The following is a 61,362-nucleotide window of genomic DNA, read 5'->3' as shown; positions in this document are numbered from 1 at the left end:
TTCGCCAGAATCTTGTGTATCAAACGCATCCTCATCCCACCGTTTAAGTGCTTCCGCCTTAATTCCTCAAGTTTTGACCAGTCCTACTCTTCCCGAAGTGAGTGCTGTGGCCCCAGGCAGCTCCCAGCTCCTCTCTCCTGGTCCTGCCCCTGTCCCACCAGAGAGCAGCTGGAAGCAGGCACTCTCAGGCCCCTCCCAGCCCTGACACTGTTCAGTAATTACAGTCCCCAAGCCCGCTCCTTTTAGATCAGTACTCGTTTATTCTTTGCCGGGAGGGAGTGGCTGGAAGTCTATTTATGGGCTCGGAGCCGTCTTCGTGGCTTTACAGTCAGAGGCTTCTTCTCCCCTTAGGAAAGACACACACCCCTTAGAAAGATAGGCAGTTTCAGTATTAAGTCTCAATTTGTAAGGATCTAAACATCATTTTAATTGTTTAAAACTTGAACTTTTTTTTCCTCAAGCTTTATTTTTTTTAACCTCCTTATAATCCATTATTGAGTATCTGAGGCACATTTCAAATCGGGTTTTTCTTTTTTTAAATACTTGCAGATGAGTACTGTTGCAGCTCGCCTGATCTTAAATGGAAAGTTCTTTTGAGTCTGTAGTCTCACATTAGGACTTTCCCTTAAGCACAGATGTGCTGCCTTCTGGGTCTTACCAGATGAGGGGCTGCTGCCTTCACAGCCCTAACCCACAGCACACGAAGCCTGCCCTGCAGAGCATCCGAGGAGCTGCTGCATTTGTTTCACAGCGAGATTCCGGAGTTTTCCTTTATCAGAGTGCCTTCATTCTCACCATCAACTTAATACAGAAAGCAGTGTCCCTTTGGGGCTCATCTTCAGAAGCCAGGCCTTCAGTTCCTCCAGTTCTCCATCAAAAATTCTATCTATACACAGGAAGTATATCTATACCTATCTGGTATTCTATAATTCACCATCTGTGAGCATTTTCCAACCCTCCTTTTTGGAGGAGACAGGGAGACAGATTACTGGGGTTTGCACCCACAGCCGCAACACATGCTGGGCATATTCTACTGAGCTCCGTCCTCAGCCCTGAAACATTAGGTTTTAAATATTAATTGTTGTGCTGGAATCTAACGAAACCTTAACTCCCAGTAGCGATAGGATCCCAGATGGTTGTGGTTGTAGGAAATGAAGAGAGCAGGGCTAGTCTTTTAAAATTAAACACCAACCTGGGAAGTCCCCTTGAGAGTTCAGTCGATGTGGACTTAACGCAGCCTCAGCATCCCAGACTTCTGCCGGGAGTAGAAAGGCTGCTATAAATGAGCCAGCGGCTGGCTTCTCCAGGTTCTTCTAAAAAATGCACTTTGGAACATGTTCTTTAAGGAATGTTTATTGTCTAAATATGGCTTCATTCATTCTTATAAAAAACATTACTTGGACATTATATTTACTGGATTTCAGTTGAGAAGTCCTAAGGCAGTTCTTACAGTGATGGAAGTGCACTTGGATGGTGTCTGCGTGAGAAAGTGACACTCTACAGAGAGCTGTCTGCTGCTAATGTGTTCTCCAAACATTTCCTCGATACTAGAAATACATAAATTCACATACATAAAACTAAATGCAAAGGAAGGCACAGCTGGCTATGTCGTGTGTACAAGCAGAGTTCAGCATTTGTAGAATTAAAGCGATAAACAGTTTCACATACGTATTAGTTACACTGGAAACATTAAGAAAGGCTCTTCACTGTCAGTGTTCAACACTCCAGAGCTAACAGTAAAAAACACAAAACAGACTTTCATAGAGAGCTGAATATATATATATATATATATATATATATATATATATATAAACTTTTTTTTTAAATGCTAACATGTGTCTAGATTATCCGTGTTACGAAAAGTGCAAACCAAATTAACCGGCTTCCACAATGTCCTTCTCATGACACAGGTAAACTAGCCCATGGAGACAAACTGGCATCGTCAGTTCTGAGTCCTTGGTTGCCAACGGTGGTGGCGGCCGCCATCATGTTTTCTGAGAGCCGGAGGACAGCAGCACTGGGGATGAGGCTCTATCCAAACTGGGGAGCGGCACAGGCATGTGGCCGTTGAGCAGGGTGGGGAACTGCAAGGGACACGAAGCATTAGTAACTGTGACAAAGCCATTGAGGAGCTTGCGTCCCTTTAATGCATAGACAAACCAATGGAAGTCGTTCTCTGAGCCCAGTGATGGGAGCTGGCTGCCGAGCTGTTTGCAAAGGTTGCCTAGGGCAACAGAGGGGCTCAGAAAATACCCTTAAAGTTCTAAGCTAGTTTGCCGATGTGCATTAAATATCGAGGGCTGAAGCTGGGAACCAAGATCCTTTATATATGGGTCAGTAATCTTAAATTTTGAACTCTGCTGTCTGTTTCCCATAGCACGACAGAGACGTCTGTCAGTTCTTGTTCTGAACGAGGACCAGGGAGCTGGACACACGGCTCGGCAGTTAAACAGGGCTGAGCACTCTACTGACAGAGGACCTGAGTGTGATTCCGGTACCCATGTGGCATGGCTCACAACTGTCCTAGCGCCAGGAGGTCTGTTGTCCTGGCTCTTTCCTGGAGGTGACAGAGGACTTTCCCTGATCTAATGTCAAGGCAGCGGGTCGCCTTGCACAGGCAGACAGTGAGATTTCTGTGTTGTTAGTAACTAAAATGGTGGCTAGCGGGACAAAGGCGCTGGATGTCATAACTGGAGCAAATACTTCAGCTGTGATCCCAAACGAAGGGAGAGCAAAAGCGTCCTGTACTATGTGACTCCCCGATCACTCACACCTCGAGCTCAGCACTGCCAAAGAGGCAGTGTGGCCGGTTGACCCCCCAGGTACTCTTGTGCCTTAATCCCTGTTTAGTCCAGGAAAGTTAAATATTAAACTGGAGCGCTAAATATCAAACTGCAGAGCCTGGCACATGTTAGAAGTACAGTAAATATTTGTAGAATGAGTAAATACCTTTCCCCCTAAACTGTTTCGGTAACATTCAATGCCTTTGCTTCTCAGGGGCCGCCGTCTCATTGGGTCACTGGGGGTATAAAGCAAGCTTTGTTATCTCCATAAGTGAGAGAAACAACTCAGGGGTTCGGACTAGCTCAAGGTCATAGCTCCTAAGCAAACACCAGTTTTATCTCTAGCTATACAAACCGCTCAGCATCTATTTTGATTCATTTCATGGTAACTGGCCTTCTGTAAGGGTTTCTTGTCGTTCCTGGAGCTTTGGGATTGGGATGTTGTTCCTGTGGGGCTCCCAGTTCTATCTGCATGCACAGAAACCTTTCTAAGCAGAGGCCCTCGTCCTTGTCCCCACTCCCAATTGGACCTGAGATGAACTGCAGGAGAACTGGGCTTAAGCTTTTGTATTTTAAGAATGGTTGCATATTCTCTTTCTCTCCCACTATGTTATTGGCTCCCATGAAAGAATCATCCTTAGTGTCAGCATTTTCCATGTGTTAGGATGGACCACTGCCCACCTTGCATACATTCATTTGCCATATTTCTCCTCATTAGCTTGGGTTCCCCAACCCCCGCCCCGGGATGGTTATTGGCTTTTCTCCCACAACTGGTTAGTGTGCCAAGCTAAAAAGTTCTATAGAGCACATTCTCAGTCAGAAACCAAGTCTCCTCTACCCTGTTTCCACATGTACCTGCCTGGGAGGCACACGCCAGTGTGTTTGTAGATTACGATTGGCCAGTGACTTTGGCACCTCTCTCTCTGCTAAACCTTTTTGCAAATGGAAAGCAATAACCTCTTCCAGAAAGGTTAGTGCCTTGTCTTCTCTCTCCTCTGCTGAAATTCTGCCTGATCTGCTCTGCTCTTCTAAAAGCATGGTCCTAAGTAGGCTGGTGCACATTCGTCATCCCAACGTTCAGGAGGCTGAGGCAGGAGGATGACTGTGAGTTTAAGGTCAGCCTGGGCTACAAAGTGAGTTCCAAGCTAGCCAGATGTACAGTGTATGACCCCGTGCCAATCAGTCTCCAACAACAGGCAGATGACTGTCTCAGGAGATCCGTGCACAGTGCCCTAGCTCCACCAACTCTTTCCCTAGGGATTTCAGTTCGCTTTTCCAAAGCTCACACGGGGAACATGCCCACTCCCTCAAAATGCGATGTAGGTCTCTTGCATTCACCAGCATCCAGTGTACATAAGTGGGGCTTACTGATTTTATTCATTTTGAAAGGGCTCAAGGGTAATCTTCATTCTGAGAAATCCATTTCTATGTCTTAATATGTTTCCTCAGTAGCCTCATTCCTCTTCGGGTGTTTGTGGTTTTCCATTTTTAAAACTGCCACTTCCAACTTTTACATTACATGTCCCGTTGCTTTTTATTTTTTATGAAAAGAGTAATAATATTTTAAAAGGTACAGAGTTGTTTCCCTTTGCTCATGCTTCAGCCAGAACTTGAGAACTCCAGGCCATGCAACCTCAGCCATCCAGGCTAACTTGTAGCTTCCTTCCAACCTTCCTGGCTACTTCTTGAATGGCTTTTGGATTGCAAAGAGGTCTATTGCAGAAATTAAAATAGAAACTCTTTGCAGATGGCCTTCGTATGCAGTAATCTGCAGACTTCTAAGTGGAAATTAGGAACCCCTTGTAGCAGTTCTCAGAATGTGGTTCCCAAACCAGAACATTATTTGAAATATGAACATTTTATTAGACCATGCCCAAGACCCCATGAATCAGAAGCCCTGGGGTGGACTTAGCATCTTTACTTGACATACCATCCATGTGACCCAGATGCATGCTGACTTTGCAGAACCACTGGATATGTGGTCTGGACATTTCTCAGTTCCCAGAGATCCTGGCTGTCAATCCACAGTGGGAATGAACTGTCTTTACTGTTTGAAATACTGGGATAGAAACAAAGTTCCACTGGTTTCTTGCGGCTTTCCTAGGAGATATTTAAGCCCTTACCAATCAGTTGGCAGAGCTCCCCAAGAACCAAAGGAACGAGAAGGTGTTTTTCACAGAGCTCTGCAGAAGCTCCACGTTAGACTATTAGTAATTCATCCTACCCTCAAGGGGCTGATGGATTCACACAGCTCCCTCCTGCTGCGCTCCTACCAGACTGTGCTCCTTGAGGTTAAACTGGTAACAATCAACATATTCACTGTGCCTGACCAGAACTGATCTGGGATGAGACTAAAGGCCAGGAAGAAAGGAAACTCGATTACTCCAGGAAGTAGTCACATCAGGATACCCTACTCCAAGCCTGCCAGGAAACCAGAAGCCCATGATAGCAGTCAAGCCCTCTGAAGCTCCCCCATCCTTCCAAGGAGATCCTAAATCCTACTGTGTATGCACTGTGTTATTGCAGAGAGGTGCACAGCATATCCTATCCTTGCTAAGCAAAGTGACCAACACAGAGGACAGACTGGAGCTCGTAACTCCTTTTATTGACATGTAGGCTTTAGCATCTTGTCGCTAAGCTTTCAGTAATGACTGACATTTGTGCCACCACCAATGTGCTAGGAGCTGGGAGACGGCACAGTGAACAGGATGTGGTCAGTGTCTTTTGGGGCGCCACTCACGGGTGGAGCTGGCCAGATCGGTGGGCAGTTGTAATATAAAACGTTAAGAGCACTGGGAGTGACAGCTAGTTGTGGATGAGCCATCCTGGGGCAGGGGAAGCTAGACAGAGGAGGGGCACGGAGCTGGCAAGGGGCCCACCTTTGCCTCATTCCCGTCCTGCCTGTATTCACACCCTCAAGACAGTCACACCTTGAGTTGTGTGAGTAGCAATCTTTGAGACTCAGGAAACACTGGTCTCCACAGGGCAGTGAGTTAGGCTCCTGGAAGGTCCCAGAAGAAGAATGAATAATGATTGTGTTCACCTAACTCAGGGAGGTCTTCATTGTTCTTTAACCATACGCCACACAGAGTTTTCATACACAATTCCAGCTTAATTGTAATCTATAGAATGATGCAGGCAGCGTTTCTACTCCCGTTTGGAAAAACCGTCCGCTGTTTGAATTTTTCAGTGTTTTTCATGTGAATGTATTGGCTAGTTGGGGTTCCTATTTTAAAAGTCCTTTATTGGGCTTTTATAAAAATCACGTTTTATTTTTAAATCATTTCTGCAGTCAATTTCCAGTTTTCCTAGTCATGTGGAAGTATCCAGAACACTTAGAGAGCCTATGTTTGGATTCCTAACATAAGTTCTTCTTTTCTGCCTCAGTGAAGATGTCTGCCTCTAAAAGGCCATGCAACCCAGTCCTTATGAATTCCCCTTGGAATTTATTTAACCTAGCTCAGTGGCAGAAGGTACTGTCAGAGCCTCTGTGGCACTTAGAGAAAAACCATCCCTTGGATGATTCTGTGTTTAAAATCTCATTTGCAAACACTTACCTGGAAAAGTGTGTTTGGCCCCTGCAGCCTGGCGGGACTCAGTGGGGCGACCGGACTAAGGCTGCTCCAGAAATGAATGCTGGGGAGTAGCGGACTCGGGGTCAGAAGCAGTCCACTTGGTGTCTAGAAGACAAGGCAACAGGCAGGTCTTGATAGGGGGTCACCTAACACCAGCCGTGACCAAAAGCAGCAGAGTGGTTAGGCATGTGGGCGTGGGCAGTGAGCCATACCTTGCCTTCTCCTGGGTAACTTTAGTTCTGTCTATGTGACTAGGAATGGTTTCTCTTCAGTACTAATTTTATGTGCAGTTCTTAGGCAAGCTGCCCTGTCTAAACTTTCCAGTTGGAAAAGTAAGGTTTGTCGCAACTTGTCAAATAGTTCCTTCAGCCCCTTCCCCCTGCTGCCAGTAGGAAAGTGTACAGACTGAACAGGGTCCCTGGAAGGAGCTTCATCTCTCATCAAACTGGCCACAGCGGGCACCGGTGACACCCAACGTGTACAACCCCCAGGGGCACGCACATTCGTAAAAACCGTCATCTCAGGCTTCACACACCATTATCAACAGCCCTGTATTAGCGTGGATTGCAGCCGCTTGCTCAGAAGCCCCAAAATAATCTGCAGACTTCACTCCGGACGTGGGGCTGGGAACAATTCATTGCCCTGGCAATGGGAAGTGGGGCTGGAGAGCCAGAACTCGGGCGGGCGGGTGTTTCTTAGAAGTGACAGGACCGGCCTTTGCTTGCCCACACTCGGCAGGAGGCCTGGCCCACAAGCCAGCTAAAGGGCAAGAGAAACAACCCGCCCAAGCCAGTAAATCTGCACAGCTTTTATTCTCAGCAGAGGCAGGCTCCCTGGCCCAGGGTGTCTGCACCTCTGGTGACCAGAAGGAGCCCCTCAATAAGACTCTTTGTGTAAGAACACAGCAAAGGCGCCAGCATTTGGAGATTGCATCATGCTGGATGCCTCCGTGTTATTTTTTCCTAGAACTGGCCCCGGCAGCCTCGGTAATTATCAAGAGCATTTGAGCTTAAGCCTAAATTGAAAGGTTTGCTCTGTTCGGTGGGAGAGAGACAAACATCCCGTGGTCTTCCAACCCAAGTGCTGAATGGTAAACAAATTTAAACCAAGTTCTTTGATGCTCTGGTTCCACGGCATGTCCTCTACATACTGAATGCCCTGCGAGGTTACTAGGATAAATGCTGTTTGGAGTCAGTGCTCCTTTTTTTTTTTTTTATTCTAGTTGGAGGCAAGTTCACAAGTGTGCTAGGCCAGCTGGTCTCACAGTTAAATGAATGGCTAACCTGAGCTCGGCTGGGGTTCCCATGTTCAGAACCTCTATTCACTAAATAGACAACCTCGGTTGTGCAACCTAGCCTCTTCAGGCCTCAGTCTTAATGTCTTAAATTGGGAAAATGAAATACATGCTATTATTGAAGCTTTGCTGGGAAGACAGACGACTCACCTGACACTCTTAATAAATTACCATATACTAATTATATTAATTTAGTATAGTAATATAATACACATTATTTTATATACTTTTATCTTCTCTAGTGTAACATACTATATGCAATATATAAATACATACTTATATATGTTATAATATAAAAGTATATACATAATATGTATATATATATATATATATATGACCATTACATAGAAACATCAAGTCTAAGTGACTTCAGTCATTTATAAATCTGTAATAAACATAAAGATGTACCTGACATACTCATTAAGTGGAATTTATCCATTTGGGGGAGGATTCTCAGCTGGGTACTAAAAAGTTCTCATGGGTTGGGCCCCAGTCCACAGACCCAAATGATTTGAGATACATCAGAGCCAGGTTTAAACCACAGTGTGTCACAATAACATTTAATAACCAGTGCCAGAACTTTCTGGTTCTTCTCAAAGTCTGTGCAATCTTCTAAAACCTAAAAGACAGCTACCTTTCTCTCATCCAAGGCCTCAGACTCACCTCTGGGCAATACCTAAAGTACAGGAATTCTATTTCCATAGTCTACAGTTGAAATCCCCTCTGGATATTAAGTGCTTGCACATTTGTTTCCAAGGAATACAGGATGCACATAGAATGCAGTGGCCTGTTTCTCATAGTCAATACATTTGAAATGTCTTCTATAATACATGCAAATAAACATTGTGAAATGACTACATTAACGCCTCCTGTGCTTCACGGAGATCCTGCAGCCTTAAAGGAAGGACCGTTTGCGAACTTGGAAGGGGAACTTCCTAAAGAGCCTTGCCTGGGTTATCTCGGGACTTTCAGAGCTTTCAAGATGTCTCTGCCTGACCGTCTGGAGGGAGAACCGCCTGCCTATGCTCCTTTCCTCTGTCTGAGATTGCCTGGCTCAACACATGACCATAGTTTCTGATGTCAGTGACAGACAACCCCAGGCCAGTGGGCCTTTATTTGCAAGGAAAAAAGGGCTTTCCCCCTAGGATCTCCTTTCTCTTCCTCCCTATTCAACTCCACTTAATTCTGGTCTTCTAGAGAGCTTATATATGTGACCTTTAACAAGAGCAGATGACCTCATCCAGATGTGTTGTGCCTGTGTGTTCTGGCCCATGGCCCTTTGTCTGCACCGACCTTTTCTACTGTCTCTCCCTGCCCATCAGAAATACCACCTCCTGGATGCAGACCCTCAGGCCAATGGGATTTCTTTTATTTTGCTGAATTTTTAAAATATTATAGAATCCTTTATCCCCTTAAACATGTTCTGCCTCATAATGTGTGCATCCTTCTTATTCCTCTTTTCATGGCCATTGGAGAATTCATTCATTATTTTCGGTCCCCAGTGCTTGAGGCTGAGGAACTTTTCCGCCCCATGCCTTCTCAGTGGTCTGACTTGTGTTAGGTCTCAAATCCAGGACAAGTCTTGCTCCATAGCTGTGGCTCCGCCCAGAACTTCTCACCCTGCCTCCTACCCTAAGTCCCTCCCTCCCTCCCTCCCAGGTGTTGGACTTTGCTTCCCTTCTCCCCCTCTTCCCCACCCCATCTGATTCCTATTCTAACTCAGTCATTTTGGCTACTCTGGTCTCTTGGTCCTGTCTGTTGACCCCATTCCCCATTTCTCCTCCAGTTTACTCTGCCGGCCATGTTCAGCCTGAACTCTTCCTTTTGCCTGCTTTCTCGACATCTACCATAAAAATCTCCACGCGTCAGGAGTAATCATGTCCTCCTGCTTTTATTTTATTTTATTTTTTAATTTATCTTCTCCTGAAATAACCTGCCTGTTCAGAACTGAACTCATTTTTCATATCCACCTCTTTTGAGGACTTCCATTTCTGTCAGCAAGTCCCATCGGCTGTGGATCTCAACGTGTATACTGACTGAGACCGGAAATAGTTGCAGAAACAAGAACAAACTAAAACTCGATTTCTGCACACATGGCCCTGCCTACCACTCAGCATTCCAGGCACCAGGGCAGAAATAGGACCTTCCTTGGACTCACTTTCAGTGTATCTCTTCACTGACTTGTGGGCTGTATCCAATCAGCTTCCCACCAGTGACATTCTGCCACAGTCACCTGCACCAGTCCACCTGCCTCACGTCCCCTACCCAGTACACAACCTCACCGTCTAAAACACTTCATTCAAAACTCCATTCAGCTGCGGCGGGAGGGGGGTGCCTCAGCCACAATGCTGAATCCCCTATGCTTACCACACTGTTACTTCCCTCTGTCAACTCTCAGGCTTGGTGTTGTGTCCCGGGCTTATCACGTAGAAATTCACAGACTTACACCTCCTCAATCTTGCTTTACACTCAACTTCTCTCACCCCCCCCCCAAGCCATCGTCCCCAGGGTTTTAACCTTTCCTCACATTGGTGGCTGAGTGTGTCATGGCTTCCCTGATTTACCACGGTTCGGACCTATACCCTTTTCTCCTGCACCTTCCCATGTCTTTGTGTTCATCCGCTGGCTTTCACTCACTTCTCAAGTTAGTCGCCAAGTCCCATGGCTGACAGTCTAAACTTCTCTCAGATCCACCTCGTCTGGCCGTGTCACAAGGTACCCTTCCGTATCTATGCTATCAGAGTGGTTCCCCCCCACACACACAGTTCATACTGCCTCAGCCCACTGCTACCTTAATCCCCTCCCGTCTGACTAAACCCCAGCTCTTCCTCTAATACCCAGAGCTGTTCCTCATCCTTACCTCATGCTCTTCCCAGCCCACGGTGCTCCTCCTGTCTGCCAGAGAGATCCCGGCTGCTCCCTCAGCTCCTCACCCAACCGTGACTGCCCTTCCATAGCTGCTCCGGCAGTTCACACCTCTGGACACGCTCATCCCTTCTTCCTTAAATCACCCATGCTTGTACCCTTACACCAACCACACAGCAGCTTACACTGTGTGTGTGTGTGTGTGTGTGTGTGCTGTGTGTGTGTGTGTGCTGTGTGTGTGTGCGCGCGCGCGCGCGCGAGCACTAATGGAAGCACTAAGAGCAATGGAGGCAGACCAGAAGAGAGGAAAGAATCATGTGTGGTCAAAAGAAGTGAGGAGAAGGACAGCAGGGGACCCCAGGTCACAAGGAGAAAAGGCACACTCCCTTTATTGTTTATGTGGGGCAACCCACAGCTCAGGAGCCAAGAACCACCATATGTTCTACTGCAAAGACCCACAAGGAAGTTCTCTGCCTGGAAGAAAGGTCATTATGAACAGAGCTGGAGGCTTAGCTGGGGAAATGTCAACAGAATAAGAAGGAAGTTGAACAGCCCTGGAGAGAAGAGAAAGGGGGAAAATGTTTTTCATTCTGATGATAATGATTCTTCCACACTGCTCCAGACTCCTGCTTTTCTGACTTGGCCTCAAAGCTGTCTCGCCACCCCATAATAAAGGAAGTAGGCTTCAGCACTTCAAACCTAGCAGGCTGTCTCCACTCAGCCACTAATCCCAGGCCGCTGCTGAGCGAAAGCCCTGAGGCATGCATACTCAGACTCAGGGTGATCCCTGCCGGTGCTAAAACATCTCAAATTTCAGCATCTTGCACAGCGCTGGTGAGATGAACAGGAGTCTTGGCATAAATGAGAAATACAATGCCTTAGATTCCAAATTCTCTTCACCATGGGGGGGACAAGAGCGAAGGGACACAGATGGGGGGTGGCAGGAAGAGACAGATGACACCAGTGTGCAGAAGAGTCAGAGGTTTAAGCTGTCACCTCAGGTGCCAAGGTGCCTGGCTAGAGTCCAGGAGGACTTCACACCCCAGCTCCTTCCCCTCTGCCTTACATTTGGTGGCTTGTGCCAACAGGGACAGCGAGTGCCTTGCTTTTCAGCAGCATTCAGATGGGACCTCTGTGGCCGAGCTCTGATGTCATCATTTCTCTGTACCTAGCTGACTTTTTGCTCGAGTTTTTCAGCCCCTTGTTGAAGAAGTCCCTGCCTGAGCGCTATTTTTTAACACCAAAAGTGATGTCCTCAGCTCTTTCTAGCTCCTGTCAGCGGCCTCACCAGTGTTCCTGATGGGAGGTGGCCCTGGCACAGCAGCGGTGGCACAGTGGTGCCAGCTTTCTTTTCTACACATCAGGTTGAAGATAAAACGTTCAAAATCTGAATTGTGGACCCCATGACACATGGGAAAGGACAGTGGTCCTGTGACCTGTCTTGTGAAGGCTCCTTCCTCATTCACAGGGGACTGGGTTAGTAGAGCACACACTTCCTCTCTTGTCAAGAATACTTACCATCAGGGGAAAGGTTTAGGGGGTCTTCTCACAGAAGGCAAGATGCCATGTGCCATTTCACAAAGCACACCCTACGGGAGAGAGGAGTCTTTCCATGCGTAAGGGGAAGTGCTAAGGTAGGCAGGGAAGCCCATGAGCCAGGAGGTGAGCACTCCCTTATGATATTCATCAGGGATGCGCATTCTGTTTCTGAACCCCCACCCCCCAAGAGGGAGCACTAGGGTGAGTGGAAAGCTAAGGGCGGATGGGCAAGCTTCTGGGGGACCCCTGGAGCTACCTGTTGGGGGCGGGGAATTTACTATTGATCTAAATCTTACACTGATACACTGACTTCAAGCATAGCCTAATCCTGCAGAGCGGGAAGCTTATCACGATTAACCCGACTAACCAGAGGGACCAGTCTGGGAGTTAAGCCACCGGTGGCTGAAAAGGAGTCATGTGTGTCTGAATTTTACCAGATCCCTGCTCTCCTCCCGGTTAGCCAGCCACAACCAGAGGAGGAGCAGGGCAGGTGCGTGTGCCAGGAGCGTGCAGTCTCTGGTGACAGTTAGGTCCTGAGATTACACTATGTCCTCACTCAGCCTCTCCTACCTCTGGCATCCTCTCAGCTTGACCCCCACACACATGGGGACACAGGCCCTCCAGAAGCCAGGCTTCCTAAGCATTCTCTCCAGGTCTTAGGCCATTCTGGTAGCTTCTATCTCTGGAAATTAACTTCATCCACATTAGGATCCCTCTCTCTGGTCAAGGTCTCTCTACTCCGATCCCCTGCCCTGCCACCACCACCCCGCCCCCCCCCCCCCCCCCCCGCCCCAGTCCCACCAAGTTCACAGTATCAAGGGCCAAAGCCACAGCAGCAATTCTTGGGAACGGGGTTGGTGTCAGCCCCACTCTGCTTAGAGAAGGGAATGCAGGTTCACAGAACACAGTCACTGGAAATTGGGGGTGACCCTGGCCTGACTTTAGGCCACTCTCAACCTTAAACCTTACAGTCAGAAACACTAAGGCCAGACTCTCCACCTGGCAGCTCTAAGTCTTGCCCGGGCTGCTACCTGAGAGGCGGATTTCTTGCCTGTCTCCAGGCAGCCTTGCTTTGTTAGGGAATGCTAATTTGGGAGTGCATGTGCCCGTTCCAGCCTATCACAGGCATCCTGGGCCTCTCAACAGGAATGAGAGGTGCTTCCACAGCCACTTCACAAAATTAAGCTGTCATGTGACCCTCCGGGGGAAGCCTTGCAAAGCAAAGTAGCAAAGAATTGCTGGCCGCTGGTCTGCAGACCCCAGACTACTGTCAGGATAAGAGGGTTTTCTCCTCGAGGGATGGCAAAGACTTTTTAGGATTCTGGATGCAAAGTGGGTCCAAACTCATTCTTCCGACTTACAGCTTTGGATCAGGGCTGAACCCCAGTCACCTTGGCCAGACAGTCGAAATGGCAATGGTATCCGCACTCGGGGCAGGGGGGGCTGCTATGACACAGGTGGCAAGGTGTGTGATGTGTGGCAGGTGTCTGGCACATGCCAAGAATTTTGTCTACTGTTGGGACTGTTGGGGACAGCTATGACAATAGAGGCAGAGCTGGGACTTCCAGGCCCCCCGCAGCATAATCCCACACGGAGCCTCCACAAAGCTCCAGGATGATGCCTGCCAGTCCGTTGGAGCTGGCTGGATAGGGTACCATATCCACCATCCTAACGTACTGTTACTATACAGCATCACCCAGAAAGCAGCTACCTTCTGTCTCACGCCTAGGATGGCAGAAGCAGGATCGAGCCCAACGCTGCTAACGTCTACAATTAGCATGCATCTGCTTTGATCCAGGACCACCTAACCTGTCCGTCCTGCAGCTGACCACCTAACCTGTCCGCCCTGCAGCTGACCACCTAACCTGTCCGCCCTGAAGCTAAGTCAGACACCGCCATGACACTACTAAAGTGGAAAAGGCCACCTTTTCCAGAGGACCACAGCAGCTAAGACTAAGACACTCCGTGAGTTTTCCCTTCTCTCCCCATGGGACCTGAGCTTCCCCACAGCAACTCTGCTTTTGGTGGGGACTTTCCTTCTACATGTCACCCTTGTGTCTCTTATTAAAGGTCAACATGGCCCATACAGCTCCACAATATCTGTGAGCATGAATCTTCATATCAGGAAGCACATGGCTTACGGCTACCTCAAAAAAAAAAAAAAAAAAAAAAAAAAAAAAGCCTTAAAAACTTCCCAAGGCCTAAATGCCCTCTTCAAGTGCCAAGTCCTCACCCTCTGAGCCTAGTTACTCTGGTCACAAAAATGTCCCTCTGTTGCCAGGATAACAAGCCTCTCAGTGTACACAATGATTTTGGGAAACTGGCCAAGGGATGTCTCTCAAGGAGAACAGGAGTGGTTCTTCCTGCTTCCAGTTAGGTTCATGGAACGGTGTTTACCTGTGCGGTGAAGAAGGCTGGGGTGAGGGATCCTGAGGGGAGGGCTGGGCTGTTGAGGGCGATGGAGCCGATGTCGGTGCCGGAGAGCAACAGCTGGGGTGCAGAGATTTCCAAGCCTTTGGGTTTTTTGCCTTTTGGGGGAAGAGATGGAGACTTGGTTTTGGAGCCCGATGACAGATTTAGGGGCTCCAGAGAATCCGAGTCATGGCAGGCTGCCTCCAGGAAGAGGCTTCTATGTTCGGAAGGGAGGGGAGAGTTGGGGGACAGGGATGGGGACCGAGATGAAGAGGGTGATGCAGACGAAACGCTGGCAGCATTTGGCAACATTAAAGAGGAGATCTTGGCGGAGACAGACGAGGCCAGGAAAGCGGACGCCGCCGCGGCCTCGGATGTGGAAGGCAGGGACACCACAGGCCTGGTGATGTGCTTGTCGCTTTTATTGGTCACAAACCTGATCACAGTCCTGACTTCTTCCACAGGGGGGCTGTCATCGCATGGCTCCTCCAGCTTCTCTGTCTTGATAACCTTGAAGGCCTCTGGGGCGTTCTGCAGGGAGTTGATGGTGAAGGACGAGTAAAGACCTGAGTGGATGTATTCGTTGCGGCTGGTGCTTTTGAGGGAAGACAAGCCATGCTTGTGGGCCTCTCGGCCTTCCGGGGACACCTTACAGTCGCTGTCCTGCAGCAGGAGGCTCTCCCGACTGATCTCTACCGCGTGAGGATCCATTTTTAGGATGTCCGGGAAAGAGACGAACTTGTACACAAACTTCTGCCCAATCACTTTCTTGATGATGTTCTGTGGATGCAAAAAACAGACATTGGAAACGGGTGAGCCAGAGACATGAGAGGAGGAGGGTACACCGGGCTGACAAATGCTGGCATCCTGAAGTACCACCATATTCCTGACGCCCACAGTCCTGAAGGCTCACATTTGCACCGCGGTCCTGTTGACCAGGAGTGGGGAGGTCTGCAGCCTGTGGCAACCTTCTCATCTATCAGCTGTGATAATTTTATAAGAGCAAAAAACTACCACCGAGTTAGCACTTGCTGCGTGGGGGATGATCCAGACCTTAGCGCATAAAATTCGCACAGTAATCCTACAGGCAGGTTTTATCGGTTTTGTTTTGCAATTAGGAGAAAGAGAGACAGAGAGCTGGGGAGATGGTCTAGTGAATAGATCGTAAGCATGAGGCCTGAGCTTTGGATGGTCAGCACCCACGTGAAAGACGGTAAGGGCAATCTCTAGGACAAGCTTAGCTGTCTAGAATGGCTAGCGAAATCATCCTGAATCCATGAGCTCCGGGTTCAGCAAGGGCCCTTGTCGCAGGAAATAAAGTGGAGAGGAATCAAGGAAGACCCCTGGTGCCAGCCTTACGCCCGCACATGCGTGCACGCCACATAACACATGCAAAGACAAACAAGAATTCTGAGAAGTAGGAGAAAAACTTTCAGTACTGCAGTGACTTGTACAGCCAAGGTTAAGCAAGATGTGGCAAGGGAGGGTTCCCTTCACCCTAACAGTGCTATCTCACCTGCCTCTGGGAACCAGGAGAATACACTGAAATATCGACAGGAAAGTGCTCTGCGGGGAAACATTGGAGAAATGTAAGTTACCGCTACCTAGCGGTTCAATGTTTTCTCCAGTCAGGCGGCCATTTCTGGCAAGAACGCCACTGGAGAAAAAGAAATCTCCTGCTTGGATATTTATGGCATTTGGTTCATATTCTTAGTTGCTGGTGTCTACTTCTGGCTCTTTGGTTAAGGCTTCATCCCTCCAGCATTAGGATATAAATGAAAACTGAAGGCAAAAGTTTTCTCAGCCCGTGAGACAGTGGGTCTTATGTGGAAGGCTATGCTATTCTTAAGGCTAACTGAGCTGGGAGAGTGGTTCTTGTACAACCTACCCAGTCCCATGTCTGTCTGGCAAATGCTTGCTGTAGGTCTCACCCCGTGGCTGACTCGAAGTCCTAAGTACTCTAGGGAGGAAAAGATGGCTTCCCTCTGGCTCAAAACAAACAAACAAACAAAGCCAGCATTATTCTATGATAAAGAACCCTATAGGTTTCTTCACAAACTCTTCCTCCTAAACCTTATAAAAATCAGTCATTTGAGGGAGAAGCACTTTCTGAATAGAGCGCCCTCTCTGGTGTATAAATCCTACAGTAGCCCCCCTGCTATTGCCAAGACAAATGTGAAGCCCGAGCCACGGCCACAGACTGCCAAGATCTACTGGCACTAAAGCCAGAGCCTTTCCACACTTCCACACAGGAGAAGAAAGCACAGTACCCCTGGTAGAGACACCTCTGTAATTTCTGACCCTCCTTGGGTGCTCATAGCGTGTTCTAACTATGACCACGTTAGGTTTTTTTCCTACTACCTCACTCCATGTTCCCATCCTTTACTGCAACAGCAGAGAACCCAGTTGCCATGTTTCTGAGACTTTCAAGAAGAAATACCTTTGGGGCTGGGTTTTACAAGAGGCATGTAAGGAAATCCCACCACATGAACCCCAGAGAGAGAGAGAGAGAGAGAGAGAGAGAGAGAGAGACCTCATCCAGCAAAGCACACAGGTATGCCTGTGCCAAGGAACAGGTCAGAATGAACCTAGTTTGAACAGCCCCATGACCTGTGTGCTAGGGTTCTGGGCTGCAACTCACCCCACCAAATCCAGGGACTCTGGTCCCATGGTGACTCTAGCTGACCTCACCCCACGCTGGCAAATCTTCAGAGGAATGGGGGAAACAAAAAGGTACCACCTGCTGCTGGGGAGTGGTAGCTCTCTTGAGAAGAGCCCCAGGCCTGGGTAGAGACCATGCCAGGAAACCCAGCTCCCCACAGCTTTCAATACTCACCTAAACTGAGTGAATTTGTTGAACCTAAATAATTACACAGGAGGAACACATAGACTGTTGCTTCAACTGACCAGTCCCACAAACTAATTTTTTTTTAATGACTGGATCAGAGGGATGATTATTATATTTGTGAGTTAGCCAACAAGTAATTAGGGACTGCTATAAAAATGACAGTTTTGGGGTCTAACAAGATTGCTCGGTGGCTAAGGGCACAGACTTCCCATGTTGGGTGGCTCACAACTGCCTGTAACTCCAATTCCAGAGGATCTGATGCCCTCTTCTGACTTCCTTAGACATCCACACACGGGAAACATACTCACACAAGCATGCAGACATAAAAAAAAAACAAAAAAAACAAAAAAAACAACAACAACAACAACAACAAAAAAAAACTTTGAAAAGCACTTTAAGTGTCTTCCCCCCAAAACTGGTTGGGATCTAAAAGCCAGTCATGGATGGAGAGCCACTAGGCCCTGACTCACATGCCTTCCAGCTGACAAAGGACAGGAAACTATGATGCAGACTTAGACTGGAGTATTACACAACACCAAAAAAGCAGGAAGGACAGAGACATGCTACAGCAGGGATAGGAGTCACTGTGCTAAGTGATTTTAAGAACTAAAGTGTGGAACGGAAAATATCCATCATAGGCTGGGGTGGTGGCACCCATAATCCTAGCACTCTGGAGGGTGACGTGGAGGAGTGGGAGCTTCCAGACCAGCCTGGCTGCATGGTGAAGCTGTCTTAGAATGCTTAAAAGAAAAAGAAACGTAGAAAGGGGTAAAAAGGAGGGAGAGAGGGAGGAAGAGAAAGGAAAGAGATCATTTTATCAGAGTATAGATTACAGTTAGCCAAGGTGTAATGGCCATTTTCAGAACACACTTTCGGCAATGTTTTCCAAACTCTGGTTCTTATAGTCTTTCTACCCTCTCTTCCTCCATTTTTGTTTTTTGTTTCTTTTCTTTTCTTTTTTTTTAGACAGTGTCTCATTGTATAGCCAGTCTGGAACTCGATGTGTAGACTGCACTGGCCTGGAGCGAAAGAGAGATCAGCCTGTCTCTGCCTCTTGAGGGCTAGAGTTAAAGAATGTACCACCAAACCCAGCGCCCCATGGCATATTAAACTAAAGCCTTCTACACAGATGGTGTCTACACAGACACACGCACACCCCCTACAGTGTCACACCTCCACTGAGAGCGTCTAGACCTTCAGTCTCACCAGTTTGTGGACTCAGTAAATGCTTATGCTTTGCTGGGCTGGCACTTCAGTCTTGACCTCAGGTGACAAGTCCGACAGTCCTGAGCTCAGACCGACTTCTTAGCCAACTCTCTTTTTCTCAATGGGTTTCTCATCCTTCGCCCTGGTCTAGCTCCCTAACACTCCATCCTCTGGGGGATCCTTGGAATCTCAGCCTTTTGCCCTCTGACCTTGCCGTGCCCCTGTCCCGTGCTCCGCCCTGAGAAATGGAAGTCAGCCGTGCACACAGCCTGCATAGAAAGTTGTACAGAAGCTTCCTGCACCATCTGGGGCTTTTCTCGGCCTTGGGTTGGAAGCACAGCTGGGAAAGGGGAAGATAGCGGAGGACCTTTCCCAGAACTATCTACTTGATATTGTTGCAAGGCTGTGCTTGGATTAGGTCCTCGTCAGCAGAATGAGACTGACCAACCCACCTATAGCTTGTAGCCAGGTACCCACGAGAAGCCTGTATCCTGAATCAGCTTTAGCATAACCGGCCTTATTTTCTATTCCCACCTAGCCAGAATTAATCCTTTAGAACTACCTGCTCTTGGCCTGGATGACAGTTTAACAGACAATATGAACGTCCTAAATAGCTGCTCATATTCTAGTTTCTTTCACAGTTCTGGGTTAAATGGCCTGTGGCTCAGCAGGCAGATTGCATCTGGTTCGTAGATCTCAACCAAGCAGGGGAAACATGACGTTTTATTTAGCTGCACCCAGACAAGAAAGAGATGTGAGGTTTCTGGCCTATAACACTAAACATAACCAGCATTTGACATTCACCATGAAGAAAACCTCACACGACCCAATTAGTTCCCAGGGCTGGGGGGAGGGGACAAGAGCAGTGGCCCTCGGGGATCCCCTGCTAAATTGAGGACTCTCGGGGTTCACAGAGATGTGGACCACAGCCTGTGGCAGAGACACTGAACATCAGAAACAGACATGAACCAGGCACCCAGATGATGCCAACAGCTGCTTGATGCCTCTTGAAGCAAGAAATGTGCTGCAAGACAAAGAGGCATGTGGCCTGGCTTCTTGAGGGTGGCTGTGGCTCCAAGGGGAGATCACTGGAGTCTGCTGGCCCCAGGGCCTGTCACTGAGGTCCCGGGCATAGGGAACCAGGAACATGGGTGCTAGGGGACACAGGATGACAGGTTCCCGTGGGGCACCCTCTCACGCCACCCAGCTGCTGTAAAGATGGAGTTGTCAGGAGGCACTGTGTAGACAGGTTTGATCCAATCCTCCGCCATAGAGAAGTGAATTAAATTTTACCGCGGCCACAGAATGGAGTGTCCTGTCATTATTTCAGAGAACAACAGTTCTGACTTCCTTGTGCCTTTACATATAACCTAACTTCTCAACTGAATAATGTTAATATTATCTACTTATATATGTGCATATATATGAATGTGTAGTTACAGGAGAATGAAATCAAGATGGATAATAAAATGTCATAGCAATTACAGTATTTTCTTTAATCTACATTTTCTACATGGTACATATTTATTACATGTTACTTGTCAAATTGAACCTGAACCCAAGTCATGTGTAGCTGAAGTCTTAACTGGACAGTAGCCACAGCTAGGCCTGAGACATTTCTGCTCAATGACCACACCCCCTTCCAGAAGACAACTGTTCTGGGTCCACAGGCTGCTACACTCCAGAGCAGCAGGGGGGTTGCTGGCAGGGACCTAGGAACCAGCTCTGCTAAGGAAGTAAGGTCCTTAATGAAGAAAGGCTCCAGTCCCCCCTGCGAGGAGGCTCACTTCCTAGAACCACAAACATCCCTGTCCATCCTGGCCATGCCTGGGGCAGGGAGGCACCTGCTTTGATGAGACACCCTGATGTGACCCCATCGCACAGGGACCCCATATTGGCTAGCCATCAACAACCAACTTGTAAGTGGTATACCACCTAAGAAAGGTGACAGAAAATGAACACGGACTACACAAGGCCTGCTGTAGCTCCATGACCAGCACATCAAAAACCAGCACTGATGGACCAGCATTACAGGAAATAACACTGATATGGCAGACCTGGGTTCAAGTCCCAGCCTTTCTACTTGTATAGCCTGGGAACGTTATTTAACTTCCATGGGCCACCATTTGCCATCTCTAAAACATAAAGAAAATTAGCTCACGGGGTAGTTTTCTCTTAGGGGCTCACAGAGTCTTTGAAACAAGACTGGGCACAGCTGGATTCTGCGCGGCCAACAGCGATCATTATAACACATTGTTCTCTCATTCTGCTTTGGGGCAATCAGGATGCCTTAGCTGGCACCTCACTCTAAAGCCCAGGAGGAAGCCTCACACCACTCAAACGCCCATTTTACAGATGAGGGACCCAAAGCTTTGAGCTGAGTTCCCACAGTCTAGCAGCAGGGATGGCGTGTCTCCAAGTCACTGGCTTCCCAGGCAACACCCCACAGTAAGTTCATCATCTAAGGTCACGTCCAGACTGGAGGCTGACTCATTCCCCTGACACAGATTCCCGAAGTGTCCCCTCTCCAAACTTAGAATCTAGTGCCTACAGGAGGCATGCTCAATGTCCCCTGTCCTTAATCAGCCAACTACCCGAAAACCCCAAGAGACACGTCTTTATGGAAATGTCCACGCTCTGTAAGACGGAACCAGAGTGAGTCCGGTAAACCTCCAAGTGTTAAGTATGTGAGCAGTGTAGGCCCTGCCTCATCTCAGCCTGGGGCCTGTGGGCTGTCAGGGGTTCTAAGCAGCAGGTCGGTTTTATTGGAATCCGCTCTAAATGTTTTGGGCAAGGTCATGTCACATTTGTCCCCAAGGAGAACTTATAAAAGGCTCCTTGACCCCATCCACCTGAGCTACTTTTAACAAGGCAGCCTTCTCTACTCCCACAGTGTGGTGGCCGGTATTTTCCCCCCAGCCCCCAGAACTCAGGCCTCCTCAGAAGCTCAGAATGTGGCCTTATTTGGAAATAAGATCTCTGCAGATGAAATTGGCCAAGGGACGTTGAGATTCAGGCTAAGCAGGAACTACAGCAGCTAGTGTCCCGTAAGAAGACGACAGAGAAGGGGCACTCAAGAAAGAACAAAAATGGCACGTAAAGACAGAGGCAGGGGATGGGGATGAAGCTATGAAGTATCAATGACTGCTGGAGGCCACCAGGGCTGGGGTGGGGGGTGTGTCTTTCTTGGAGTCATCCAGGGACCCACCTACACCTCACTTCGAACTTTTGGCTTCCTGGGGGACAATAAAATCCTGTTACTTTGAGCTACCAAGTCTGGGGTTATCTGTTACAGCAGCCTTGGGGGGTTCCTTAAAGCTGTCTCTGATCGGCAGAGCCACTGCCTCCAAGGAGAGCCTAGCACGTCTTCCACACTGATGTTGGCCTAGGCAGAGCTGGGACACCCTTCGTCTAAGTCTCACGTTTGGAGCACACACCCCCACACACATGTGCACACACACCATCCCAAATTTCTAAGAATAACACACCCTGAGTTTGGCTCCGAGCTGGCCTGCTCCGCCGGCTCCCGGCCTCGAAGTTTCCTTGTGGTTTGGGTTAAGATTTCTTTGTTTTCTGGCATTAGTAAACTGCAGTGTGAATCAGCTCACCAAATGTGGCCACTTGGCAGTGGTGGGGCTCTTCAGACTCTCGTGAGCCATCGTGGCACTCTTGGGGGGAGGGAGGACTACAAATGAGGAAGTCCTCTTCTTGCTGGTCTGACAAGACACCCTTCTCTGAGAGCCTCAAGCTGGATGCTAACGGCATCTTTCTCCCCTGATCTCTTTGCAGCTGCTTCTTGCAGGGCTCTTCTCTAATTTTACCCTGGCTCCTTTAAACATTCTTCCAAGAGTGTCTGTCCTCAATACATTGAACCACAAGACTGTTCTACCAGCATAAGCCTTCCCAGGCTGCATTGCGGAATGACTACAATGGCTCTGCATGTTGAGTGGCCAATTTTAATAATGCCAGTCAGCCTGGCGACATCAGGGCCACAGGTGGACAGAAATACACTCCTACCCTGTCTGTCTTTGCCGTATAGATGTTTTTGACATTCCATATTGGAGACAGAGCCTCGGGCTCAGTCTCTGCCACTGTTCTGTTTTGGGCTGGTTGGTTGGTTGGTTGGTTGGGTTTTGTTTTTATCTATTATTTGACACAAGCTAGAGTCCTCTGAGACAAAGGAACCTTAATTGAGAAAGCACCTCCTCAATTAAGCACAACCTCAGACTGCCTGTTGAAAATCTGCAGGACATCACTCTTGATTAATGATTGATGTGGGAGGGCCCCGCCCACTGTGGGCGGTGCCACCGTGGACAGGAAGTCCTGAGTGGTATAGGAAAGTAGGCTGAGCAAGTCTTGGGAAGCAAGCCAGTAGGCAGAATTCCTCCATAGCCTCTGCATCAGCTCCTGCGTCCTGGTTCTTGCTCAGCCTTGCCTTCATGACAGAAATAAACCTTTTTCCCCTCAAGTTGCTTTTGGCTGTGGTGATTTATTACAGTCATTGAAAGCACAGTAAGACAAGCACGGGGGAGTGGGGGGGGGTGCGGGGGAGGAGAAAGAAGCAGAATGAAAGTACTCTGTCTCCTTTTAGGATCCTTGCTTGTTAAAGGTGCAGACCGAGGTGGTTTCTTCGGTCCTTTCCAGTGCTGGCACTTCCCAAGGACAGATTTCCTCCTCTACTGAGGATGCCTGCTAGCTCTTCACATATACACTCATCAGCTACAGGAAGCCACCTCAGTGGGCACTGCAGAGACTAACTACAGTGGTGTTAAGAAAAAACTCATGGGGGGAAGCAGTAAAGTAGATACAGTGACAGAGTGACCGGAGATGTGACAGGGAAGGCAGACACCAAGCAGGGGCTGGCAAGGTCAGAGTTGAGCAGCAGATGTGGCCTGAAGCAGGCAGGCCAGGTAGGCAGGGCTGAAGGGCAGGAATGTTCAGAACCAGCAGAGGGAGGCCGGGTGGTGAGGACAGTTGGGGTTTTCCCAGGGCCACTGGGTGGTTTCGGTGGTGGTACAAAAAAAGACAGGAGGGGCATAACTGCCTGCCTCCTCTCTGTCTCCTGTCTCTGTCTGTCTGTGTCTCTGTCTGTCCATCTCTCTGCTTGTCTCTCCATCTCTGTCTCTCAACAGGGTCTCGCTATGCAACCCTGGCTGGCCTCAAATTTACCATGTCCTGGAGACTGGCTTCAAACTCTGTCTGCCTCATCTCTCCAGCCCTCAGCCCGGCTTCTTTCAGGAAGCCTGCGTTCTCTGGGGCAACCAACCAACACTTCCCATTCACCACTAGCTCAGAGCACCTCACCACCCACCACTCAGAGCTCAAAACAATCTTTCCACTGACCGCTCGAGCAGTCAAGGTTGGGGCCTCTCCTTCTCTTGGCCTACGTAGGAGATAATGGTCAGCCATAGGAAGGATGCAGATTCCAGCCTGGGCCCCCAGCAATCTGTACAAATTACAAAGCTGAGGACAAAACTTCTAGGATGAATTCTTGACCCCTAAGCAGCTGCTTTCTCTTGGGTGATTAACCCCCACATGCCTGAGACTCAATATCTCTGTCTGTAGAATGGGCCGATCACTGGCCATAAGGCCAGACACCTTAGGAGTTAACAAATGTTTGATGCCTAGCACAGAGCCTCCCACAGCATGCCCCATACACGTGAGCTTCCCTCCTGGTGTTACCATCTGGGGTAGGAGCTGAGCCTGTGAGGAAAGTGGGAAGAGGCCGCCCAGAGGAGCAGCTGGCGGCTGGTGGGTGGTGGGAGGTGTGATGTGAATGTTGGCATTTTTTTGTCAGTTTGTCTACACAATCCCTAAATTTTCCTGCAGCTAAGAGCCCGGAGCCGGAATGCTGGTGCCTGCCAAGGGAGGACACAGTGTGGGCAAGGGCAAGGGCCTGATGCGGCGATTTGGCAGGGCTGTGGGAGCCCCGGCGGCCGGGAACCATGCAGCAGCCCCATCAACACTGTGCTCTCAAGACTGCCTCATCCCGTTTCTTAGCAACCGCCCTATTTGGAGGAATGTGGAGTGCTTCGGGGACCCTGGCTTGGAAGCGTGTGCCAGACAGGAAGCACCCCCAAATAACGCCTCCGACCCCCTGCACTCCCACGGCCTGCCCCCTTATGTTGGTTGCCATCTCCTGGGACAAGGTGGCCAGCTTAGAAGCCCTCCACAGGGGAGTTCGGCTACCAAACAGGTCCCCAGGCAGCTTCCGGGGCCAAGTTCATGCAGGGAAGTAAGTCCTGGTTACACCCTTGACCTCTGGACAAGCGCCCAGGTGCCATCTGTTGGCTCCAGAATCTGAGCCGCTGACGTGCTACTAAAAGACACCCAGCAGAGCGCTCGGGCTCTCCATAGGCAGGCCTCGGGCCAGGCCGAAAGGTCCCCAACCATACGCTGGTTGGGACAACAGCCCAGATGGCATTCAAGGAAGTCCCAGGGTAGGAACACCTGCCAGACTCATTCTTTCTCCACTCTGAAGAGAGATGGTTTTATCTTCTCAAGAACTTATTTTGGGGGTATCAGAGGATTCCACCAGAGCCCAGGCTTTTAGGCACAGCCAGCTGACTTCGGATACACGTTATTAATACTAACATTTTCTCAGTGTGATTGCAGACCCCCGTTTAAAACAAATTACCCAATTAAGCTAAGAAGGTGATGCATTCGACTTCCTGGCATTTGGTGCCAGTGCCTCTGTCTTGACTGCTCTCCCTCAATTTCCCTCCAATTAGGGAAAGATCCCTCGGTACCCCTGTGAGGATCAGCTGGGAGGTTGCTGTGGAGACCGAAGGACCGTTCGTCCTATTGCCAGTTTCGTCTGTGGCTGAGAAGGGAGCTGGCAAAGTTTCCAGGCTCCCCCTGGGAGGAACGCTCATTGCCAGCAGCAGAGACAGACAATAGGTCTGTTGGATGGAAAAGGACAAGAATTAAATAAGCTTTGGGTCTCTCTGTCTGTGGCAGCCCAGGTTGATGCCGTCAGCATCCCACCGGCAGCTGCACCTACAGGAGTGCCCTGCAGTGACATTCCCTTTCCTGTCTCTGTGGTTGCTGGAGGGGGGGGGGGGGGTTTGGGCCTTGGTTCAGTTCACTCAGTGTGGGTCATGCTTTCCCAGTATCTGGCCAAAAGGATCGGAGTGGTGGCATCTGACTATGAAGCCACCAATGGCAAAAGGCACAAGAGAGATGTGGATTTTTTTTTTTTTTAATTTTCCCTGAAAACTCAAAGCGAATCATGGCTCCTTCTTGCTTCCCATACTTGACTGGCTCTCTCGAGAAAGTGCCAAGAACAACACGAGGTGCTGCTCCACGCTTCTCTCCCAGTCTCTTCTCCCCTTTTCCCTAAATAAATACTCTGCGCTTGGAAAGGTCAAATGCTCACGCCTCCCATCTGTCCACATGCGGTTCTCCATTTGGCGTGCCTTCCTAATGTCTCCCAGCCTGGCACCAGCCGAACTCAGGTTCATCCCAGGAGCCCCTGGTCAACAAGTATCTTGACCCCCCAGAAATCTCCCCCAGTCTTTACTCCCTTTGGTCCTGAATCTAAAATCTTGATTCTAAAGGCACCAGGAAATGGATGCCGCGGGCTCATCCCCTCAAGTGCACAGCAAAGTGTGCTGGCTCTGACCCAGAGGGACAGGAAGGGCGTAGAAATGTGGGAGCATTTTCAGAACAGCCTAACCGTGTAGAAAAAGTTAACTGGCAAAAGTTGCTGGCCACTCTCAGACATTATACAACAGGGCAAAGGGGGCCCACCTTTCTGTTACAGGCTGAAGGATACATGTTTTGAAGGAGCACAAAGCAGAGCCCTTCACCCTGCCAGATTCCCCGGTGTCTTGTATAGCTTTTTTCTTTTACACATTTCTCTCCTGCCCACTTTTAATATGCTGGAACAAGCTAAAAATACAACATATACCATATAAAGATCACGCTAGTTGCAGACTTGCTTGTCTGTTCTGGCAAAGAAACTTCCCTATCAGGACAAACCAAAGGACGCACATTTTCAGCCGCCAGGGAAGGAGCAAACCCTGGAAAAGGCCGGAGGCGACCACAGAAAAAAAATGACCATGGCTTGCAGAGTGAGACAGCCAGAGTGATCCCACTCACAGGCTGAATGAGGGAGGAGGGGGAAGAAGAGGGTGTGATGACTGTCACACTGAGCGGCAGAAGGGACCAGCCTGAATCTGCCTGGGAAACAGAGCAGGACATCACACCCATGGTCTCGTGACCCCAAGGGCTTCATATCCATAGAGACTCTGATCTGAGCTGCCTTTCCAAGTGAGAGGCCGGACATTTACGTCGGCCATGATTTTCAGCCTAGTGTTAAACGAGTTTAAACCAGTTTAACGGATACAGCTCACCAGAGTGAGGCTGGCAAAGCTGGAAGCGTTGGGCCAGAAAAAAAAAAATGCAAAATAAATGATCTTAAGGCCTCAGTGGCCGCTTTCTTCCTGCGTTTCCCTCTGGGCTCTTCTGTTCCTCCCTTCTCTCTTCCCTTTCATTGTCCTCCCCTTCTCTTCCCTCTCCAACCCCTCTTCTTCTTCTTCTTCTTCTTTGTTTTTTTTTTTCCTTCTAACTGTATTGAGTCTCTGCCGTCAGCCATGGCTGGAGTGTGTCCCCGGAGATCCTAAGTTGGAAACCAAGTCCTCAGTGTGGCAATGCTACACCTTCTAGAGTTGGTGACTGTGTCATGTGATCACTGAGGGTGTGGGAGAGATGCTCTTGCGGGGACGGACCTTATGAGAGTGGGTAGTTGTAAAAGAGCGAGTCCCATCTCAGTCTCCTCGAGCATGCTCCTGCCATGACGTCATCTTCCTGATATAACACAGCCGCCAAGGGGGCCCTTACCAGAGGCACCTCAGTGCCTCCAAATCCCTAGAACTCCTTTCTTTATACACCCAGCTTGGTGTGTTTTGTAATAGCAACGGAAGGCAGGCAAATGCAGAGTCTACAGTGACATCTGTTTGGACTTGTTTCAGTATTAAAACCCTTGATAATAAAAACTCCTGAGCTTAGAACAGCATATGGCAGCCTACCTGAGCTCAGAGTCTCCAAGGCAGAAGTGAAGATTGATTTCTTAAGGAACAGCACAGGGCAGATGAGTCCCTGGGCCCTGCCACCCACTGGCTGCATGGGTTCGAGTGATCTCCCAACCAAGTCTGAATGTTCTACATTGTAAGGAGGGCTGGTCTGATGGGAGTGCCATCTCGTTTAAAAGAGACAACAGAAAGTGCTCGGGACAGGGTCCCAGGCTCCTAACAGACAGCTAGGAAACCACTTTAAAAAAAAAAAGTGTGTATGCATGCAGGTGTTTGTATATATATATGAATTATACTTGTGTGTAGGTGTGTGTGTGTATGTATATTGTACTTGCATATACATGTGTTTGTGTGCATGTGTGTACTTGTCAATGTATGTGAACTATACTTGTGTGTGTACATGTGTGTACAAACATGTAGGTATGTTTGTGAGCATGTATATTGTACTTCTGTGTATATGTGTATGCTTGTATGTGTGCATATATACGTGAACATGACTGTGTGTGTTTGTACAAGTATACACATGCAAGTAGAGGCCACAGGACTTAGGTGTCATCCTTAAGAACAACTTTGTGACAGGGTCTCTCTTTGGCCTGGAGCTCACCTATTAACCTAAGCTAGCTGCTCAGTGAGTCCTAAGGATCTACCTGTTTCTGCTTTCTCAACAATGGAATTCCAATCATGAACCATTGTGCCCAGCATTTCTCCAGGGGTTCCATGAGATCAGGGCCCTCTGCTTTACTGTCTGTCTCCCCAACCTGAAGCTGATCACTCTAGGGGGCACATGTTGGTCTAAACAATGACTGTCAGCCACTAACAAGTGATCCGCAGCCCAGGACACAGGTCCCTTCATGCTGATGGGACACACGCTCAAGTTCAATGCCCAGGACTTGAAGAGGCGAATCTAGTCTCAGGTACAGAGGCAAGTCCTCTTCCTTTGACACCTTGATTTAAAACAATAGAAAGGCCAAGTTTCCGGGCTCTCTGCCAGCAGGCAATGCCTGTTTTCCTGCAGAGCCCCCAATTCTCAGGGCAGAACACAGAACTTGGGAAAAATGCAAAGCAAGACACCATCTGCTGAGCTTCTGGACAGTGTAATTAGCTGAGGAGTGTCTTTACATCTTCGAAGGGCTGCATTAAGCTGGGATTAATTAATTGCTATGTTAATGGGAAGCACCTTTAGCACTCCAATGACATAATCACATGCAATTAGAAGCATGGAAAGGAGCCCTTTATAATTAATGACGTCTTCACTTCCTGAAACGTGTAATCCTTCTGTCCCCAGTTCCAAAGAGGTTTGCAGACAGACGGCACTAAATATAGATCTGGAACTAATATTTAAATCACTTTAAAATTCACCTTTCCATAAGAGTAGTGAACCCAGAACAAAAGCTCGCTTTGGTTTCTAGGATTCTAAGCCTTTTTGTCCGTCAGGTTAAGTTGTCAGCAAGCATGGGTTCAAACATAAATGGCCCAATAATTACTGGTCTGCTACATGTATCCTAAATAGAACAAACTTTGCCCTACCAAGCCTTATAACTAGTTTGCAAGACATGAATTAAACTCATGCCAATTGTCCTTGCTGTGATTCACCTTTAAAAGCACTCTGGAGAGTCGGCTTAGTGGTTACGGGCACTGGCTGCTCTTCCAGAAGACCCAGTTCAATTCCCAGCTCCCACAGGGCAGCTCACGACTGCCGTAATTCCAGTCTTAGGAGATCCAACGCTGTCTTCTGGCCTCCATGGGTACAGCATGCATGTTACACATACACACGCAGGTGAAAACACCCACAGACATTTTATATATATGTAGATCAGGCTGACCTAGAACTCAGACATCCACATGCCTCTCTGCCTCCTGAGTTCTGGGATTAAAAGTGTGCAACATCATGTCCTGGCTCGGCCTGTATGTAATTCTTATTGTGCCCAAAGTCAGTTGACATCTTAGCCCTGCTGCCTGCCTGATGTCAGTAGATGCCCATCTTCAGCAAATTACATATGAAAGGGGGAATGGTGGATACAAGGACTGAGCCTGAGGAACACACCAAAGGTTCCCACAGGAGGGGAAACTCTCAGCAGTTTTTTTTTTCAAAGTTAAAGGGTATAGATTGCCAACATTTTCTTGCGTTTTCTGTGAGTTGTTCGTACACGCGTTCATGTGTTGGCATATGCATAGAGAAGCCAGGGGACAACCTCAGTCACAATTTGCCAGGTTCCTAACATCAGCCTTTTCTGTGAAACAGGGCCTCTACATGGCCTAGAACTTGGCAATTAGGCAAGGCTGGCTACTCCACCACATCATGCAATCGCCGTGGGCTCCAGAGATGAAATTCACGAACCGCCTCCTAGTCCCCATTTCTGTTTTCTGACCAGATACACAGTACGGCTTCATCTGCCCTCCTCAATGAACCAGAGAAGGGACCCCTCACCACCACCCCCCAAACTGGGATGCCAAAGCTTGCTTTACCTTGTCGTAATAGTATCTCAGAGCTCGGCTCAGCTTGTCGTAGTTCATGTTTGTCTTGTTCTTGCGCAGGCCCCACAGCTTGGCCACTTCCTCCGCCTTGAGGAGTTTGAACTCGCCATCGTTAGATGTCCAGCAGATGAGGTGCTCATGTTTCTGGTCCAGCAGCAAGTGCAAAAGGAACTGCCACAGCGTGATTGTACTCTCCATACCTGAGAGGGGGGCAGGAGGCAGGCAGGTCAGAGCTCGGGTCTGCAGGCCAGGGGCTATGCAGGGCTGCGCTCCATTGCTCTATTCCACAGAGCATGAAAGACTACTCCCCACCCCCACCCCAGTCACTCACAGGCTTTCTGAGTGCATGGTGTCAAGGAGCTTTGACCCAGGAACACAATGGCAGTGCCCCGGAGTCCTGAAATCCCCTAATCGCAAACCAGCAGAGGCCACCCTGTGCTGGGAGCTACATAAAGGAATGAACACCTGTGTCGTTAGTTCCCATTGGCTAGCTTCATCTATTCCCCGCCCATCACACCAACTGCATCGTGGTGGGTCTCTAGCCATCACTTGCTGATGTGTAGCCATGGGGCTAAGTGAGGTCACATAGGAGCATGGGGTCGTGAAGACATAGCATCCCTTAGTTGAACTGTCCCTTCAACCCTACGGAGCCAGCCTTGCTTTGCAGGCAGGGGAGCTCAGTCACTCTTTGCACAGTCAGTGGTCTCAGAACCCAGGACAATGTTTGCGTAGGAGCAGATATCCAGTCAGCAGACGCTGGTGAAAGAAGTCAGTTGCTGCCCACTGGAGGAAGAGACCTTCACTTTCCGGAGCACTTGTCCGGTAGTCACCCAAGCTCACCCAAGCACACCGGCAGGAAGTGTTCTTCCCACCAGGGGAGGAAATCCCATAAAACAATGTTATCTTTTGCCTTTGCCTGTAGCACAAACTCTTCCTTCCTCCTCACTCCTGCTCGCTACTCTTGTAGCCCGGTGGTCTCCTGCTTATCCATATGGACTCGGTTCCAGTGGGATGGTTGGACTGTCGTGATCTGAATTTTGATGACTTGAGTATATTCATAAGTGACTACCCCTTTGTTCTATTACATTTATTTATTGAGTGTGTGTGCACCCCTACAAAGCATGGATTGTGCATGAAGGTGGGAAGACAACTTGAGCAGTCTGTTCTTTTCTTCCATCGGGTCCTAGGGATTGAACTCAGGCAGTCAGACTTGCTGGCAGGCACCTTTAGACCCACCTAGCCAGCTTGCCAGCCTTACCCATTTATTTTACTAGCATCCATGTAATCAGGAAAAGCCTTCCTACAGATTAGCTGGTGAGTGCAAACACGGCGGGTGATCTGATCTGGGCAAATGGAGCTGAGATTTAGATGCTGAGTCTGGAAGGCTCAGCAAAAACCTCAAGCTGGGGTTTGGGGCAGGGGTTCTACCTCAAGACACACACACACACACACACACACACACACACACACACAACAGTGAGGTGGAGACAAGGCTGATGAAGAAACTCTATCTATGGCAAGGGGACATTGGGGTCCGTTTGGGACAGCTCAATGAGGACATTGAGGAAGACAGAATAGTAGCCACGAGGAGAGTCTTCTCCAGTAAATCTGCTCCCACTGCAATTCATAGAGCAGCTTCTAGGTGGCCTCGGAGCCAGAGAGAGGCAAGCCAGCCAATCCCTTTCCATAGACCTCAAACTGCCTGCCTGACATCTTTCTGCTTCTTCAGGCAGGTCCTACGGGGCAGGAGCATTGCTCAACAGTGAGCACTTGGCCAGCATGGGCCCCACACCACCACAAGAAGCAGCTTTGAGATTACATCAGCAACCCCCCTCCCCCACTGCAGTATGAAAACCCCCAGTCACCCCGAATGAGCATTCACTTCCTACATCCCCAGAGGCCCGGCCAGAAGAAAGAATCCTATTTCTCTGAGCATCGTGGGTGCCACCCTGCAGTCACTGTTGAAGAAAATCCAGACTAAGAATGTGCTACGAAAACCCACGGGGTGTTTTATTTATAACCCTTTAAAGGGGGTATCCGTAAAGAGATCACCCTTCACCACGGCGGTCACTGGGTCTGTAAGAAGTCAGTCCGGTTACTGCTGACTTCAAACCACACCAGCAACCCCTGAGCCCTAAAAGGGTTCCTGGAAGGACGTGCAAACATTGTGACTCCAGCTCCTAATGAGCCCGAATAAGCCACACGCGTTTCAAATTCATGGGTGTCTCCAGCCAAACCTTTTGGCAATGAGTTTTTAAAATATCTTTGAAACCTAGTGGTCACTCAGAGGAGCCTTTCTGGAGAGGCAGAGAGATGCCCAGCCAGTGTGGAGTTCTGCAGAGAGGAGAGTGCTCACCCTGCCTCTCTATTCCTGGTTTCATTCCTTTAAGGGGCCAGGCAGCCAGCACCGCGCTGAGGTGGGTCCCTACATCCTCAGCACACTGCGAGTTGGGCTTAGCCATGTATCTTGATCTAATCAGTGAAATACTGGGTTCAAGTGATGAGATACATAGAATTGACCTGAATTTTATCAAAGCCTGGTACGGGTTCAGTCTGAAGAAGCAGAAACAGAAGTAAAATAAATGCCAGTGAGCCAAGGAATCTTGGGACTGTTTGTTACAGAGCATCGCCACAGCAAAAGCTGACTGCTACAACATCACACGTATTTGTTTTTCCCTTCACTAAGATGTCCTCAGGAGCTCAAGGAGGCATGAAAGGGCAGAAAGGAAACAGGTCCTTGGTGGGGATAGGGTACTCAGTTTCAGGGACTCCCACATTTCTGGAACATTCTGGGACAGAGGAAATGGACCCACAGAAGGCCAGAGTGGGAGATAAGAACCTCAGAGTCACCCAACAACTCTAAGGTTCAGGCCCAGTCTGTGAGGTGGCAAGCTGCAGCATGGATCACTCTGAGTTGCTGTGAGCAACTATGTTTCCTGGAGGTGACTAAGGGCTCAGGCTTCATGTGTGGACAGTGGTCCACCCAGTGCAGACCTGTTCTTCTTCCAAGCTCATGCCAACCACTGCTTTGCTTTACTGATGCTCCAGTTTTGATGACTGAGTCACAGTCGGAAGCCCAAGTCACACATTACTCAGTGGTGACTATCAGACATTTCTCTCTTAGCCAGCTCACAGTCCCACGGGAGAAGCCATCCTGTGGGAGGGGTGTACCACAAAAGCATAAGGCGGTTCTGCCCTCTGCCTCCCTGTCCCCCTGTATCAAGTGATATTACATGGAGCTAAGACCAGGCTCAACCAGGCCACTAACAGAGGACACTACACTTGTCTCCTCCCTCAAGGGCACAAGGTATGTTTCTTTGATTGTTCCATTTCATTATGGCTGCATCAAAGTGTGTAACTTGCAGTTGTCTTCATATACAACCATCCAGCAGGTCACCCCACCTCCACCCCCAATACCTGTCATCTAGAATGTCGAGAAAGAGAAAATGACTTATGTACCTGGAGATGTGTTCTAAGAACTGTGACTGCTCTACTTAACTCAGTTTACCATGGGATTTTACCAGGAGGAAGAATTCACAAAAGCCTTAGCACTTGGGCAGGCTGTGGGCTCTGTTATCACAGCAACCGTTTATATGGATACATTGTATCTATGAGACTACTGTAACACTGCGTTGATACAATGTCTTGGTTGCAGAGCCGGCTTTAAGTTACAAAGTGTCATCAGCTGACATTCATTTGGCTGGTTGCCCAGACCTGCTAGCTTCCAATGACTAGAACACTTGGAAGCAATGCTAGAAATGTGACAAATGCACCCACATCCATTCCCCGGTAGTCTGGGCTTTGAAATGTTCTTCCCCAGCCCAACTGGGATTTTGTTGGTTTGGGATGTGTCAGCAAACACAAAGGGCACACATCAAATCAAGATGGTGGGTTCTTCCCTCTCTTTATTTTTGGACTCCTTGGACTCCTGTCTTCTAGATCTTCATAAGGAACAACAGACCATTATGAAGTATAGGTTCCTATAACAGAACTTGCTCTTCTAGCTGTCCATGCTGGCCTCTGCTGTTGAACCCCTATCCCTTCATCCAGCTCTCCCATCCTTTCCGTCCCTAGCAATGACTATACTCAGTCACTTTTTTAAAGCATCCACCACATATTGAAGAGAAACAAACAACACACTTTGTTATTGTTTTTTTTTGTTGTTGTTGTTGTTGTTAATTAGAACATGTTTCTCTTGCCCTGCCCAAACCTTGTTTGGAATATATGGGAGTTTATCAGGTATTTAAATGCCGTCCTTTAAAAAGATCTTATGAGGGGAGGGGCATATGCACATTGTAGCACAGGAGCACAGGAATGGAAGTCAGAGGTAAGCTGAATGTTGTCGGTTCTCCGGGCTTGCCCGCCAGCACGCTGTCTGCTAGACTGTCTCACCAGGTTGAGTTTCAACACACAGGGACTATAAATGTTTATGTACCGAGTGTACTAATGCTGCTGATTTGCTTGTACACAGTACACAAGTATCAAAACATCACATCACACCTCATAAATACATACAATTACCATGTCAATTAAATGATTAAAATAACATAAAATGGCTCATCAGATTTGAAAAAACCTCCCTTAAAGAGGCAGGAAGCCGACTGATAGACTGGCCGTGTTGACAGCCATCCTTCTTTATGACACTTTTTACTGCCGTCTTCCTTCCATGTCACAGGCAAAGCTGCATACAAAAGGCTCAGGACAGGCAGCTCTTGGAGGATGATATGAAATTCAGAAGCAAAAGCCAATCCTTTCCTAGCCTGTTCAGATTAACAGCTAGCTTCACACGTGGCAGATGATATTTGCTGAAACCTGTCCACATCTCACAAAGCGAAACAAGACAGGGCCAGCAAGACAGCCAGGCAGATAAAGGCACTTTTTCTCAACAGCCTGGCATCTTGATTTCTATCCCCCAAGATCCACAAAGTGAAAGGAGAGAATCAACTCCAACCCATGGCCGTCTGTCCTCCACATGTACGCCATAGCATGTGTTCCCAGATACATACATGCCCATGTAGCGTGTGAGCATGCACACATACACACACAAAGAGAGAGAGAGAATAAATGTAACAAAGAAGAAAAAATAAATGAAAAGCTATGATACTAATGTGGGTTCTTTTAAATAAGATGTATATAATATAGCACAATATTAATATATATTATATACTATAACCAACTGAAAATATCAATCTCTACATTCTCTAGCTCTTGCTTGCTTTACTTCCTCCTCCTCCTCCTTCTTCCCCTCCCTCCCCACCTCTCTCTCTCTCTCTCTCTCTCTCTCTCTCTCTCTCTCTCATGTCTATCTTACGCCAAGATGCTGTCAAGCTATTTGGAATGCATCAGCAAACAAAAGGACCTATGTCCACGTTGAGTTCACATGTCAGTGGGAGAGACAGGCTGTGAGCAACAAAACGCATGATGAATTAAGTTACAGTGTGTTGGAAGGTGACAGGGGTGATGGAAAGTCACTGCAGCTGGACTAGGGGATGGGGGAGCAGGATGTGCCTGCAGGCTCGGGCAGGGGTACAGGGGCACGGGGGTCAGAGAAGGCCTTGCTGCGACGGTGAAAATGAAGACATTTCTTTGTTTAAAAATAGAATTTTCAAACGAGGATTAAAAACCACAGTTGCCAGGCGTATATACAACGAGCACAGGTCAAAGATATTTATTCTTTTACTCACGCTGTCTATTAAGTCTGTTGTCTACTCCCTTTGCCTATTCAGACAAAGGAACTAGGTAGATTTTATAATGGCACCAAAAGTCTGAATAATGGGGCATTTACAGATGAGCAAGAATGAAAAGAATAGAAAATGGAAAAGAAGAAAAAAAAAAAACGCATGAGGGTGGGAGAGAAACAAAGTAGCATTGAAGGGCAGGCTGGGCATCTATGGACAAGAATTATTTCATAGCCAGTTCTCTATAACGAGCAAAGCTGTGAATTAGCTTCCATAAAATTCAGAATTACACCAGCCAGAGGGCTCTGTTCCAGATCCAAGATGCTGCCCAGTACACCTTTAAGGAGTACCCATGTACACTGAGATGGCTACTCGGCACGTGAGAAGATCACAGTGGAGTGTCTTGGGTTCACCTCTGAGTGTTTATTTGCCCTGCCTGCCTGGAGGATTTTAGGACTGTCATTCACCTTTCTGTACACATAGTGTCCTCACGGGTAAAGTGATGGTCGTGGTGGGCTTCATGGGGACGGTGCTGGAACAGAGATAAAAACCCCTGCCTTGCACGGTTACTGTTGAATATTCCAAAGTCACTAATAAACCATATCTGGGACAGAGCAAGTCCTACTTAAACACTAGCTGCTGTCACTTCTTAAGAAACGCTCTTCACTGAGGCTACTGTGACATCAGATGCCCTTTTCCCAGCTCAAAGGCATCCTTCAGATGTATGTACTTAGGTTTTGTCATTAGCCAATGGCTGCAATACAGATGTCCAGGTAAACGCTGAGCGACATTGTGCGTGGTGGCTTACAAGGTGACTGGGAATGTAACCGTATACCTTGTCAGGACCATCGTCTGATATCCTTACAGGCAACACAACACCCATCCTTCCCGGCTAGTGTAAGATAATAATTCCCGAGGCCTCCAAGTTGGGCAGATCAGCAGAGAGCAACCCCTGCTGTTCACACTGCCCCTGGGCATGCTTTTGCCCCCTTGGATCTTGTGTTCCAGGAGAAGGCCAGGGAGTCAAGTGGATGACAGCTGCTGAGTTGTGGGGGGAGGCTCTAGAATAACAAGTCTAGAGGCAAGACAGAGCAAAGACAATGGAAGGGGCCACTGGCCCATGGGGGGGGGCATTTTTTCTGTACTCCACACGAGTACTTTCTGTCTCTGTGCTTTCGAAGCTCAGCTTTCTACAAATGGAAACATGAGATTTTTTGTTGTTGTTCCTAATCTTTCTTGAAAAAAAAAAAAGAACAAGAACAAGAAAACAACTCAGGAGAGAACCACAGAGTGAAAGACACTGTACATGGAACAGACTGATGGCTCTTGCTATCTGTCGCCCCTCGAATACCAGGAGACTGCCTACTGTCTTTGGACTTCCAAAGGTCTTTCTCCCTGGCATCCTCCCCTCCCGAAAACCCCGGGTCCTCTTGTTGGAGAACACTCTACCTTCCATCTGCCACAAGGTGGCGCCAGACATCCTCCTGTGAGCTGGCTGCAGATGCCTCCTCACCCAGAGCCAGAGGTTTGAGCCGCTTCTCGAAAATCCAAAACTTCACTTTCCTGGGTTTTTTGTTTTGTTTTGTTTTGTTTTGTTTTTGTTGTCCTACTGGCTGATACCTGATGTTTCTCTTTGCTCGTTGCCAGCTTTGCTTCTGGGGTTGCGCAGAGGTGGCAGCTAAGCAAGTAAAAGGACGCTCTGGTTTTTCTTTTTGCTTTGATTTGAGACAGGGTCTCACTATGTCCTAGAACAACCTATATAGACCGGGCTGACCTGGAACTCACAGAGATCCACCTGCTTCTGCCTCCTGAGTGCTGTGATTAAAGGTGGGCATCCCTACACCTGCTGTCTGAAAACGAGGGATATTCCTGTGTGAAGGACACACAGAAGAAGTGCTCAGTAAACATGCTGTCTTTTTGTTAAAATATGTATGGATCCAGAAATGAGAAAAAACGCCAAGCTCTTGCTGAAATTTCTCCTGGATGCAGCTCCTTGTCCAATGAGGAAAGGTTCAGACCACAAACGCACTGAAACCAAGGAACAAGAATACATTTAGGTCTGCCAGAACCCAGGACAGGAAACTTTTAGGCATCCAAGCGTAACTTGTTAAGTACATGAACACACAACACCAACAAATTCTGAAGTCTCTTTTGTCTTAGGCAGTGGTTGGTTCTCAGCCTTCCTAACGCTTAGACAGTTCCTCGTGCTGTGTTGACCTCCAGCTATAAAATTATTTTGTTGCCACATCATAACTGTAATTTCTCTCCTGTTGTGAATCGTAATATAAATACATGTGTGTTTTCTGATGGCCTTGGCAAAAGGATCATTCAGTCCCAACGAGGTCATGACCCACAGGTTGAGAATCGCTGGTGCTGTTATTTTTTTTCTGAGATGAGCCTGAGATTATTATAATTTATTTTCAAGAAACGGTTTGGTCATTGCTGCTGTTTCAAGTGAAAACCAAAGGTATAGGGTCCTTTAAGGGGTCCATGTTCCTCAAACTTCTTTCCACAGAATAACCACCAATACCTGTACTTTCGCTTGTTCTGTAAACCATCTACAGATTGTTCTTGTTTTTAAAAGGAACGAGGAAACGGCAAGACTTAGTGATTTATCTTCTAAGACCACGCAAGACAATCTGCCATGTTTTAAAACTGAATCTTCCATCTGAGGAGAGAATTTTCAGGAGCAATTACTGACCTGACAGTTGCTCGGTCAGAATGAAATTGTAACTCACTGTGTATACAAACTTCCCAACTCTCCTGGAACTATGTCATCTTTGGGTAAGTCAGAAGCGACTCCATTGGCTTGCTGGTGGCTCACATACAAGGGTGTTTTCTTTGGAAAGCTAAAAGGATGGCCACATTGCCTCCATCGGGACAGTGTCTATGGGCCATTCTACTTCCTCCAACATCCGCAAATTCAACCACTTCCTACTCCACCCCAGCAGGGCACAGTCCAGCCCTATCTTATCCCAACTTTTCAGACCTCTCTAGGCGGTCTCACATGGGTCCTCTTTGATCTTTAACAGGGCAAAGTTCCAAAGCTTCCTCAAGGTTACAATGTGTTCTTTCTGGGTCTGGAAAAAAGGTGCGCCACCTAGAGGATAAATAAATATCTGGCGTCCCAGAAGCACATACCTTCTATGTACCGCAAAGATTGCAAGTCAATTTTAATTGGGATAGCCTGGGGGAAAGCTCAAAATAATATCCTGCTTGCTATCCAGCTGCAGCAAAGTTCATGCGCATATCTGATGTCATTGCCTTATAGGAAGTGAGGCTCGCACAAACAGGCTAGGTACTTTTAGCCAAAATTTCATTAGCATCCCCTGCAATTCCAGCACTGCATGTTATGGGAAAACAAACGGGTGTATAATGCTCCCGATTTTTTTTTCTTTCATCTTAAATTTTTTCTGGGGGGAGGACTGAAGTGTTTTGGCTTTATAGATACTTCACAAAAGCTAAAGATCCCAGACATTTAACAATCACTCTCTTGGAAGACATACAGCATTATCCACCTTTTCCAGTGTCTTCTGATCATCTGAGCTCTGTGCACCCCATTCCCTTCAACTCCCCAGGCAGCCAACCATGCAAACAGAGCACACAAGGTATCTTCGACGCACAAACCTCCATTGACCCTCTTACTTGAAAACATCAGACCACAATGTTATGGGAGAGCTCGAGCAAAGAGCAAAGAAAGAAACCAACTAGTCACCTAGCTTTCCCAACAGAGGCTGTGGCTCCTGGGCTGTCTATGGCTACCGCTCTGTGCATCAATAAGTCAGGAGACAGAGGGGGAAACCGCAGCGCTAGGAGGCGGGGGGTGGGTATCATTCCAGGTAACCAACTGTACTATGAAATTAAAGCACAGAGGATACAGCCACCCCACCCCCACCCCCCTGCCCCAGGGACGTGGAGCATGTTTTTCTTTAAACAGAAAGGCTGTTCCTTTCCAGACGTTTCTGGGAGAAAACCTGACCATTTACTTTCTCTATGCAATTGTTTTTATTGTCCAGGCTCTCCGCACGACTCTTATTTTTGGCTGCGCACAGCCCCCGTCCCAGAGCTCTCGGGCTCGCTAACACTGAGCTTCCTCTTCTTCCGCAGGTTGCAGGCAGGAAACTGGAAAATGGGCCACAGGAAACCTGGCCCTCCCACATCTGTCCCACTTTGTAACTACAGCTCTGGTTTCATTCGGTCTGTGCGTCGGCTCTATTTTAACCCTCCACATGACGGCCGCACTGCTCTCTGAGAGAACACCCGAGTGCCTATTATGGCTTCGAATGCTCCTGCAGGATTTTGGCTTCTCCCAAGCAATGAATTCAATTGAGTCTCCACTGAAAATTTAAGACAATTTCAGTAACACCAGGCCCACCAGAAGTCATTCTGGGGAAATAGATTTACAGGATGCCTGATGCATTTTAACTGGCCAGGCTTTGATGCATAACAGGAAAGGGAGCTGTAAGTGAACACCTCATTAAATAGTCTCATCATGGGGTTATTCCAAGCCATGTTTCCTCACAATATTGGGATCTGCTAGGTGGAAGGACATGAAATTATTGTTCTTCTGGATCAAAACTGATAAACAGCAACAATCTCATATATTCCCCCAAAACACATAATCACACATCTAAAATAAATGTGAACAAACACATCATCCCAAGCACAGGGAAGGATCTTCCTTGCATATTTGACTCATGAGCCTTTTTGAGAACTGTCTGGGGGGAAATATCCTATACATGGTTATTCCTAAAGATAAAAACGTGTATGTTTGAACATATCACGTCAATAGGGTTTGTAAAGCTCTATGGGAAATCTAATAGTTCCAAAGCAAGACTCCTGGTCTGGAGAAATGGCTCAGCGGTTAAGAACACTGGCGCTCTTGCAGAGGATCTGGGTTCAATTCCCAGCCCCTGCAATGACAACTCACACTTGTCTCTAACTCCAGCTTCGAGTGATCTGACACCCTCACACCTGCACACAAGCAGGGAAGCACACCAATGTACATAAAATAAAATAAATAAATCGGTTTTAAAAAAAAAAAAAAGAGTTCTGGTCTGAGAAAAGACTAGCCGCATTCTCCACCATTGCCAAAGCTGGGATTTCAGAAACTTCTCTGGAGCAAGGCTAAGACCCAAAGTTCCACCCTTATAGGAGACTTCCTTTTAAATGCTAATAATATTCAATGGTCATTCCTTCACCCATGAGTTCATTGCATTGAGCACACATGTCAAGTTTACAGTCTCGGCCACCTCCCAGCCACCGTGAAGCCATGACTTAAAATCATGAAGACAGATGTGTGCGGACCCAGGAATCAGAACAGACAAACCCCAACCCAGGAATATCTGCTCCTAAGTCCGGGTCCCTAATCACGATGCACACTGTCACACTGGAGCAGTGACAAGTGGGCCGCAACCTCTTTCACAGGGGTTGTCTAAGACTATCAGAAAATGCAAATATTTACATTACAGTTCTGAACGGTAGCAAAGGCATTATGAAGTAGCAACAAAAATTATTTTGTGGTTGCTGTTTGCCACAGCCTGAGGAACTGAATTAAAGGGTCCCAGCGTTAGGGTGAGAAACACTGGAATAGAGGCGAGTTTCCTACAGCTCTCTGCTGTCAAGACGGGAGTTAGTCAAAAGGCAAAGTGACATTCTCAGCAGGAGAAAGTTTCACCAGAACTGTGTGACTCCAGGACTGGGGTCTCTTTGATGAATCTGAGCTGGGCATAGTAGCTCACGGAGGCAGAGGCAGGCAGATCTCATTTGAGTTCCAGCCTGGTCTACTGAGTGAGTCCTGGGACAGCCTATGCTACACAGAGCTCCTATCTCAAAAACTAAAATTAAATTAAATTGAGACATTCTGCCACATTTCTTTTGGCCAGTTTCCTCAGTGAACAGAGAGAGACATAGAAAGACAGAGAGATTGAGGAGGAGGAATAGAGAGACAGAAGGACAGACAGACAGGCCAGTTTCACCCAATAGGATGTTTTCAATGGAGGATTGAGTCTAGGAGTCACCCTGGAGTAACAAGTGTTGATGGGTGGGCTATAACCTAGCTCTGTTCACGTCTTTACATTTCTGAGTCAAAATCTGAGTAAGATGCAGAATTCTCTATGGATTCTGAGTTGACCTTGAACTTGCAATGTACCTGCCACAGCCTTCCGAGTAGCTGGCTGGCTCAAGGTTGGCTCTGAATGAAACTCAGGACACGAGGTGCTGTGAGTTCCAGAACTCGGGCGGGGAAGGACTGACATAAGGACTGTGGAACCCGAAGATGGCAGCAGGACCCTAATCCCCAAACACGCGCCTTTCATGGCACTCAGAAGCGAGCCGTGGGAACTGTTGCTTCTGTGGAGAGGAGCAGTCTGGGAGCCACCGACCTGTGTGTGATGTCTCGGTGACTTCCCGTCCCAAAGATACAGACACTGTAACTTACTGAGATTCTGCCAGCCGTGCTTAAACTTGAGCTTCAGTGTAAAGCAGTGGGCACGCCTCCCCCACAGAACTGTATTTCAGACACCTTGGCTGGAATGGCAAAGCTTTCCCCAAGTTTTCTAGCTTATAATCTTAATAGGCTCAGTCTTGTGCATCCAGGGGGGACATTGGGACATCTCTGCTTGATTTAGGGTTAGGGATGGTTTATTCACTTTGATACTTGAAGACGGTTTAAAAAAAATTAAACTAAAGGCAATCTTCCATGCTACTTCTGGGAGACGGAAAACTGGAATCTTTCAGAAGGTTTTTGATGCTAGTGGACGTAAAAACACCAGCCAGTGCACCCAGAACACTTCTGCAGGACACAAGATGATGGTGGTTTTTCCACATCCAGCATCTGGGGCGCTTCCGGCCAGAGCATCCTCCACTCTCTCATTGTGTTGAAACCGTAAAACCTTTCTAAATCAGGACTTCCTTCTATTATGTTGCAGAGGCGGCTTTCTGGGAAGGGGGAAACTCCTGAGGCAAAAGGTAGGAATTCTTACAGCACCACCCAGTGGAAACATGGCTGGGGGAGATGGGGGGGTTGCAGGCAGTGGTGTGTGTGCAAACTGAAACATTTAGTAAAAGTGGTCATGTCGGCTACTCCAGCTAAAAATACAGGCACTGAGTCCCTTACTGCTCCTTTTCTACGGATAGACTCCTGCTTCCGGGTGATCTCTCTCAGCTCATCTGCCTCCTCTTTCTCCCGTGTGCACACACAGGCTGGGCAGGGTCAGGAAGCACCAAGCAAGCCGAGGAAGGAAGGGGTCCCAGGTGTGGTTAGGTATGAGTCGCTGCTGCACAATCCCTTCCACTTTAAAGGACCTCAAGGGATTCTGGGCATGGGAAGTCTGCACAGCTGTGCTGGACATCTGAGAGCTTATGCGGGGACGGTCAGGCATTTCCTGAGAGAGAGCGGTACCCAGCCATCTGGGTGCCTTCCCCTCCTGGCAAGGTGTACCTGGTCTGGCCACCTCTAACACATGCAGTTAGACATCCCTGGAGACAGTTATAGGTCCTCTCCATTCTTCTGGGGCCTGTCTCCATCTGACATGACTATCCCTGTCCATTTGAGGCCTCTGTGGATGTCACAGCCAACAGACAGGTTGTTTATTTCCGTGTCATTAACTGCCATCGCCAAAGCGCAGCTTTTCTTGGGGATCTGCTTCTCAAACATGTCATGCATCAGTCTAGAGTTTTCTAGGGAATGGACTAAGGCATAGGAATCCTTAACTACATGCTTCAGGTTTCCTCCACTGAGGCCCCGGTAAGTTGTCTTCTCCTAAAGGCAGTTTCTCAATGGCCAAGTCTCTCTCTCTCTCTCTCTCTCTCTCTCTCTCTCTCCCTCTCTCTCTCTCCCTCTCTCTCTCTCTCTCTCTCTCTCTCTCTCTCTCTCTCTCTCTCTCACACACACACACACACACACACCATACCACAACTATCACCACCAATCATCCAACCAACATAATCAATGGAGTAACCAGAAGCCCATCTCAGAACAAATACCAGCTCTCCTAAAATAACAGCAACCTTTCTCCTGGGACAAACTCCACTGCAACTATTTTAAAGCTCTCGGTCCCTAACAGATAAAGAGGTACAGAAAAAGAAATCGGCTGGCTGATCTTGTCTCTGGTTTGAAGTATATGATTAAGATGAAAATGACTTTATACAGCGCCTCGGAAGACTGCCGATATTTTCCAGTTGTTCCAGGGGGCTTCGTATTATAATCCCTTTGCTTTGGCTTAAGTAAAACACTTGCCAGTGTTGATACTGAAGCGGGGAGAGCTGACATTAGCTGGTCTCTGGTGTTGCTTAAGACAGTTCTCTCGCATAAAATGGTTGAGTGTTTATGAACAAGAGGTGGCTAGAGACGTCGTGTTTGTAATTTTGAGAAGCACAGAAAGCCCCTCATGGAGCGGTTATCTGTGCCAGGAGCTGGGTGCTTCTGGATTCTGAGCTTCAGTATCATGCTCAAAGCACAGCTTTTACATAGATCAGGAAATGCAAATTCCAGGTGTGTGCCTCAGTCTGTTCTGCGGATGTTGGCAGAGCAGCTAGACTCAGTGTGTCAGCGCCTGCTCATGTGGTGGACATGTGTGGAAGTCAGAAAGGTGGCAACCAGCCCCATCCCCCCACGTGCACTCGTCTCTCTCGAATGTTCCAGCATGGATATCACGTCTCACCAGATGTGACCTGGCGATTGTTTTTCGTGCAGAGAACTTCTTCCAGTGAGTGGTTAATGACTTCTAACAAAGAGCTTTTAAACACGAAGTAAAAACCCCATTGGCATTGAGGTTAAAAAGTAAACCGCTCAGTTCTTCATGAACCACTATTTAAAACCACACGTGGCACATGGAGAAGCAAGAGTTAAGTGAATTAGGACAGTTAGTGGGACACATTTAAAATGACTTGACATTCTCGGTAGACGCTGCTTCCTTTGGTTGGCTTTTTGTTTTCTTCAAGACGGGGTTTCTCGCTGTAGCCCTGGCTGCCCTGGCACATGCCTGGAACTTGTTCTATAGACCAGGCTGGCCCCTGACTCAGAGGTCCACCTGCTTCTGCCTCCTGAGTTAGGATTAAAGGTGTGAGCCACCACAGTCTGGCAGATAGACACTCTTATTTCTAAGAGGACTGTTGCACAATACACAGTGTGTGGTGTCAAAATCAAAGCCTTCTCCAAGTGCCTTATTCTTAAACCATTCAAAAATTAATCATCCCAATTCACTGAGGGAACAGTGTCTTGGAAACTGCTGCCAAGGGCCCATCACTACTGTATCCACAGCATCTAACGACAGAGATGACACCAGGGTCAAACACAGACCCTCATCCCCAAGCGGATTCACCTCCTTCAACTCCTATGCAGGGATCTGCCATCCATGGGGTTGTCCCTTTCTGGAGTACCACACACAACTTGATGCTGTTGCTTTTTACAGCATGAATATATTAGCTATAAAAATAGCAGCCGTGTTCTGGATTTGGATTATATTTCCTCCTTCCTTGAGAAAATGGTCCTTTTAAAATGTGAGCTAGTCTAATCCCATAGTGAATTTATAATCTTTTACAAAAAGATCTTAAGGTTTCTGGGTTATCCTCAGGAACAACATCTACTTCCCAGACTGAGGACTGACTAGTCTTTGAGCCCCAGGGATTGGCCTGTCTCTGCCTCCCCTGCACTGAGATTACAAGCAAGTGCAGCCACACCCAATCTGCTTGTGTGGGACCTAGGGATCAAATCGGGTTTCCCTGGTTGCAAGTCAAGCAGTGGAACTATTAAACCACAGCCCCAGGACAATTTCTGCTCTTTTAAGGACAACACTCTAGGTCTGATATTTTGTTGTTGCTCCTGCTGCCACTGACATTTTGATACGTTGTTCTTTTTAAGATAGGGTCTCCTGTAGCCCAGGACGGTCTTGGAATAACTACCACAGCCCAGTATGTTTTTGAACATCGGATCTTTCTGCCTTTGCTTTCAGGGCACCGAGATTACAGACCTGAGCTACCACACCTACTTAATGTGGTGTGTGTGTATGTGTGTGTGTGTGTGTGTGTGTGGTGTGTATATGTGTGTGTGTGGTGTGTGTGTGTATACATATATATAAATACATGTATATACATATATGTACATGTACACACACACATATATAATTTGATTAAAATAACTAACTTTAAGACAATTTCAGTATTATGTACATTACTCTATTTTATGCTCACATCACGAGTTCAGGAAAACTAAAGTGAATTCAGCAAAACCTAAGGGTACCAACCGGCTGGCTAACCAACGCTTCTGCCTCAGCCGTCAAAGATGAAGGGTGTCTGCCCAAGGCCACCCATCCCTAAGGCACAGGTGTGACCATGCACTCCTACCTAGGAGCATTTGAAGGCACAGTTCTAAAAGACATTTTTTAAAGAGGAAGAAGAGGGGTTGGGAAGAGACACACAGAGGAAACCTCACGTACTTTGGTCTAAACGGCCTCTGAGGGTGAAGTCTGGAGAACAGAGAGGAACAATGGCAGAAAAAAAAACTTTCTTGTCAATGCTCCCGAGTCCTGGAGTCCAAGAATTCGAGTGCAAGATTAAACAAGGAGACCAAGGCAGCACATCTCCTCAGTTAACCTTCCGGACAGCGCTCACTGCCTGGGTGCTTTCTTTATATGCTCGTCATGGGACACGGGGGGCATCATTGGGAATCCAAGCTTTCTCTTTTCCTGAAAATAACAGAATAAATCCAGGCTCCCATCCGCCCGCCCTCCCACCCGACTTCCTATAGTGAAACAATGATTTTCCGGTCGGTCAGAGAAACTCAGTAAACAACATTCCCTCAGGCACCACCCTAGGTACAGAAGGAAGGCTCAAATCCCACCCAGGCAGGCTTGCTCCTCTGTACGAGGTCGGTCACTTTTTCTAAGGTCACATCCACATTCTCTTAAGACTCAAGCATCTCTCCAGCAGCCACTGTCTCCCTAAGCAAGGACACATGTGCACCCCCACACCCCCTTCCACTAAATCTCTTTCATTTCTAAAAATAAATCCCAACATGTAGAGCTTATAGTTCAGCCCAACAAACCAAATCTCCCCAACTCTAATGAGGGAAAAACACAAGGACACTCCAGTCCTGGTTCAGTGAAGCCTAGCAGCAAGGCATTACTTCAACTGTTAGCCATCCCACACCAACACTGCCCTGCCTTCTTGTTGCTTACAGTATTCCTTAGGCAAATACTCTATTCCGAGTGTCCGTGACCTCATTCAGAGGATTACAAACTACAGGTGTGGGCAGTGCAGCCTCCCGGTCAATCTACCCACCTACAAGGGAGCAGGCCCTGGGGTAAATCTTGAGGCTTGTTGTTATTTTGGTCACTTTTTTTTATATACAATCAGGGGGATTAGCTGCTTGGTCAGACACTCTGGTTAAGCCAGACTTGCCCCCACAAAGGGCTTCTTGGCCAAACCTAGGTGATACTAGTTAATATAACTAGTCTTTCTCTGCCCAAAACAAAACAAACAAAAAACAAAACCCAAGCTGGTCTTTAGCCCATCTCTTCAGTGATTTTAAACTCCAGCAGAAACATTGATTTCAAAAGGTTACCGACAAACACTGCATATGCAGCTGTTCCAAGGTAAGAAAGACTTTTCAACCAATGACCACGCAGGACTCCAAATGGACTGTCCAGGGACTCCGTGAGAAGCTTGTCAATGGAAATCATCCGTAGAGGACTGCGGTGGTGTTAGATCTCATCAGTTCTGACAAGAGAGAGCTCCACAGGAAAATCTTCTAAGCTGTAGCCAGTCATCTGCTGTCTAACACTGATCTGAAAATCAGGGCCCAGGCTTTCTCAATACTAATAGCAAACAAACCTGATTTCAGAAACCTACACTTTTCTCAGAAGTCGAAATAAAAACTGCAGCAAATGACACACACAGACATTTATGATATAACATTAATAACAGGAGACCTGCCTGTTATTAATTCGGCCGGGCACTTTCTAGTAAAGGGCTGGGTTTATACACAAGGCCCTTTATCCAGCCTCTGCAGATAAGACTTCTTCCCTTTCTTTTGTTTCTAGTTCACCCAGTGCTAGGTGGACACATAGATGAAAAAACCAGATGTGCACCCAGAGCAAGCTCCCAGCGGGATGGGTACCACAGATGTGGAACGCATCAGGCTGCACACACATACACAGATATCCCTCGCTCCCTGAAGCTACCTAGGTCATGGGTCTAGACAATCTATTATCATATATTCCTGATCTTGGAGTCTGGGGTGAGAGGTAGTAATGGACAATTATGAATAACCAGAAAGACAGACCAAAAACTGTCCAGCTCCTGGGTTCAGACTGTCAGAATTTGGGTAATGAGAAAACCTGGAAAGAAAGCTCAGGAGGCCCAGGGGAAGGCTGAGGGCCAGCAGGTGTGACAGGTGAAAGAAAGCTAAAGAAAGAAGAGGAGGGCAGAGAGGACATCACATTTTCTTTCACAAGCAGAATGTTAATCGGAGGGAGAGAGAAAAGAAAGCAGGAGAGGAACTATTGGGGAGGAGGCTGATGGGGAAGAGGATGGGGGTGGAGGCAGGCTGGAGAGAAGGTAAGAATAGGACAGTGGTCCCTGTGCACACTAAAAAGCAGCCAAAAATTAAGTTCACTTCAAAAATAAAAATCAATGAAACCGGTGACCGTCGATTGCAATCCTCTGAAGAACAGATTCCCAGAATGCCCAGTGACAGGGGGCTCAGGAACCCTTGAGGAAAGGAGCACATGCTGACCTGACTGGCCACATTAACAGTGTGCAGGACCCAACCCACATCAGTCACTGGGTCCCCAAGTCTGAGAGTGCTGAGGGTTGTGAGAAATGAGGGAAACACGGCTATGTCCTGAAGCTCAGGGAGAAAGGAGGGAAGCTGAGCAGGTGACAAGGTCCTCCTTTGGGTCCTCCTAATTCAACACAGGGACAAGTGAGATCCAAAGGGAAATTAAAATGGCCACATTTGTTCCTCGGGTGGCAGCAAAAAAATTCTTATCACATTTCCACAAGGCCAGGGATGTCCTCCCCAAAAAACTAGAGGACTTGAGACATAAAAGTAGAGCCTCTCTGTTTCAGCCCATTACCATCCAACCAGGAAAACTGAGGCACAGAATAATTATATACTACCCTAAGAACCCAGTTAGTTTTAAGGCAATACTTTTTTTTTTAACACTGGCAAAATATTTGCTTACATTAAATAAACCAGAACAGGTCCCTCCCTTTTCCTGCATGATGAGGAAATCCACATATCCTACTAATTTATATTTTACCAATCAAATAAAAGCATTGCAGTATCTTACCAAGGCATTCTAGAGTTTAAGAAAGAATCTGCCTGGCAAAATCATGACACTGTCCTCAATGTTATAAAAAAAATAATACTCAGGGAATATTTGGAAGTGATGGGGATATAAATATTCTTTATTTAGAGAAGGTAGATACGTGGATGTATACAATTAGACTTAAGATCTCTGCGTTAAAATGTATGTAAGCTAATGACCTTTGTTTTGTTTTGTTTGGGACACTATACAGTCCAGGCTGGCCTCAGACTCATAGAAGTCAGCCTGATTCCGCAGCCCAAATGATGCAGCCAAAGATGTACAGACCTTGTCCAGTGACGCCTCTTCTCTCGTTAAGGTCAAAAGTGATGGCAAAGTTCTTGTGTTGGTTTTTTGTTTGGTTGGTTGCTTGGCTGGTTTTGCTTCCTATTGCTGAGAGCCCTAACCTAACCAGTCTTGAGAAAATACAACTAGATGCTTGTGTTTTACACCTACCCCGTGATTCCTATCAGATTCATGGATAAACAGGGGCAGCTTGCTCCAGTAGCTTTAAACACATTCAAAAATACTAAAAGCCTCTGAGCCACCTGGAGTGTGTGAGTAAATTCATTTTAGTTTGACTCCAATTCAAATATGGTGTCACAACCCATCACCTCTGTTACTTTTAAAGTACGCAAGGAAAACTCTCAGCTAAGTTATAAATAAATTCTACTTAACTTTTAAAACAGGCTAGTAATTCTTCCCAGAAAAAACATACATTACAACGTATCAGCAAGGCGGCCAGGGTTCATTCCTAGTGACCATGCAAAGCGCATTTGGCTGAAGTGACCACTGCGAAGTTTGTTCTGAAGCTCCTGACGTTTGTGTGAATTTCCAGGAATGCGTACGAGGCTATTTTAACTCTGATGGTGGAAAAGAACCAGAGAGTTAAAATGTTTGAAGAGCAGCTACTTAAAAGGAGGAACAAGCCACCGTCTTGGGGACCCTCAGGATCTGGTCAGGGAGAGCTAGGCACACAAACACAGGGGTAGGTTAGTTTGCTAGCGCCATACACTTGGTGGCAGGTCAAGAATGGTCATGCTGTCCCTGCCACGGTGACCAGCAAAAAGCTGAATGACCTCGATTCAAACTGGCGACGGGCTATAGTAATATTGAGCTTAAAAAAAAAAATAAACAAAAACAGCAAAGTTTGGAGAGTGGGGTACAGCGAAAGCAAAAGTTGTCTATGTGGACCTTCCCCCGCTCCACGCTGGCTCAGCCTGAGGTGTACTTTTCCTGTGTAACCTCCATTCTCGTCCCTCTTGTGCATTTAACCTCCATTGAATCCCCTTGTCTAGCATTCTGTTCTGATGTGTAGCGTGCCCTCACTTCCTGTAACTGCAAATCATGACTCATACTTAAATCATACAGAAACTCATCAAAATCCCAAATTTCACGGCACATAGGAACCCGGTCTTTCGAGAGGGCCGCATTCTTAAGATACTCCAGATGACGAAACACCAACCCAACTCATCAGAGACCACGTTACCCTCAATAAGTATAAGCTCACTGTCTGGCAACTTGAAACTCGGTATTCAAATACACTTCGTGGGGGGCTGGTAGTGAAAAATACACTCTTAAAAAAGTAGGGCCCGGCTCTAAATAAAACCCTCCAAGCAAGCACACGTGTTTCTGTGCATCTGTGTACACCATGCACTTTTTAAAAGACTACAAAAATATACAACAACATGTTAGCAGCGGGGACTGGGGGAGATGTTTATTGCTGTCGTTTTGGCCTTCTATGTTTTCCTAGAGTAATTTGTGATATTCTTCATAACCAAGAAAAACAGAAAAAGTAACCTTGAGAAGATGTCTTGTGACTGGTGTGGTTGCAGCCTGCTCTAAGTCACCCCGAGAAAGCCAAGGGGAGCTTTGCCAATTACTGCATGAAAAAAAAAAGTCTGCCTGCAACATACAAAGCTATGAGATGCTTGTGGGGGCCTTTGTGACTCTGATGAACACAGGTGAGTAACGGAAGGCCGAGGAAGGGGCTGCCAGCACAGAACCAAGACAGACAGAGAGCACATTGCTTTTTTTGCATGAGAAGGAGTCTGAGGTCTGGGAAGCAGAGAGGGCTTTGTCACTGCCTCGGTATGTCAAGGACCCAAACTATCTATTAGTAAGGGGCAGCTCACCTTTAAAAAACTACTCCAGGAAACCACATCTGTGGGCAATTCTTTAAGTGCATTTGGGCTTGTCAGTAGGTTATGTTTTGTGACATCTGACAATGCTGGCTACATAAAGATATTTGGTATCATAGAACATACAAAGTCCTGTATCTGGTCACTTGGAAGGAATATTTTAATATATATAAACTGCCTCGAAGTCCTTCAAAACCAATTTCAGAAAAAGATTTAAGTTCCAAAAAGTTATGACAAACATAAATTTTAATGTATGACCTCAGGGTTGCATTTACTGCATATTAGCAGTCTTGAATTAATTGGTTTCTTACAGAAGAAGACAAAGGGGGAGGTTTTAAGTAAATGCTCAGGTCTCGTCAAAATTCAACTGCTTTCCCCGATCCAAGAACGGCTCTTCTCATCTAAAAGGCATCAGCTCTGGTTGTGTGAAGAGTCAGCACTGAGGGGAGTCCAAAAATTCAACTCATGAAAGTTATGTTACCACAATGTCAGCATGGGGGGGGGGACCAAGAGACAAAAGGACAAACAGACATAAGGAGTATGTTGTCAAAGGGACAACTGAAGACTTTAATGCCCATTTGTTGAATAAATGCCTCAGAGAGTTTGTTATCATCATTAATGTGAAAGAACTGCTCCGTGTAAACACCAGAGACTTTCGGATGACTGATGGGGAGCCGTCCTGGGCATTATTAGTTGAGTACCAGTATCCCCGGTTTCTGCCAGGTATTAGCAACCCTGCATGGATTCCTTGTAGGAAGCAAAATTATTCCTGGTTGAAAACCACAGAAGTAGATCTCGGGGAATCTTCAACAACTTGGACTCTGAGACCTTCCATCTGATCAGAGCAGTGGTTCTCAACCTGTGAGTCGAGACCCTTTGGGGGAGTCACGTATTAGATAGTCCTGCATATCAGATATTAATTAACATTATGATTCATAACAGTAGCAAAAATTACTGTTATGAAGCAGTAACAAAAATGTTATGGTTGGGGGGTTCGTCACAACACGAAGAGCTGTATTAAAGGGTCACACTGTTAGGAAGATTGAGGATCACCAGATTAGAAGGAAGTGTTCCCAACCTTATAGAATTCTCCTGCAGGATGAACTACTGCCTGGAAGGTTTCCCCATGAGCTGGAGTTCTATGGTCCGGCTGGACACCCAACACCAGCAGTTTACTGACCACCCACTTAGCATTAGGAAAGGTGTGAGGGACATCTTGGAACTCCTGCCCACTGAAGTACCTAGAGTGGGCTGGCTGGGTTGTTTTTAGGACATATTTGCCACAAGAGAAGTCTTGGCAACATCTTGAAAGTCCTCAAGAGAAGCAACATGTCCCCGTCAAGAAAGAAGCCCTGTGCTTCAGTGGGGTTCTCTTAACATTCTTTGTCCTTTTTAGTAACGTTACACATTTCTAGTCAACATTTAAAAGCAGAGAGTGAGACAGAGAGAGAGAGAGAGAGAGAGAGAGAGAGAGAGAGAGAGAGAGAGAGAGAGAGAGAAGAACACTCCAAAAGGCCTGCTCTATATCTGGCATTGGAAGGCCATCCTTTCTCATGCTCTGGGGGTTTTGCAAGCAGTCATTACTGGAAGCTCTTAGTACACTTATGGACAGTCTCCTAAACTGTCTGACCTACATACCCTCCTCACACAATCTGTAATTTTATAATCCTCATAAATTCAAACCCATATCTGACCTTTTCCAAATAAATGTGTGCCACGGAAAGGGAGAGACGGAAAGAGACCAGATTTTGTTGGGCAGTAGGGCTCTGAAATCGATTTAGGTTCACTAATAGATGCCTGGAACATGCTAGGCTTCCCAGCTTGACCCGAACCCCCCTCCCCCAACCCCTACAAAGCCGAGGCACAGATGGGAGAGGATGGGCAGGCATGTGTGTTTGTATAAGAGCTGATTGGACAACAGAACAAACAACACACAACACACTCCCCCCCCCCAAAAAAAAGAAAAGCACGTTTGCTGGAGAACCAAAATGGCCAAAGGGACTTCCAAGTTTTTTAAGACTGTGCCCTAGAAAGACTGGCAGGGGTGGAGAAGGCACCTCTAAGTCAATAAAGGCTGTGACTCGCCTAGCTCTGCAGGCGGACAGTGGCTCACACAAAACCCCTCCTGTGCGGAGTAGCGGAAACTCCCAATGAGATTAGTCGGTGTGTGTGTGTGTGTGCAGACATTACTTAGCAATGACTAAAGGGCTCTCTCTTCCTGCAGCAGCCAGTGGAAAATTCAAGGAACATTTTTCCCCCTGCAGCAGCAGAATCCCTTTAACGCTCTCCCCCAGCCAACTCCAAAAAACAACTCGATTTCCCCCTCATACACGCCCCCCAACTACCCCCACCTCGGGCAGAGCACTGCAGGGAGTTATAGGCCGGCAAGGGGCTTTCAAAACGGGGAGGGCGGGTGGGGGCCGACAGGGAAGGGGCGGGGGACCCTCGAACACTACAAAGGAAACTGTAAAAAGCACAAATACATAAACCTGAGAAGCAGCAAGCCAGTTTCTTTGTGAGCTCCTCAGTGAGTCATTTTCAAGATGCTGTCTGCAGCCAGTTTCAAAGCGGAAGCGCACGGCAATTAGTCTTGCCGATTCCAGACAAGCCAGAAACTCTCCCGACACTCTTTTTTTTTTCCTTCTAAAAAGCCCCTTTTGCAGTTTCTGAAATAGCCTTTCTTGCTTCCACCCCCACCCGCCCTGTAACTGCAGCTTATCCTCAGAATGATTCGGTTTAGAAAACGTAACAAAACAGAGACCGTTTAATTTTTTAGCTCCCCCCACCCAATTTAATCCCCTCTTCTTAAAAAAAAAAAAAAAAAAAAGAGTTCCAGGAACATTACAGGCCAACAGACAGTTGGAAGTTAAAGAGCTGAGTTTCAAGATCATCCCTGCCCGGCCCACCTCCCCAATCTGAATCTGGACTAGCCGACTCGGCCGGCTTTTAAATGTCCATTTGACTGGGCGTGCGCCTGGGGCGGTGACCTGGGCGGGGGTCACCTGCCCCGCAAGAGTGGACGTAGCCCCGGGCCCCACATCTCCATGGCCCAAGAACTTTGCTCCCTCTTCACCCCAGTGCCATTCCCTGGATCTGAACACTCGCGCCTCCGGTTCCCATCGTGAAGGGATCCGGACCGCAACTCCGGCTGGAGGTCAGCGATGATCCAACCTCCAGCCACGCAGCCGGCCACCATCCCCAGTCCAGAGCCCTGGAGCCTCGCTTCAGGGATGCGGGAGCTTGCGCTCCGTGCGTCCCCCTTTCCCCGGCTTCCCAGAGCAACCCACAGGCCGGAGCACGAGCTCCCGGGGTGGCGCCGGTGGTGGTGGCGGCACGCAGCATCCTCCCCCGCGGAGACGCACCCCCATCCTCCCCCAAGACAGTCCACAACCCACCCCACAGCGCCCACAGCCCCACCCCCACCAGCCAAAGAAAAGAAAGAAGAGAAAGGAAAAGAAAATAGAAAAGAAAAACTAGCCCGAAGAAAACTTTGCAAGCGCCAGAGCAACAGGCAAACAGTCCTGCAACCTACCCAGATGTGGGGGAGCGTTTGGGAGTCTTCTTGGAGAGATTTCTAGGAGGACCCGGGCGAAAGCCCCCGACTTTCCATGCTGACAGGCGTCTGCAGACGGTCTGTTGCTCTTGTAATGAGATCCTGATTTCCCCCCTCTTTTTTTTTCTTTCTCTCGCTCCTCTTTTTTTTTTTCTCTCTCCCCCCCACCCCCCTCTGGTGTGTGTGAGAGCAGGAAGTTGGAGCAGTCAGGCCGAGCCTGCTCACTTCCTTTACTGCATTATTCCCCAGGCGGTGTGCAGTCTGTGTAAACAGGCTTTTCCGCCCCGCGCCGCGCGCCCGGGCCGCGGCTGTGCGCCGGGGCTGCCCGCCCAGACCCGCGCATACCCCCGGCGCCGGGCCCCGCGCCCGCCCGCACGCCCCGCGCGCCCCCGCGCCGTGCCCGCCCCGCTTCCTGCTCGGCCACCCCAGGGGAGGAGCCTGGGGACCCGCAGGCCAGGCCGCCGCCCCTCTACTCGGCGGGGGCTCCCTCGGCTCCTGATGCCCCTAAGTTGGGCATCACCCTGGGTTCGTGTCCTGCTAATGCTGATCCGAAAGGGCGGTCCCTGGCCTGAGCGAGCTGTTCCCTACCCATAGGCATAGAAAAAGAGTTTGGGGACAGGAGAGATCGTGAGTGGGGTTCGGGGCTTAGATACTCTGGGCACCCGGCTGCTTTTATTGCGAACCGGAGGAGAGATGAGGGTGAAAGATGTAGAGCGTGCACAAAGAGAGATGGAGTTTTTCTAGAGATGCTGTCGGATGGAGTTACTGTCGGGGACATATTTAACAGTCCCACTATAATTAATATTAATAGTAATAGCTTGAAGGCAGTTTTAGAGTTGAGGTCCTCTTTGGAAAAACTTTTTTAAGAGCCAGAAACTAGGATGTGTGAAGGGACTCTAACAGGTACCACCATGCCATGTCTATTTAGGAGCTCCAGGTGGCTTGAGACTGGGGGAGGGGCACCCTGCGGTCTCAAAACTGGACTCCCCTGGACTCCCTGCCCGAGGGCACTGGCCAGGATCTGATTGGAGAGCTGGGCATTGTTCTGAGGAAGCAGAAGGGAATGGGTCTCTTATTAACAAACCCTCAACACAATTCCTTCAGCCCCATCCTTCCAGAACCTTCCAGTCCCGTGCCCTCACTCTTTTAAGGCTTTCAACCCAGTGGTTTTTCGATCCAAAATGTTTAGCATGAGGGTCCAGGGGCTCATTAAAACCCTAACTGCCCTTAGGCCCTCCCCCCCCCCAGTGTGTCTGGTGTGATTGTAAGCTCCCAATAATAGAATCACATGTGGTAAGGGGTACTTTGAAAACTAGCCACAGCATACTCAAACCAGACCCACACTAAGTCAGGAGGACCACATTCTGACATTTCCTTGCCTCCCCCCACTCCCACTTCTAACATTTGCTCTCTCTCTGAAAGATTACTTGTTTATGAATATCTTGTTACTATTAAAGGTTCTAGATTGGATTCAGGGACGTTAATATTCACCCCACACACACCTGCAGGTGCCTGTCAGACCACCTTGTTAAACAAGGGCAGCATTTTTGCTTAATAACTGATGTGTATAACCTGCTGTTCATACACTGAGGGCCAGGTTCCCCAGTACTCAAGAAGGGACAATGATGTGGGGGAAGCAGATCAAGGTAAGATGTGAAACAGAAGGAGGAATTACGGGAAAGGTGGCTGTCTATCAAACCCTGATTTTCCACAGCTAATTTTCCACTTCGGAGATTATCATTTAAAATCCCTAGTTGGCTTCTCCTGTCACTCAGCAAAACTCTGTGTTCCTGTGATCCAGCTGTCCATGTGAACTGAATGCAGAATGTAAACTTCGGAGACTCATCCAACTCGAAGTTCACACACTTAGGAACACATGTGGCTTTTTATTTTAGAAAGTATCCACCTGAGAAGCTAATCTGAAGGGGCCACATGCTGTATGATCCCAGCAAAGGCAGCACTATCAGGGGTAGTGAGAAAGTTGTGGTCACCAGGGGTTGGGGACAGGGAGGGATGATTCCTCAGGATAAGATTTGTGGGGGAGGGGGCAGCCATGAACAGCTCAGTGTGAAGCTATACTGGTGGGTAATTGTAATCATGAGTTACTATCAGAAATGAGCCATCAGATGAACCGTGGCTTTCAGGAGAGGTTGTGTCAGGAAAGGTTCATTTGTAAGTGGTACACCACTCTCTTGGAGGGAGACTGGAGTATGTCTCTATAGCAGCTCAGAAAGCAAGCTCTAGAATTCAGATGCTCAGGACTCTTTAGGGATTTACCTTGGGGGTAAAGTACTTGTTCAAAGCCATGCATTCAGTCTCCAGCACTTAAAAAACAAACAAACCTAAAAGGGGGAAAGGAAGGTAGATAAGAAAGTATGGTTAGAGTGGGAGAAGAAATCATCCTAAAGCATTCTAAAACAGAATGGGTATTAGACATTTGTCCATTGGTCCTTCTGGAGAAAAACCACGAAGTGTCTGTCTAGCCACCATTACTTGGAAGAGGCTTCAGTATTTGGGGTGCATCGGGGGTTAGTGTTTGGGAGTGAACAGCCAAATAGACTGATGGAAAGGCAGCCCACTCTGGGGAAAGTGTTCACTGAAGGACCCTTCCTACCCCACTGAGCCTGAACAAGCAACAGTTTCTACCTGTGTTTTTTTTTTTTTTTTTTTTCTTTTAGAGCAGTTTTACATTAAAATGGCATGCATTATGGACTGGGGTTTAAAAATGTTTGTGGATTTCATTTAAAAGCGCATTTAAAGGACTTTCTTGTGGGTGGCCTTTCAGGAGCTGGCTTTCCCACTCCTTGTAGTTAGAGGACTTGCCAGGGATGCTGAGAGGCACAGGTTTGGACTGTCTGGGAGTCTACTGCCTGTTTCTGTGTAATAGGGTGACGAAGACTCTCCTTTCCCTTTGTAATTATAGTTAAAAAAAAAAAAAAAGAATAACAAGATCTGCCAGGCTTAAGTGGAAGAATTCACCTCTTTTTAATTGTAGCTTTGAAAACAGCAGTAAGATGTACCTGTTTTAAATGTCTAGTTCGGTTGTGTTGTGTGTGCTTGCTTTGTTAGGAACCTAATCCCCACAACGCTTTCATCTTGTAAAACTGAAATTCTATAACCATTAACCAGCCTCCATCCTCACCCCACCCTGTCCCAAGCCTTTGGTAAGTCTCATTCTACTTCTTGCTTCCATGAATGTGATGAGATGCTTCATGTAAGCAGAGCCATATAATATTTGTCTATCTTCAACTGGCTTATTTCACTTAGCATAATGTCCTTAAGGCTAAGGCTGAATACTTGCCCAGAAAGTATGTGTTTAGGCACCCACCACTGATGGGCGTTTGAGTTGTCTCCATCTCTGGGCTACTGGGAATAATAAGAATTTATTAACCTTTATTTATTTTTGTGATGCTAGGAATCAAGTCCAAGGCTTTGTGCATATTATATAAGCACACTTGCTTATCTATGTACGGGGCTTTATTCCAAGCCCAAGAATTTATATTTTTAAATGGTTGAAAACAAAAGTTTTAAAAAGTAACATTTTGTAACATGTATACATTACATAAAATTCTGTTTCAGCATCCATAAAGTTTTATTGGGAAAAAGACATGCTTATTCATTTGTACATTGTCTGAGTGTTTGTTCTATATTGGAGTGGATTAAAAGCTGTGACAGGGACCATATGGTTTATACAATGCTAAGTATTTACTCTCTGGTTCTTTACAGGAAGCATTTGTCTACTGCTGGTTTAGCCAAAGGAAATTATGCATCCTTTGTTGTTGTTGTTTTGGGTGGGTATTTTTACATGCTTTATGTCCCATGCTTGCTTTATGGGGGATGGTTTCATGACGGGGTTTCTCTGGGTAGCCCCTGGCTTTCCTGGACTATAAACCAGGCTGGCTTGGAACTCAGAGATCCACCTACCTCTGCCTTTTGAGTGCTGGGGTTAAAGGTGTACACCGCCACACCCAGGTGCTTTTTGATTTTTGAGATAGGTTCTGGCAACACAACCCAAATTCACCTCAGATTTCTGGTTCTTCTGCCTCCGTCCTGGGCTTATAAGTATACACCACCATGCTGACCATGACTTGCCTATTAAACTCTCTCCCTTGTTCTGAAGAAAGCCGTTGCTTTGTCAGCTAAAAATCTAAGCATCTTTAACAACCTTCACATCCAAGAATTTCATCTTCAGTGTGAACCAAGAACTAGGCTTCATTTCATCCCTCTTATTGGGGCTCCTGAATAGGTAAAAAATAATTGGCTCTCCCAATCACAGCCCCAAGATGTCCCTTGAAGAGTCTATTCATAGTCTGTCAATGGACCTGAGCCTCCTGACTGGCTGGCCCTAATTCTGCTTCTGCATCCCAGAGGTTGGTGTCAGACCCAGTAATCTGTATTTCTCTAAAGTTCCATCTACACCACCTTTGTCCTTGTAAACATTTATAAATGCCTTACCCTTCCTTTGCTCCCCTCAGATCTAACCTCTTCCAGGCAGCCTTCCAGCATCAACCAGACGAAACACCTTGACCATGTCCTTGTACCTACACGCTATTGTGTTTGAACCTGGTGGAGACTGATTAGCAGTTTGTTCCTACAGGTCACATTCTCGAATTGAAATTCGTCTCTGCCCCATGGGTAGATTCCTGGAGAGGAAAAGTGTGCTCTTGTAGATAGTACCCATCACATGTGGGAAACTGTTCCCCTCCTGTTCGTACTCGGCCACCAGTCACGATGGTTATCTAGTGTAACATAAGTACACATATGTGTAGTGTAATGTAAGTACACATATGTGGAGTGTAATGTAAGTACACATATGTGTAGTGTAATGTAAGTACACATATGTGTAGTGTAATGTAAGTACACATATGTGGAGTGTAATGTAAGTACACATATGTGGAGTGTAACGCAAGTACACATATGTGTAGTGTAATGTAAGTACACATATGTGGAGTGTAATGTAAGTACACATATGTGGAGTGTAGACAACATTTTAAGGTCAGTTCTTTCCTTCTGCCTGGTCTGGAGTCAGGGTCTCCCTTGTAGAATCTCCTTTTGCTCTGATTCCAGGCTTGATGCCCCATGAGATTCTGGCAGATTTTCTGTCTCTCTGCCTTCCATTTCACCAGAGACGGGTCAGGATTACAGGGAGTGCCATGGTATTCAACTTTTTACATGAGTTCCAGGGATTAACTCAGCTTGTTGGGCTTACACAGCAAGCACTTTTACCAGCTGAGCCTTCTCCCTTTTTACCACCTCCCTGGCCACACTCATTTTGTCATTGCTATATTAACCTAGAGTTTGTAAGACCAGGAATGGTGCGTGATGAAGTTTTACATGGATGGAATGGTATAGAAACAAACTGCCTGCGGAGGCAGAACAGCTAATGAGAGAATTAAAATATTTTCAAATTATTAGATGTTTAAATCAATTAGTACTTTGTACTCTCAGACACCACCACCCCCAGCCCCTGAATCTACATTTATATCATTAGACAGAAGGAAGAAGAAACACAGCAATGGAGTGTTGCAAGTCTATGAGCTGTGAATCACTGCCATCTTGTTCAAGACAATAGAGAACCTGCCCAGACTAGTCAAAATCACTTCCTCCATGACATCGTGCGGTAAGCCCAGACATTCACAAATGGACTCAGCACTCAGCAATGTCTTCATGGCCTGTGCTAACAGCTGGTTTGTCTTTTAGATGTGTAAGGCAAGAAAATGGAGGATTTGCTCTGCTCTTTTGTTTTGATCCTAGAAGGTGTTGGATCAAGCTTTACAGGAAACTACAGTCTCCCCCCTCCCAGCTCCCCCTTTCTTCTCTCTCCAATTACAGGATGCTCGGAAAGGCAGGATGTCATGCTGTGGGCTCTGGGCAAAGATGGAGAAAGTCTGGTTTGAAGTTTCAAGACCAACACTTTAATGATGGGAAAAGTTAAGGGGAGTAAAAGTTTGGTGTCCTGTCACACTTAAAAGATCCTTGACACTCAGGTGACATCAAGCAGTTATTTGGGGTGGTTCAGGAAGATCTCAGGCCAACCAGGCTGGCCAGGAGAGCTCCAGATGACAGGCTTCCGAGCACAGAGAAAGTCCAAAACATAAGCAGGCTTTCTTATGATGGAATCCTTCCTCTGCAGCAGACTGCTTGAGCTGGCTCAGTTCTCCATGGTGGCGGGAGCCAAGGGACAAGATCCAAAGTAAAGAAGGTACTACCTGTGAGACTTGGTAGGTAGAGCCAGGCCCTGCTCTTTGGGGCCCAGCACAGAGATGAGGTGAGAGCATTTTCTTTACATTGTCACTGTAGAACCTGGTCATCTTGTAATTTGGAGACAACTACAAACAAAAGAGAGAGGGAGGGAGATCAGAATGAGGACTAGAGTTTGGATCCCCAGAGCCAATGTAAAAGCTGAGCATGCACAGCAGCAAACCCAGACGGGAGGAGGCACCTTCCCATAATATATAAGGTGGGAAGGTGTGGGGAGGCCACCTTATGCTAAGTTTAGGCCTCAAGGCATTCTTACAGAAATATAGCTGCACACACATGGGACTGTGCACACACACACACACACACACACACACACACACACACACGGGGGCGGGGCAGGCAAACAAACAGACTGATTTGAAAAAGAGAAAGAAAGAACTCTGAGGA

The 61,362-nt window shown here is 47.5% G+C and overlaps 1 protein-coding gene across 4 annotated transcripts; it reads right to left on the bottom strand.

Moving 5' to 3' along the window:
* Window positions 1-1,332: 1,332 nt before the first annotated feature.
* On the bottom strand, window positions 1,333-54,960 carry ELK3 (ETS transcription factor ELK3). 4 transcript variants are annotated; one of them, XR_013975499.1, is made up of 6 exons: window positions 54,694-54,960; window positions 30,024-30,232; window positions 14,905-15,248; window positions 14,454-14,584; window positions 6,341-6,488; window positions 1,333-2,084 (listed from the first exon to the last, which is right to left on the bottom strand). XR_013975499.1 is itself a non-coding variant. In XM_080935881.1 (5 exons), exons 2-5 carry the CDS (start codon window positions 30,228-30,230, stop codon window positions 1,986-1,988), a joined length of 1,224 nt encoding a protein of 407 aa, XP_080792007.1. In that variant the 5' UTR covers window positions 30,231-30,232; window positions 54,694-54,960; the 3' UTR covers window positions 1,333-1,985. The 4 variants fall into 4 exon arrangements, 1 of the variants encoding a protein (XP_080792007.1); XR_013975500.1 differs by having other exon boundaries at window positions 6,341-6,463; XR_013975498.1 differs by having other exon boundaries at window positions 14,454-15,248.
* Window positions 54,961-61,362: the final 6,402 nt, after the last annotated feature.

This window comes from Micromys minutus, assembly GCF_963924665.1.
Source record: "Micromys minutus genome assembly, chromosome: 22".
In the NCBI taxonomy this organism is placed as follows: Eukaryota; Metazoa; Chordata; class Mammalia; order Rodentia; family Muridae; genus Micromys; species Micromys minutus.
The sequence above is the reverse complement of the archived record's forward strand: the minus strand, read 5'-3'. Positions and strand labels throughout refer to the sequence as shown.

Bases quoted from the DNA above. Each gene is read 5' to 3' on its own strand.
- ELK3 (XM_080935881.1), bottom strand. From the start codon at position 30,230: ATGGAGAGTACAATCACGCTGTGGCAGTTCCTTTTGCACTTGCTGCTG. The intron at 6,464-14,453 runs GTAAACACCGTT...CTTGTCTTCTAG, and splicing joins CAGCCTTCTTCACCGCACAG to ACACCAAGTGGACTGCTTCT. The intron at 2,085-6,340 runs GTAAGTGTTTGC...TGTCCCTTGCAG, and splicing joins GGCCAAACACACTTTTCCAG to TTCCCCACCCTGCTCAACGG.